Source organism: Lonchura striata, chromosome 32 (assembly GCF_050655825.1).
Source record: "Lonchura striata isolate lonStrDom1 chromosome 32, ASM5065582v1, whole genome shotgun sequence".
In the NCBI taxonomy this organism is placed as follows: Eukaryota; Metazoa; Chordata; class Aves; order Passeriformes; family Estrildidae; genus Lonchura; species Lonchura striata.
Genome location: NC_140734.1, coordinates 4,196,311 through 4,267,162, shown reverse-complemented (window position 1 = coordinate 4,267,162; position 70,852 = coordinate 4,196,311). Strand labels below are relative to the sequence as shown.

General features: G+C 50.4%; 1 protein-coding gene across 1 annotated transcript; it reads left to right on the top strand.

The window, feature by feature from the left end:
- Positions 1-27,603: 27,603 nt before the first annotated feature.
- LOC146764626 (serine/threonine-protein kinase pim-1-like) lies at positions 27,604-57,250 on the top strand. Its single transcript, XM_085564070.1, has 6 exons — positions 27,604-27,613; positions 55,169-55,275; positions 55,410-55,460; positions 55,665-56,031; positions 56,707-56,886; positions 57,144-57,250. The coding sequence occupies exons 1-6, from the start codon at positions 27,604-27,606 to the stop codon at positions 57,248-57,250; spliced, it is 822 nt and encodes a 273-aa protein (XP_085420196.1).
- The last annotated feature ends 13,602 nt before the right edge of the window (positions 57,251-70,852 follow it).

Below are 70,852 nucleotides of genomic sequence, written 5' to 3'. Positions count from 1 at the left end.
AAGTGAATTCCTGATTCTGGGTACCTTTGCTACATTTAAGCTGTTGAAATGTAGCTCTAGGTAGGTTATCTCCTATAAGTGTTCCATAGGAAGCTGTAGTTTCCTCTGAGCAGACACCTGAGAAAGAAAAGCAGTTCTGTTTGCAGAGACAAATGCCAACATCCTGTGGTGCTTCATGGGATGATGAAAACATGCCATGTTACAGGTCCAGGCTGTGTTCTGCCATGGCAATGTAGCTGGGTGAAAGAATAGGGCAGCAGGTGTCCTCTGGAGAGTGGAAAAATATGGACTTGCTCATGGAGATGATGTTCTTCAGGTCCTCCTTAAAAGAAAAGGAAAATAGAAAGGAAAAAACTGGTCTCTCCATGTATTTCAAATGGTGAACACTGAGAGTTCTGGCATAGTGTACCTTGATTCTCAAAGCTGCGTTAAAGGTGAAAAAACCTGGATCCCTGGTGCAGGGAGAGGTTTTCATTGTGTCCATTTCCTCCATGCTTGCAGCAGTTTGGCATTTACTTACATCCAAATTTCTACAGCCCAAATGGACCACACTCTTTAATATTGCTGCCTCTTACATGACAGCTGCTTTGTTCTTCACATCAAACAAAAGGCCTGGAAAACTGGTGTGTTAGAGGAAAATGCCGCGGGAGACAAGACTCATGATATCATGATCATCAAGTCTCAGTTTATTGTGACAGATTACACAGTTTATATATGTTCGTTAATTAGCTCATACATATTGCAAAAGCCAAGCTCATGATTGGTTGCTATGTGACTTGTACTATTATCTTAAAAGTATCGTTATGATCGATACATGCCTGTCCAGCTGGCCTTGCAGTTAGAACAGCTTAGTACCCCTTTGTTCTTCTCTATCTACTTCTACATACCAAGCAGTTTCAATATCCTGCTTTCTGCACACCATCTACTCTTCAGGGCCATGCGAACTTTGCAGCAGTCACATAGCCCTCCCTATTTGGGTTAATTTTACAGTATCATGTCCCTTGTCGTTCAACCATTCCTCTGTCAGGCTCTCTTCATCTCCCCCGTTTTCCTTTTGTACAAGAAGGTGTGCATTCAGCATTTTTTGCAAAGGCTGCTGCATCAAGCCTTGCAAGCAAGTAAACACACAGGGCAAAACAAGCAAAAGTATCACAATTATGCTTAGAACTATTATGCTGTATTTGATAATGTCTCTTAACTATGGTCCGATCCCTAATCTTTTTAGCTATCTTTTTAAATCTAATCTATCTTCTACCTTTAACTGTTGAGTTAGCTCGGTCAATTTTCGTATTTGCTTATGGATAGATGTAGAGTGATCAGATAAGTTCATACAGCACACTCCTTCAAATTCTTCACAACTATGACCTTGGGCTAGAAGAAGTAAATTAGTGGTAGCTGCTCTGTTTTGCAGAACTGCATGACAGATACTACTTATATTTGTGGCAAGCTCACTCAACATTTTAGATGGAATACTAATTTACCTTTTTGTCCAGTAGGCTAGGATTTTCAATTGTGTGAGAGCTTGCACTGAAGCAACTCGTGGGGTGAAAAATGAGGTTAGTATTACAGAAGTGCACCCCACTTCATATTTCTCATGGTTTTGATTGTTCTGTTTAACATGAAAGGAACAAACTTAATTCTAAATACAAACTATATTTATGATAAACTTAATGTTATGCTTTTGATTATCTAATTGATTGTTCCTCTTTTTCTTTTGCCATTGAAAAGCAATGGTAAAATGAACAGAAAAATCACAGGCATTACTAAAACTTATTAAAACTTAGTAAAAAAGTCTGTAACATAATTAAAAATATACAATCTTTTGTGGGTGAAACACAAATCTTTGCACAATCCACTTTTGCTGTGCATCCTCTGATTTACTTGTGGAGAGATTAGTGTTTTCTTGAAATTGATAAGTTTAACATTCTTCACTGAAATTTATCCAGATTCTGTACCTGCTAAAACACAAACAAACTCAACACTCCCCACAGGGACTGGAGGGTCCTCTCTCAATTCTGTTTCTTAAAATTTGCATGAAGAAATGGAAATATCAACATCTTTATAATAAACATGAAAAAACATCAAGAATAAAACAATGCATATAGTAAAGAAACTAATAACAAATAAAAATCAATCAGATAATACACAATTAATATTACATATAAAATCACAGTTACCAAGTGCTACACTATCAAATTGTCATCCCAGAGTCTGCAGCAGCTGATAAACCTTAAAACAACAGAGATCTGGATAAAACATGTCCGGATCATGTTTCTCCAAAACTCCTTTTGAGGCTCAGCTGCCTTATATGGTCAAATTGTCAAGCCAAAAGGACTTGAATACTTTTTGATGCAGAAAACACCTGGGTCAATCACACCATCCACGTAGAGCCAGAGCTTGGCCAGAGCTCAAACTCTAATTGGAGGATATGTTTTAACACATTATAAAACAAAAGTCCTAGAAATAACAGTTATAAGTAAAAAACCTTATTATTAAAAATTTATCAAACTATTAAATAATTGAACCTGTTTAAAATCTCTTTCAAGACAAAAATTCTCTAAATACAACAAACCCTTTCTTCAGAAATCTGAAAATTTGAAGTCTGAAATTTTGAATTAAAATTTGGATAATGAATTTTTAAAGGAAGACGAATTGCAGCTGCATAAAAGATTGGATAAAGAAAACACATGAGTAGTTAAAAAATCAAAAACACAGGATCCTGAAAAAACATCTTGTAATCAATCACCTAAAGAGACAATAAAACATATGAAAACTGACTGTAAATACTATAACAACACCTTAATACCTTAATACCTTAATAATAATTCTTATCACAAAAATCAGACAACTCACATTTTATGATCAACCTATTAACAAGAAATGTTTAAAATAGTTTAAGACAATCCTTTTAAAGCACTCATATAACATTAGTAACAATCACTACTTATCATTACTTACAAAAACTTAACAATCACTATTTATCGTATTATCTATAAAACTTAAAAATCACTATTACTTATATTATTATCTATAAAAACCCAAAGACAGAGATTACAAACTCAATACTAAAATTCCATCAGATGACATTTTCTCAACTCTTTGTTTGCAGAGACATTTTTGGTAATTAAATCATTACTAACATTTCTATCTTTATACAGTGATTTTTATCTATATCATATTTGAAATAACATTGATTCACATAATGTTCAGCCTTTTTGGTATCTTGGAAAACACTCGGTCCTGCTGTACTTTTTCATTACGTCTTCTGACTCTTGTAAGAAATTGGGAAGATGCTGTTGAAATTTTTGCTGTAGTGTTGCGATCCCGCCACCGGTGGCGCTGCTGCTCTCGGCGTTGTCGCTGCCATGGCAACCAGGACTGTGCCGCCATCTCCGCCGCCATTGCTGGGCGCTGCGGGGAGATGAGGGGCGGCGCCGCCTCGCTCCCGTCCTTGTTGCGCCACCTTGTGGATGGGAGAAGAGACACCCCCGCCACGGCCGCGCCCCGCCTGCTCCGACTGCAGCGCGGCTGAGCCCCAGGAACGCCCCTCTCCCCCCTTGCGCTGCTGCTCGGCAGCAAGGAGCCTTCCGTCTCTCGGCTGATGTCCGCTCCGCCCCGGGCTCGCCTCCGGCTCGGTGCTGGCCGGCCCCGCTCTGTCTGGCCCCGCGCCCGCTCCGTTCTACCTGATTCCCGTTCACACAAAGTGAATTTGGGATCCCAGTCCCGTTGCCATAAAGCAATTTGGATCTCAATTTCCAGCACCTCAATGCTACTAGTGTCTATGGGAGGTACAGGCATTTCAGAAGCAGAGATGGGAATGGGAAAATTTGTGAGAACCGGAGGGTTTGGCTCACTGGAGAGAAGCGAGGGTTTACATTCCTTATTTTTCTCCAGAGCTGTCTGTATCACTTCTACCGCCCTCTTTTCTGCCTGACACATTAACAATTCGTTATCAACCACTCTCCAAAGTTTACTCATTTTCTTGCCCGGTTTATCCTCATCTAACACTAATTCCCACAACTTATCCCTATATCTTCTCCATTCTGAAAGTTTATGAACACTATGGGGGTTAACGAAAAAGCCGTAAGACTCAGCATGATGCAATAGCGAAGGGAGATCCTTATCTAAGTCAATCCCGTTAATCTGCCTTTTTCTAAGAGAAGCACTAAATAAATCATATGCTGCTTGCCTTTCCATGATTACGTCCGTACCGTTGCTGGCTCCTTCAGGCTTCGGCAGCACGTATCGGCTGAGCTCGCCGCTGCGGTCACTCAGGGCGCGGAGCAGAGCGTTTCGCCTCTTCTCTTTATTTTCGCCGTCCTTCCAGCCGCAGGACCCGCACTCCAACGCAGCACCTCTCTCGCCTTAGGCTCGGATCAGGTCCCTGCTTCTGGGCGCCAGTTGTTAGAGGGAATGCTGCGGGAGACAAGATTCATGATATCATGATCATCAAGTCTCAGTTTATTGTGACAGATTACACAGTTTATATTATGTTCGTTAATTAGCTCATACATATTGCAAAAGCCAAGCTCATGATTGGTTGCTATGTGACTTGTACTATTACTTAAAAGTATCTTTGTGATCGATACATGCCTGTCCAGCTGGCCTTGCAGTTAGAACAGCTTAGTACCCCTTTGTTCTTCTCTATCTACTTCTACATACCAAGCAGTTTCAATATCCTGCTTTCTGCACACCATCTACACTTCAGGGCCATGCGAACTTTGCAGCAGTCACGTAGCCCTCCCTATTTGGATTAATTTTACAGTACCATGTCCCTTGTCGTTCAACCATTCCTCTGTCAAGCTCTCTTCAGGGAGCAATGCAGTATTTGGGTTTTATCCAGTGATAAAATGGGGCAAGAAGCTGTAGCAACTTACCTGTTTTACAGAACACAAGTACTGATACAGCCAAGAGTACACCCACACAACAAAGGGATTTTCAGGACATTCCTTAATTTCTTAACCTGGAACAGGCAGCAAAATGCTGCCATTGGTCTGAACTGGAAGCCGTGTTCCTCTCCAGTTTCTCCTTGAGCACACTGTGTGTTATTTGCAGACTTCACTGCCCAGCCCATCAATCCTCTCTTGGCCATTTGCTAAATGGCACAACTACCAAAATACAGGTGCCAGCATAATCAGCCCAGCACTAATCCAGCACTGCTTTGATGCTGCACAGGAGCACAGAATGGCTTGGGTTGGAAGGGACATTTAAAGGCCATCTCGTCCCATGCCCTGCAGTGAGCAGGGACACCTTTAACTAGGTCAGGCTGCTCAGAGCACGAGCTCGAATGTCTGCAGGGTTGATGTCCACCTCTCTGGGCAACCTGTGCCAGGGTTTCAAAACCTACACTTTTAAAGAATGGGTTTCTTTTGTCTAGTCTGAATCAACCGTCTTTTAGATTAAAACCAATCCCCCTCGCTCTGGTCACAAAGGGCCCTACTAAAAATTCTGTCCCATCAGGTTTACCCTGAAGGTACTGAAAGGCAGCAATCAGGTCTCCCTGGAGTCTTCTCTCTTCCAGGAGGAACAGCCCTAGCTCTCCCAGCCTATCTCCAAAGCAGAAGGGCTCCAGCCCTCACAGCATTTTGTCCCTTCTCTGGACTAGACCCAACAGAACCATGTCCTTCATGTATTGGGGACCAGAGCTGGATGCAGTACTCTTGTCATAGTAGAGATGGAGACAATGCAAATCAACACATTCCATTTCCAGAAGGCTTCAAAGCCTGTTTTTATTCTAGCATGCATGCTTTTCCTACATTCTTACAAAGCGTGTAAGTTTACACTTTACTGATTGGTCACAAGGGACAAGCAAAGTACTTATTGGAATAGGCAGTTGCAGGTTTCCCTTATTCATCCTTCTTTCTTGGTTTGTATGTCAACGCCCTTGGTAGAAAATTCTTTTGGGGTAAAAATGGATCCTCTTATCAAACTTCTCTCTGGCTCAGCAAAGTTGCTGTAAATTGCGTGAATCTTTTAAATTAGAGGGTTTTGGGAAAGCTGCAAAAGGCAGGCCTCAGAGACAGCAAAACTGCTGTGGGAACTCAAAATGTCTCTCAGACATTTTTAGAGGTTCCAGGCCTTGGTCAGAAGCATTCTAGACCCTGGCAGACAGCTGAAAAACAGCTGTGATTTTGAGTTTGAGCCCTGGAATGAATTACCAACTTTGGAGGTAGAACAAGCAATCAGAAAAGGTTAGATAGTATAGTAAAAGTAGTTACAAAGTAGAGGGGAAATTTTTTTAGTATTGTACAGGGGGGTTTTAACACATGTACAGGGGGGTTTTCACTTTGTACATGGGGGTCAGAAGTTCTAAGATGGAGGAAAGTGGGCTGATCCTGTTCTTCCTCCTTCTTCTTCCTTACCTCCATGTTCTTGGTGATGTTGGCACTCACAGATTGGTTTAGAGTAGAAAAACACTTGGCAACGTAGGTAGTAGGTATTGGGGAATAATTGTAAACATGTTATACGTAATATATCTTATAAAAGATAGCAGCAACCCTGGGCGGGGGGAGAGACGAAGAAGACAGCAGATAGAGAAGATGTCAGTGTGTGTGTGCCTCTACCCAGGACGCTGATCAAATAGCTGCAGTCCAAGAACATAATCTGATAGATAACTAGCAATAAACTGCCTTGAGACCGAACAGCTAAGCCTGCGGAGTTTTTCTTTGGAAGCACGGGTTGGAGGAGGAATTTCACCACCACATGAGGACCCAAAGCAAGGATGGGGTTCTCACAAACTGCAACTAAAGCTAAGCAGTAAGATTTGTCAGCAAAAAAATTATGTAAGAAGTAGAAAAGCTAGGACAAATGGAACAATGGTCTGTGTATTAACATGTGGCTAGAATAACTCCCTAAGCTACAGAAAAGTATATCTAGCAAGATATTAGGAAGTTCTAAGCTTACTAATGGAGCTCTGGACATTGGGTTTTAGGGCTTAAAATACAAGTAGGTATTGTATTGTATTGGAAAGAAGCAAAGATTTTTTTAAACAAAGGTACGTGTGCTTATAGTGGTTGGATAAATCTATTGTCAGTATGCTTTTGCTTTGTATGACTGGTCAAAATCTTTTAAAGTATGTTATAACATTAAGTTCTTTGTCTGCTGCCGGGGATGTGAGCGGCTGGCATCTACCCATTGTCACAACCATGTAATGAGACTGATGCTAGAAAAGAAACAGCTCGAGATGTGTTCCTCAGCAGCCCTGTTCCGTTCCTGATTTGTGCATAGACCCCGGCCAGCAATATAAAACATCTTCCACAGTACTCCAGGTGGAGTCTCACCAGAGCAGAGCAGTGCAATCACCTCCTTCAACCTGCTGGGCATTTTCCTTTGGATACACATGGCTGGCCTATGTCCAGCCTCACATCTAGCAGCAGCCCCAAGTCCTTCTTGGCTGGGCTGCTCTCCATCCCTTCATGCCCCAAGCTGTGAGATCAGCTGGGCTGGGACTGTGTCACAGCCCTTGGGCAGAGCTGCTGGGCAGGATGAGCTCACTCCCAGAGAAGGCAGAACCCACTCCGCAGGCAACTCCAGCCTGGCCATGAGGTCACAGCAGGCTCTGGGGTCACAGCAGGCTGAGCTCACAGCAGGCTCTGAGGTCACAGAGGTCCCAGAGCCCCGTGGTTGCAGAGCACCACAAGGCCCCAGCAGGCAGTCCTGGAGCACAACTGCTGCGGCAGCAGCGGCGGTGGCAGCAGTGGTGCTGACATTGGGACAGAGGCCTCAGGACAGTGGTGGCAGCGAGAGCGGCGGGACTGGCACAGGGCAAGGCACCATGGCCCTTGCTCTGCGCCTCCTCCTCCTGCTCCTCCTGGCCGTGGCCCTGCCTGCCAGGGCTGCCCAGGCTGCTCCGCTGCAAGCGTGGGGAGCAGGTGAGCCGGCAGCCTGGCTGCCCTTTCCCAGGACAGCGCTCCCTGCTCCCCGGGAAGCGCTGGGGATGGTTTTCCCTGGGCTTTAGGGAGGGTTTCCTCTGATGGAGGGAGAGAGCCCCCCTGGGCCCTGGGCTGTGCCAGCCACCCCTCCAGGGATGTTGCACAGCGTCTGCAAAGAGGGTGGGCAGTGACCAGGTGCCAGCCCAGAGTTCCCAAGTCTCTTTCCAGCTTTGGCTGTGTCCATTGCCACCTGGCTCCCACAGCCTTACTGATCCCCTGTCAGTTCCCAGTTCCCTGAGGCAGAAGGGGATCCCAGCACACCATGGACATGGGGCTGATCTGTGCTCCCTTCTAGATTGGGATCATGACTTGGGTGATTTGGAAATGCTGGTAAATGACGACTTCAAGACCTTTCCAGATGCTGAAGGCAAGTTCTCAATGTACCTTTCCTGACAGAATAATCAGTGTCAATCTGGCAAGAGCTCCCTTCTGTCCTAAGTTCCTCTGAAGGTTGATGGATTCAGGAAAATTTGCCCTGCTCCTTTCTCAAGCCCTCAGTGATCCCACAGGATTGCTGTCAGTAGGAGGAAGGAGCATTTAGCTGTCCATCTTCCTCCTGTGTGCAATGCCAGAGTGTCCTTCTGTGTGCTCTGTGCAGCCCCAGAGAAGAGCAGAGAGGGAAGGGGCCGGGCCCAGGGCTGTGCCCCGGGGCTGAGCCTTGGGTGCAGCCTGAGGATCTCCTGCAGCACCACGGGAGCTGTTCTGTCCTGCCTTTCTTTGCAGCTGAACCTGTTGGTGAAGGTGGTGCAGCTTCCCAACCCATCCCCATCACTGAGCCTCTGGGAGATGGTGAGGGTAGGTCAAGGCCTTTCCCCTGCGAGAGCTGCCAGCTCAGAGCCCAAAGCTCGGCCAGGGGGGCATCGCTGCAGGTGCCAGGACAGAACCACACACGTGTGTGCCCTGGCCCTGGGCCATCCCCTCACCGCTCCTGGGGCTCAGTGCTGCCTGTGCAGATCTGCAGCGATGACAGAAGCTCCTGTGGCTGTTGAGTTACAGGTGTGGCTACAGGGAGGACTTCTCTAGCTCCTTTTATGGATACTGTCCACAACCCCAGCTCCCATCGCAGGGGTGAGTAGTGTGTCTCTGCTGACTCCACAGGCTGAGCACTGGTTTTGTGGGATCCATTGAGAAATGGAAATGTTTTGTACTAAGGTCCTCCAACAGGGAACATAAAAGCTCCAGGATACAAGAAGCACCATGAGCCATCTGAAAACATGAGGCAAATGCTGAAGGAAATGGAACAGGCAGGACAAGGTGGGTGATTTCTCTCAGGCTTCCCCTGGGACTCAGCAGCCAGGAGCGTTCCCTGCACATCTGGACAGGCTGTGCCCGACACAGCTGGAAAAGATTCATGGCAGCCTCACTGCCCCGCTGCTGCTCTCATGGCCTGCAGGGCTGTTTCCCAGCCTGGGCTGGCTGCAGCTTCTCCCCAGCCTCTGCAGGAAGGCATTTGGCACCAGCTGACAGGGAGCCCAAACTGCAGCATGGGCCTGACATGCCCTGCAATTTCCCAATCTCTGGGTTGATCAGAAAGGGCACCTGTTTGGAGAGCAGAGAGCTGTGGCCACCCAAATAATTTTTAGAGATTTCCTAATTCTTAACCATTACTTTGACATTCACTGCCTCCTGAAGATGCCACCTTCCTACTGGTGAACAGCCCCACCTGATCCAGCTGTCCCTTTTCCTTCCTCTAGAAATGGAAGGAGAGGCTGTGCTGAAGGCTGAGTTTCCCAGAGGAAGCAGTGGCTCATTGGCAGCCTCTGCTGCAGGAAGGGAGGCGCTGCCAGGCACAGTCACAGGAGGTAATTGCTGTGCCTCTGGGCCTGAGCCCTGCTGAGCCTTGAGCTGCCCTCTCTGCTACTTGGCAGAGTGGGCACAGCCCGGACAAGGCTGGCACAGCCCAGAGGAATTGTTATGCTCAGGGCACTCAGGGTACTGAGCAGTCCTGCTGGGGTCCCTCCATGGGAGACACATCCCGAAACCTGGGAGTGACTGCACGGGGTGCCCTTGGTGGGGAAAGGGCAGAGGGGGAGAGGAAGGCCTGGGTATGAGCCCTCGGGCTGGAGGAGCAGTTGCAACAGAGGGAGGGAGAGAGGGAGTGCAGGAGGGAAGGAATGGTTCTGGCACTACTTGCTGCACTTATCCCCAGGACTTTGGGGATGTTTCCCTCTGTGGGAGGGAGAGGGCCCCATGGCCCTTGGGGTACTCATGCCACCCCTCCCAGGGATGTTGCACAGGGCCTGAAAAGAGAATGGAGAGTGGCCAGGAGCCAGCCCTGAGTGCCCCAGACCCCTGTGCAGCTTTGGCTGTGCCTTTTCACATCTGGATCCAATGGCCTTACCTGAACCCCTTGCAGTGCCCAGTTCCCACAGGCAGAGAGGGATCCCAGCACATCAGGAACTGGTTCTGGTCTTTGCTCCCTTCTAGATTGGTATCATAAGATGGCTTATATGGAAAATCTGGTGAATGATGGTTTGGAGAATCTAGATCGTGGTGGAGGCAAGTACTCCGTGTGTCTTTCCTAAAAGAATAATCAATGTCATTCTGACAAGAGCTCACTCATGATCCATTTACCTGAACATTATCTCAGGGCTGAAAGATTCTGGAAAACTTGCCCTGCTCCCTTCTAGAGCCCAACAGTGATTCCACAGTATCACTGTCAGTGGGAGGAAGGAGCATTTAGCTGCCCATCTTCCATCCATGTGCAATGCCAGTGAGTCCTTCTGTGTGCTCTGTGCAGCTCCAGAGAAGAGCAGAGAGGGAAGGGGCCGGGCCCAGGGCTGTGCCCCGGGGCTGAGCCTTTCACAGCTCCTTTGCTGGCCTCTGGGAGCCTGAGCTGCTCCTGCTGCTGCTGCCAAGCCCTGGCCTCGGCTGGTGCTGGGTTTAGAGCTGCTGGCAGCTCCAGGGAGTCCTTTCTCCCCTGACTGCCCCGCAAGGAGCTCCTTCCTTCCCAGTGCGGGGCCACCGCAGGCTCGTGGTCCCCCTGCCCCTGCTCCTGAGTGGAAGGCAGAGCTGAGGGAATGCCTTGGAGGGCACCAATCACATAGGGCCACTCACTGCCACTCCAACCTGAGGGAGACGTGCCACACCTTTCTGTTAAGGTCCTGCTAGAGAGAAGAACCAAGGCAGAGGAGACAGGAAATCCCTGGAGGCTGCCAAACATCTGGACCAAATGCTGAGTGATCTGGAGAGACAGCGTGGTGGGTGCATTTCCCTCCCCCTTCCCCTGGGACTCAGCAGCCAGGGGTGTTCCCTGCACATCTGGACAGGCTGTGCCTGGCACAGTGGGAAGGGATCCATGGCAGCCTCGCTGCCCTGCTGCTGCTCTCATGGCCTGCAGGGCTGTTTCCCAGCCTGGGCTGGCTGCAGCTTCTCCCCAGCCTCTGCAGGAAGGCATTTGGCACCAGCTGACAGGGAGCCCATACTGCACCATGGCCCATGCACACCCTGACATCCCCTGCAATTTCCTGGTCTCCAGGCAGATCAGGAGGGGTGGTGTTTTGGAGAAGGGAAGGTTCATTCTAATCCCAAAAGTTCATCTGATTTCCTGATCATTCTCCATGACTTTGACCAGTACTGAGTCATGAAGATGGCACCTCCCAGTTGGGGAACAGTCCCATCTCATCCAGCTGTGCCTTTTCTTTCTCAAGCCATGAAGCAAAAGTCTGTACAGATGGTGGCTGTTCCAGAAAGAAGCAGTGGCCTAGTGCCAGCCTTTACTGCAGGAGGGCAGGCAGTTCCAGGCACTGGCACAGGAGGTAATTGCTCCAGTGTGTCCTGACAGGGCCTGACTCTGTCCCCTGGGGCTGGGGGAGCTGTCTCAGGGCAGGGAGGGCCAGGGCTGGCAGGGGCTGCTCAGAGATGGGTTTGGCCCCTGTCCCTCCAAGCAGCGACGGCCCAAGCAGCTGCGCTGGCCCCGGGCTCTCCTGCCAGCCTGCAGGGCTTTGTTGGGTGGCACAGCCTGTGCCAAGGGGCAGCAAGGTGCCTGCAGGCCCCAGCTCTGGGCAAACAGAGAACGTCCTGGCCGTATCCACCGTGCTGCCAGCTCAGCAGTGCAGCACAGCGCGGGCTCACGCTCCCCATTGCTCCCACAGAAATGCTTGGCAAGTCCAGTACAGATGCTCTGAATCCACCGAGCACGCCAAGAGTTTTCTGCCCCCCGGATGTGCGCAGGTCCTGCATGATAGGCACGGTGGTGACACTGTTCACTGTGCCACTTTCTGTGGTCCTGTGCTATGTCGGGTTCCGCTGGTGGAAGGAACAGAAACCGTAAGTTGCTGCGGATTTGTACCCTCCAGTATCTTCAAAGGCTGCTGATAGGGAAGATTCCCAGTCATGCTGCAGTGGAGTTGTGGCCAGTCCATGGCTGTGCAAAGACCTCTGCTGAGGGTTCTGCTGCTGCCCAGTGCTTTCCTTGGCCTCTTCATTGCTGGGCCTTGTCCTGGGGGGCCGCTGGGGCTGCAGCCAGTGCTGGCTCCCCCTGAGGCTGCCTGGCCAGGAGCAGCCCCAGGGGCACAGGGCAGAGGCACAGCAAGGTGGGGAGGAGAAAGAGCGGGGACGAGATGGCCCCTGAAAGGCAGAGGCGCTCTGGGGCCCGCTCCTGGCCAGGGAGCCTGCCCAGAGCCGTCCCCTGCTCGCCGGGGCCTCGAGGGGCAGCTGTCCAGCTGGGCCAAGGTGTGCCAGCCGCTCCAGCCGTGCTGGGGAGCCTTGCCAGCTCTGGGCCCTGCTGTGCAGGAGGGTCCCTGTGTGCCACTGGCAGCTGGGGCCTCAGCCACTGCTCTCTCCACAGCAGCGCTGCCGCAGCTCCAGCATCCCGGCCGAGAAGGCGTGACTCCCCCTCGCCCCCAGGGAGCCCAGAGAGCCTCGGGTCTGGCAGCTCTCAGACATCGCCTCAGCAGCAGCAGCTGCCCAAGAAAGCAGAGCCCCAGCGCTCCGTGCCTCCCCCACGGCCCCCCAGACCGGTTGTGATGCAGAAGCTTCCCGAGATCCCCCCACCTCCTCCCCTCCCGAGCCCCCCGCCCTGGTCCATCTAGGACTGGAAGTGGGCCAGCCATGGCAGGGCACGGGCCACCAACAGCTTGGGGCACCTGCTCTCCTTTACAAATAACACCCTTACCTATGCACAACAGCCACAGTCACTTTTCATACTGTTCTACCTTCAACAGGAAGGGCTGAAGATTCTTCCCTGTTCTGTTTCATCCTTTACCACTTAGATTTTCATACAGTTGGCTGCTGGCTGCATCTCTTAAAGGCTTTATTAGCATTGCATGTTTTACCCCACCTATCAGGCGAAAAAAATAAAAAAATATTATTCAGTTTAGACTTTGTTTTTAGTGTGGTTGGGCCACTCACATTTTGAGCAATTAATTTTCCATAATACTTCTTCCTTTTTCCTTACTATTCATAAAAAGTTAATCTGGACATAAAAATCACCACAATTACTGAGACTTCTCTCAAAGCCGAGGGGAACCTAGCACAAAATATTCTCCCTGTGTACTGCACAACAAGAAATATTCAGAGGAAACTAGAGTGGCAGCTGAGGCTTGTGGAACTCCCAGAATAATGAGCCTGCAGAGGAGGCAACGATCCCTAGCCTTGGTTGAGGGAACTTCTCCTCACAGACTCCTCTGAGAATGTGGCACTCCAGGAGGGGAAAGCTTTTAAACATTTGCCTTACCTTCCTCCTGTGCTAAAATGTAAGGCTCTTCCTGAGAATAAACTGAGCTATAAAATATTCTTCATTCCTCAACAAAGCTACTCAGGTTTTCGATTTATCTTAAAAGAGCAAAACCAAATGGGGCCAGAAATTTCTCATCAAAGCCTGTTTGCAGAGAAACCCCACCATAGGAAAGAAAATATTTATTAGCATCAGTTCACTCAAAAGAAACCCAGCCCTGAATTGAGCAGCGCTTTAAATGAGCTTGAATTCACTTTCCTCACATATCAGCTGGTTTGGTTTGCTCTTTTTTTGTCCTAGAGAGAATATTCAAACTATTTGCTCTTGACAGGACTCCTTGGATGGTACTCAAACCTGGTTCCTCATGATGCCTTGTCTGGCCTGTTAATGCAGCCTGTTAGCAGCACCTGGCTTTGCCACCCTGCTCATGGTAGCGGGACACGGCTGGTGCCATGGTTCCCTCTGGTGACACGGTCCCCTCTGGTGCCACAGTCCCCTCTGGTGCCCGTCCTGGTTTGTGGCATGTCCGTGCTGGTGGAGGATCCCTGCTTGTGCTGCTGACTGCGTTCAACAAGGCCGGTCCTACTCGCCAGCCAAAGAGAGACTAAAGTCACTGCTTTGGGCAGCTTCTTTGAGCGAGTTTAACGCTTACTCATCTCTATGCCAGACCCCTGAAAAGCCACACAGCAACACATAAAGTCAGCTCCTCGACAGAGGTGAGCAGGTCTGAGCGAACAGAAGGTCGGCTTTCAAACACATTGGGTTTTTAATTTAGCGGAAGCACTCACTCGTTCACGAGCCTTACTTGCCCAAGTGGATTGTGCGATGCTGCTGTCTTGCTCGCGTTCAAGACAAAGCAGAGGGGAGAAAGGAGTTAAGAAATGAGAGACGCACCTGGGGCGCAGGCTCGGCAGCCAGACGGAGCAGGGCGGCACCGGGCCGCTTTGCCGGAATCCCTTTTGGTGCCGGACAAAGGCGGACGCTGCTCAGCGAGCGGCGCTGGAGCGGCGGCGGCCCCGCCCTGCCCGTCCCGCCCCGCCGCGGGCCGGGGCCGAGCGCTCGGCCGGGCGGGCGCTCGGGATGCTCGGGCAGCGCCGCGGGCCGGGCGGGCGCGATGGAGCCGCCGGAGGGCTGGGACCCCTACGGGCGGCCGGCCCGGCGCACGCAGTGGCTGGTCAGCGCCCTCGCCTCCCACTACGGGCTGGAGCGCGGCGTGGAGAACGAGATCGCCGTGCTGGCCACCGGCCTGGACCGCTACCTGCAGGAGATCTTGCAGCGCCTGGGCCGCGCCGGGGCGGGCCGCATCCCCGGCGAGGACTGCCGCACGCTGTGCCGGGTGCTGGGGCTGGAGGAGGCGGCGGAGCCCGAGGAGTGCGCGGGGCTGTAGGACGGGCTCTCGGCCGAGCTCACCTTCCGCCAGTTCCACGCGCGGCTCTGCGGCCACTTCAGCACCCGCGCGGGGCCGCGGCTGCCGCCGGGCCGGGAGAGCGAGCACATCGAGACCCAGATCTGCCTGCGCAGCCCCCGCCGCCGCCGCCGCCGCCGCGCCGACCCCGCCGGCCGCGGGGCCGCGGGCAGCGCCGAGCGGCGGCCGCCGGGGCCCCGCTGCCGAGAGCGCTGCGAGGAGATGGTGGCGCTGGAGCGGCCGAGGAGCGCATGGCCAGGCTGCGGGAGGAGAACGGCACCTGCGGGAGCTGCTGGAGCACATGCGCGCCGCCCTGCAGAGCAGCGGGGCGCGGTGCCTGGCGCTGCAGGTGAGTCCGGGCCGGCTTCTGCACCGGCCTCCCGGGGGCGGCTCGGCCGGGCCCGAGTGCTGCAGGAGAGATGCTGCTCTCGGAAAGTCAGTGCTATAAATTGAGGCGAATCATTTTATTCAGCCTTTTAAGATCAATTAATAATTTTATTAATTACAGCAAGCGATAGCAAGCAAACAGCGCTGGGTGCAGCTGGGGAGTCTGCGCTCTGCCATGGGGTGACACCCTTCCTTCTCTTCAGTCCCTTTTTATACTTTCCTTTTTCGTATCTTCTCTGCGTTGTGCTGGCAACAGTTGATTTCACAAGAGGGGTGATGGGTCTCCTCTGCTGCGGTTATCCAGCCAGTTCCAGCCAGTCCTGCAAGATCTTTCTTTTTTTTTCCATACATAGTTATCACATTGTTTTACAGTATTTGCTTGCGGTTACCTAGCCTTGCCTAATCTTGCAAGTTCCATGCCCCGACCCCCACCCTTTTCCTCTACCCTAATTTCACACTCTTGATGAACAAACAAGGCAATGCAGTTTTTCACATTCCCCCGTTTTTTTTTCTTCTACCATTTTGTTCATCAAATCGTTTTATTTCTTGGTGGGTTAGAATTAAAGTCTCTCCTACTTCAGGATTTCTAGGGAGAGTTTCATATTTGGCTTTGATCAGCATCAGGTGTGCTGCCTTCAATTTTCTTTTTGCTATTCCAATTTTATCTCCTGCTGTTTGCCAATCTGAGGCTATTGTTTTACACTCTCAGTACCTACAGAAATATTCCCTAGGGTAATTGCAATACCCTTTCCCTGGGTTTGATGCTGGACGCATATAAAATCCTATGTTATTAAAACAGGGCTCTACAGGGGCTAGTTTGCATAACCGTGGGGTAAATCTAGGGGGTCTGGATGTTATCTGACTCTGAATTACTCTACTATGTACTCCAGTTATTGTCTACTTAAAGGGTTGGTGCAAAGCTGGGGAACCCTCTCTTTGGTATACAGTACAAAGCACTAACATATTATTTTCCAATAAGGGTGGGGTTATGACCTTGTTTTTATTGCATAATATCTTGTTTTCCCCTCTTGGGTTTGTTGCCTTTCTGGTGTTTCAGAGGCAATCAGACCGGTCGTCTGGGGGAGCCTAGTACTCGGTTGGCAATAGTTGGAGCATTTCAGCATTATTCTATTTGGGGGGGACCTGGCTTTTTCCCCTCTGCCTCGCTCGCCGTCTCCGGTGCTTCAAGCCGCGAGGTGAATTATCTCCTCGGCAGCAGCGGTACTCGCCTGGGCGTCCTTTCCCCTGCTCCCGCCTAACTTCATACTGTTCCCAATTTTTATCTTTGACCGGGGGTGGGTCGCACGGGACCCCCTTTAGTTCCCTCTGACAACACCTTTTTAGAATTTGGGCAACAAATGGAGTGGGTTCGTTAGTATGGAAACAAAAGTTTCCTGATGCACTCCTTTGGTGTATATTTTTTACCAGTCCTCAGACTCGAAACAAATCTACTGATTTTTCAATTTTCTTGATTTTAACACAATTTCTGTTCAGACCCCAGTTGGCGGCCTCCCCCCTTGGCAATGGACCTGCCACCGTTCTTGGCAAATTTTACATGCAAAGCACCTGAAAGGACAACAATCACAATCTACCTTATTACAAACTATCAAATAATCATTAAAATAATTACTAACACACACAAAAGGATAATAAGTATAATCTACCTTATTATAAACTACTAAAAAATTACTAATAAGTAGGTAATTATATCCCTTTTTGTTCTCCTTTGCAACCGACTTAAATGATGCACACAGAGTTCCTAGATTTTTCTTAATGGTAACCTTCAAATTCCTAGGCTGGCTGTCTACTTTCCACTGGTCATCCATGGTGGCTGGACTTTTAACTCGACTGGCATGCGTCCACTCTTTCTCGGCCATCCGTATCACAGTTCTTGTGGTTTTCTTTCTTCTCAGATTTTACTAAAAGTAGGAACTACTTCATAGGCATATTTAGAATTAGTAAAAATAGTCCCACTTTTTCCTTTCAATAAATGTAGAGCTTTAAGCACAGCATATAATTTGCATGCTTGGGCTGACCAGCTGGGGCTAAGGGGACCAGATTCTACTGTCTTAAATGTTTTCTCATCTATTATAGCATACCCGATTTTTTTTTTTTAATTTTTTTTTTTTTTCAGAACTCGAGAGAACTTGTCTACATATAATTGAGCTTCTTCTTTTAGTTTTTCTTCCTCATGATCTGGCTTTATTTTTGTTTGTTCCTTTATCTGTTGGAGGTAAACATGTGTTAGTTCTGTAATTGGTTCTTTATATAAAAAACCACTGGGCCGGGTTTTTCAGGCCCGTGGTTTCTTAACTTAGGAGAGGAGACTAGGATGCCTTCATACGTTAGGAATCTGGCATCCGTTATCTATTTGTCGGCCTTCTGTTGCAAAACTCCATGAATGTTATGGGGAGATAAGACTTTTAGCTCACTTCCAAAGGTTATCTTCCCAGCTTCCTCTATCAGAAGAGCAGTGGCTGGCTAATGGGATCAAGGAGTTTGGAGAGATATGCTACTGTTTTGGTTTTTTTTTTGTTTTGTTTTGTTTTGTTGTATGTGTTGGGGTTTTTTTGTTTGTTTGTTCGTTTGGGTTTTTTTTTTTGCAATTAATAAATCATCCACATATTGTAATAACACTGTCCCTTCCCCTAAAGAATAACTTGCCAGTATTTGTTCTAAAACTTATCCAAACAGATTTGGGGATTTTGTAAATCTCTGGGGAAGGACTGTCCATCTAAATTTTTTTTTTTTTTGGTTTCAGTCCTTGCCTCCCCTCCTTAGGTATAGGATATTGCTTAATTCTGACAGGTATCTCCGGGTTCCTAATAGTTACTTCAAAGGGTTCAATGTTTAATTTTCCTGTACTATTAGGGGAGTACCAAACCTCTGAATTAATCTTTTTCTCATCCTCAGCCTGGAGAGGACACAATTTTACTGTTAGTTCTCCCTTGCTAATCTCTATCCCTATCCCAAATTTAACTATCAAATCTCTTCTCAGTAAATTATAATCTGCTTTTGGAACTAATAAAAATTACTCAATTACTAATTTGGAGTTACTTTCTAAAAGGACATCCTTGATTACAGGTACTCCAAAGGGTTTCCCTTTGGCTCTAATCACTTGTATTATTTCAGATGAAATCTTACACCCTTGGAGAAGGGTCCGGACACTCGGTCTTTCCGCCCCTGAGTCCACAAGGAACTCATATTCTTGCTTCTGGGGACCTATTTTTAATTTTACCAGGGGCTCTGTTCTTTCTCTTGTCCCCAGCAGATAGAGCCCCTGACACCCCTAATCTTCCTTAAACTGCTCTTCATCAGCCATCCTTTGTCGGCATTCCCGCTTCATATGTCCCTTTTTCCCCCAGTAAAAGCAAACAATCCTATCTCCTCTACCTTGTCTTCCTTCATTCACCTGCCGACCAGCTCCCCTCAAACCTCCTGGGTGGCCACCACCCCTTCTTTGGGGAGATTGCCTCTGTCCTTCCCTTACAGCTGCTAACATAATCTTAGACTGCTTCTTGTAGTTCTCATCCTCCCTCCTAACATAAACCTTCTGAGCCTCCCGCAGTAACTCATCCAGCCCCCTCGCTTGCCTCCCTTCTAACTTTTCCAACTTCTTTCTAATATCCATCCACGAGTTTACCACAAAATGAACTTTCAACAGTGTCTCCCCTTCAGGAGTGTTAGGGTCCACTCCTGAATATAACTGAAAGGCTTTTCTCAGCCTCTCCAACAACTCAGTTGATCTTCATCCTTTTTCTGTTGTTCCTTGAATGCCTTTTGTACATTCTGTCCATGAGGGACAGCCTTCCTTATTCCCTGTATTATTATATTTCGCAAATCGCCCATATGGGTATGGTGTAACGGGTCTTGATTATTCCACTGGGGATTCTGTAGGGGCCATTTAGTATCTGCTAATGGTCCCTGCTGATGTTCATCATCCCAGATTCTCATGCCCGTTTCCCTAATCATTCTCCTTTCTTCTGCAGAAAACAAAATCCCTAACATGGATTGCATCTCCTCCCAAGTATAAATATTAGGTCCCAAAAAATGATCCAACCGCTCCACCACCCCTAAAGGATCTTCTAACAAATTTCCAAGTTCCTTTTTAAATTCCCTAGCATTCCCCGAGTTTAATGGGACGGATATGTACCCTATTCCTAGAATCTGGGCAGGCTGTCCTGGTTGCGCTGCATTTGGGTTAGGCACCATTCCCATTCCATGCTCCCTAAGGGGAAATATAGCCAATTCTTGCTTTCCCTTTTGTCGGGTCTGGCTTCGGGTTACTCGCCGAGAACCCTCAGGGATACTTTCCTCCAACCTTTCACCTTCTGGACCCTCATCATCCGATAATTCTTGGGTGGGTGCCGAGGGACCCGGGTGGTCTACTAGCAAAGGATCCGGGGGCGGGGGGTATAAAGGTTGTGGCGGTGGAGGTGGCAATGGAAGAGAGGGTGGTGGTGGCGGTATATAGGGAGGGGGGATACCTGGGGGTAATTCAATTTCTTTTGGCCTCTTTTTCTTCCTCTCGATATTGAGAGCAAATAATTTTGTCCTTGTCTATCCTCTTATCTAGAGGACTGCATATTTACTTTTTTCTAAATTAAGGGGTTCTTTTGAATTAATGTAAATATTTAAGGCCTGACAGATCCAATCCTCAAAAGACCCAAATATCGGCCAGTATAACTGATCCCCTCTTAATTGTTTCCCCCCCCAAACTTCCATGCAGTAATGAGCCATTTTTTCTTTATCTTTTCCCTTCGTAGAAGGAAAGGCATTCCAGTATTTAATCATTGAGCCTAATGGACTATTCTCTGAAATATGGGGAAGTTTTACAGGGATTCCCCCACCCATGGGTTCAGCAGGCTTGCTTTTCCTCTGACCCATCTTCTGGAGTGCCTTCTAACACACACACACTTGCTTCCCTCAATTCGTGGCCCAGTCCGTCGCCGGATATGGGAACCGCACTACTATGAGGTCCGCACTTGCCTGGGGAGTCCGAGCTGCCGGCCCCCCTCTCATACACCACACTCGTCACACTGCAGGATTCCCGACCCCCGACCAGGCGGTCCTGTTCTCCCAGAACAGGCCTCCTCCGGACACCAGGTCCTTCGGAAAATACTTACACCATCCGGTGTCTTTGCCCAGGGCTTCGTGCACAAAGATTAAGGGGGTCGCCGGCAGTTCTTTGCTTGCTATCGGATTTTAGGTTCATCGGTCGGAGTCCGGGGAGGAGTGTCCCCGTAAGGCCACTGTTAAAGCAAAGGCAGTGGGGCGCCTCCTTAGCGAGGCCCCCTCTCCAGGTGTTCCGATCCGAGTCACGGCACCAAATTTGTTATAAATTGAGACGAATAATTTGATTCAGCCTTTTAAGTTAAATTAATAATTTTATTAATTACAGCAAGCAATAGCAAGCAAACAGTGCTGGGTGCAGCTGGGGAGTCTCCGCTCCGCCAAGGGCTGACACCCTTCCTTCTCTTCAGTCCCTTTTTATACTTTTCTGTTTCGTATCTTCTCTGAGTTGTGCTGGCAACAGTTGATTTCACAAGAGGGGTGATGGGTCTCCTCCACTTGAGGTTATCAGTTCCAGCCAGTCCTGCAAGATCTTTTTTTTTTGTTTCCATATATAGTTATCACATTGTTTTACAGTATTTGCTTGCAGTTACCTAGCCTTGCCTAATCCTGCAAGTTCTATACCCTGACCCCCACCCTTTTCCTCTACCCTAATTTCACACTCTTGATGAACAAACAAGGCAATGCAGTTTTTCACAGTCAGTGTTTGTCACCCCTCCACTGCTGGACCGAGACCGCAGTTGTTCATTCAGCCTTGGCATTAACTTTTTTTTATAAAGTTGAGTTACAGGGAGGCTTTAAGGAGCAAGGTATGGCACCGGTGTGCCATTAACTATAGTTATGGATAGCACTCTATTTAAAGTGTAGGGGAGCTCAGCTAAACAAACCCACGTGTACAATGCTGCTGCTTCTTCTACTGCATATGCAGTCAGGATGTGCTGATAGCATTTGCTGGATGTGCACCACCACAGGGTTTTTCCTGAAGTAACAACTTTTGGATTCTTACCTGCACAAGCAGATGCAGTGTCTCCGTCAGAAGTGCCTATAAGAAATATTGGAAGGATGTTTTCTTCAGAGTGTGGTCACAAGAGTTCAGAGTTGGAGCCAGTTCTGCAGGCAGACTGATTAATAGTCTGGGGCTCCTCTGCAGAGCCCCATTAATTCTGGGGCTGGCTTCTGCTGGTTCTGCTATCCTGGCTCGAGTGACACAACAGCAGTTCCATTACTCTGTCATGAAATAGCGTGGAACAGGCAGAGCAGGGAAGGGCAGCATGAACCGATTGTTCTGGCAGCTCTGACCAGGTCTGACCAGGTCTGATTTGATACTCAGCACTCACAGAACCCTGCTCCACCTGTGACACTTCCACTTGCAGTAGATGACTGTTCTCTTCACAATGTCCAGCAAGGCAGGTCAAAGACACTTTCACCATTTGCATCTAAAAAAGGGAAAGGAAATCAGCAGCAGCCATGAAGTCACCAGTCTGAGGTCCCAGGAAGAATGAAAACTACAAAGAGGAGAGCCCCAGAACACCCCCAGCTGCTCCCTGCCCTCTTCTTCTGAACACAACTTCATTGGAAATCTTTTTCAGCAAACTTCTTGACTCCTAAGTACAGACCATAGTGATGACATTACAGGTATACAGAAACTTGTGCAATAACATAATAGTGAGTAGTTTGAAAAGTGAATGCATAGCTAGGTATTAAAATCTACTTTCCAGATATTGTTTCCTTGTCCTCAGTATTTGGCAAAGGTCAAGTAGCATTAGTTGCTGATCAACTCTATGTGATCAAAAAAAAAAAAAGCCAACAAAGCCCAATCCAGCTACTTTCAGTCTTAATTAAAATCTATCAATTTCTCCCTGCTTTGTGCTCCTGGTCATTACAGGTGGGGCTGCAGGGAGGACTTTCCCTACTCCACGGCTGGATGCTGCACACAAGTCCAGCTCCCATTGCAGGGGTGAGTAATGTGTCCTTGCTCACCCCACAGGCTGAGCTCTGGTTTTGTGCAATCCATTCCTGGAAAATGGAAATATTTCTCTTAAGGTCCCCTGAGAAGAAAGAGCAAACCTACAGGAGAGAGTAAGTCCCTGGAGGAATCCAAACATCTGGAACAAATCCTGAGTGATCTGGAGAGACGCCGTGGTGGGTGCATTTCCCTCCCCCTTCCCCTGGGACTCAGCAGCTGGGACCTTTCCCTGCACATCTGGACAGTCCCTGCCCAGCACAGTGGGAAGGGATCCATGGCAGCCTCGCTGCCCCGCTGCTGCTCTCACAGCCTGCAGGGCTGTTTCCCAGCCTGGGCTGGCTGCAGCTTCTCCCCAGCCTCTGCAGGAAGGCATTTGGTACAGGGAGCCCCAACTGCACCACGGGCTTGCAATCCCCGGCAATTTCCTGGCCTCCAGGCAGTTCAGGCAGGGCGCTGTTTGTAAAACAGTGGGTCCTGTGGCAGCCCCAAGAGCCTTGGCCTCTTCCTGACCCTTATCCATGTCTTTGACAAGTATTGCATCCTGAGGATGCCACCTCCCCAGTGGGGAATGGTTACACCTGATCCAGTTGACCCTTTTCCTTTCTCCAGAGATGGACCACAGGGCTTTGCTGAACGCAGCACTCTCTGGAGGAAGCAATGGCTCCATGCCAGCCCCCGATGCACGAATGAGGGAGATGCCAGACAGTGCCACAGAAGGTGATTGCTGTGCCAGGCTCAGCCAGCCTGAGCAGTCCTGGTGGGGTCCCTCCGTGGGAGCCACATCCTGAAACCTGGGAGTGGCTGCACGGGGTGCCCAGGATGGGGAAAGGCCGGAGAGGGAGAGCAAGGCTCCAGTGTGTCCTGACAGGGCCTGACTCTGTCCCCTGGGGCTGGGGGAGCTGTCACAGGGCAGGGAGGGTCAGGGCTGGCAGGGGCTGCTCAGGGATGGGTTTGGCCCCTGTCCCTCCAAGCAGCAACGGCCCAAGCAGCTGCGCTTGCCCCGGGCTCTCCTGCCGGCCTGCTGGGCTTTGTTGGGTGGCACAGCCTGTGCCAAGGGGCGGCAAGGTGCCTGCAGGCCCCAGCTCTGGGCAAACAGAGAACGTCCTGGCCGTATCCACCGTGCTGCCAGCTCAGCAGTGCAGCACAGCGCGGGCTCACGCTCCCCATTGCTCGCACAGACGTTATCACTGAAACAGGAATATATGTCCTGGATCCAGTGCGCATCCCAAGAATTGTCTGCCCCCAGCATGTGCACAGGTCCTGCATGATCGGCACGGTGGTGACACTGTTCACTGTGCCACTTGTGCTGATGGGCTGCTATCTTGGCATTCGGAAGCTGTACGAGAGCAGTCAGTAGTTCATTTTTCTCCACAGTTTTCTTGTAACTCTGCTCATAGCACTGGTACCGAAATTGTAGTCATGCTGCAGTGGAGCTGTTGCCAGTCCATGGCTGTGCAAAGAACTCTGCTGAGGGTTCTGCTGCTGCCCAGTGCTTTCCTTGGCCTCTTCATTGCTGGGCCTTGTCCTGAGGGGCCGCTGGGGCTGCAGCCAGTGCTGGCTCCCCCTGAGGCTGCCTGGCCAGGAGCAGCCCCAGGGGCACAGGGCAGAGGCACAGCAAGTTCTCAACAGTATTTGGGCAACACACATCAGGAGAGGACACTGCTTATTTAGTAGCTCATGTAAAGTTTCATGGTAACAGTGATTTTACCGCACAAGTAAATTTGTTCCCGTTCCGTGTTTAAAGAAATCCAACCTGATGAAGGTTTGGCTTTGGCCTTGAGGCTTTGCTCTTTGTGTGAGCCCTGTTCTGGATTGATTCCCACTCAGTCTTGGAGCCAGTTTGGGGTAAAGGCTCATCCCGGCCCTGACTCTTGGCAGTTCTGGGCTCAAAGGGACCATCAATGCTGCACTGCACATGACGGGGGTTTAGGGCTGGATTATCAAAGGGCTCTGAGAAGTTTAAATTACAGTCTTTTTTTCTACATCGTTTTCTTTACGGAATTCCTTCCCTTTTTTAAAACTTGAAAGTTTGAAAAAGTTGAAAACTTGAAAGTTTGAAAAAAACCTTATTTTCCAGAGCTTATTCCAGTTATTTGATAAAGTGAATTATGGCCTATTTACCCCATGGCTGAATTAGAAAACAGTAAGTACAATAATATGAAATAATATTTACACTCCTATGTCTTTCACAGACTCATGAAACTTATGTTGGCTTGATGTGACCAACAGAAGAGTTTTGCTCTGCTTTTAGTTCAAAGAAGAAGCAGCCTCAGAACCTGTTGAGAAGACTCTCTTCACTTCATAGCTGAAGCAAACTTCCAGGGTTCTTTATTGAGGAATATAAAATCTATCTTTTCTGTATATATTCCTGACAAGTAACCGATGGAAATTAGGGATTTGGACTCTTTGGGAAGTACTGACCAGTTGGACATTGGCTCTCTGAAGCTCACTCTGTAATAATCAGTCTTTTTCAGAAGAGAATGTTCAGTATCTTCCTGGCATTACATTTATATTTGTATTCAAAAAGACATCTTGAAAGAGATTTACAACAGCTCTTTACGGTGCCTTAGTTGACTTCTATCTCTTTCACCATAGGTGCCGATGAAAACCTGGATGGCTCCATTAAAAAAGCTGCAAAGCAGATCCTGGAAAAGGGCGCATACATCTGCTCCCACCCTCTAGACAGGAACTTCTGATCCCTCCCTGACAGCAGGCACTCATGAATGGAAATCAGGGACGAATTTGCTGCAGTTCCTGTATTGGACACCTTAAAAGCATCTGTTATTTAATGTCTTTACTAAATGTATCTGTATAAAATAAAACTTCTTTCTAACCACAATTCATAGGAAAAGGATAAATGAAGAGATTTTATTTAAAGCTGAAGTGACTTGATTATAGACATAGATTAGATTGATACAGATATAGATATATAAATTAGATATAGATATAGATATAGATATAGATATAGATATAGATATAGATATAGATATAGATATAGATATAGATATAGATATAGATATAGATATAGATATAGATATAGATATAGATATAGATATAGATATATCCAGTGTGGTGGTGTCTGTAGCTCTTCTCTTGAGCACTGAGGTCTTGAGGTGTTGTTTCTATTGTGTTTTCAATTGCAATTCTGTTTCAATGCTCGGTTCTATAAACCTCCCACTTTTGTGTTGCTATAGCATATTTTATCCTTAATGGATTGTTCCTTTCCCCTTGTGTTGTTGGTTTTGCCCTGGTTGTCCAACTTCCCAAAGACCTGCCCTTTGTAGCCGAATGTTCCCTGTTCCTCGTGCCACTGAATGTCAATCCCTTCTCATAATTGCCCCTTTCTCCAGAAACTTCCCTGTCCTTTTTGTATCCTTCGAGGCTCCATTGGTTTGTTTCAATTGTTTCCCTCCCCTCTAATTCCCTATTGGTTTAAACATTGTAATCCCCGCCTTGTGCTCCTCCCCAGGATTCTCCCAGTTGGTTAAAGCTCTGTACCCTCTCCTGTTTAAAAACCCTCCCGCAGCCTGCATTTGTGTGTTTCTGTCACTGACTCTCCTGGCAATAAACGCAGTTAGCAATCATACAGAAGACCTCTCCTTATTCCTTGTCCCTGCTCTTGACACTTTGCTCCTGTGCCATAGAGCAGTTGTGCCCTACAGCCGCACCCTGAATTGCGTGGCTGGAGAGACAGCATGGTGGGTGCATTTCCCTCCCCCTTCCCCTTGGACTCAGCAGCCAGGATCTTTCCCTGCACATCTGGACAGGCCGTGCCCGGGACAGTGGGAACGGATCCATGGCAGCCTTGCTGCCCCGCTGCTGCTCTCAGGACCTGCAGGGCTGTTTACCAGCCTGGGCTGGCTGCAGCTTCTCCCCAGCCTCTGCAGGAAGGCATTTGGCACCAGCTGATAAGGAGCTCAAATTGCGCCATGGGCCTGAGATGCCTGCAATTTCCTGCTCTCTGGGGAGATGCAGAGAGGCAGCTGTTTACTGAAGGGTTGAGTTTTGGAGCAGCTCCAAAACTCTGGGCATTTTCCTTGTCTTTATCCACCTCTTTGACAAGTATTGCTGGGAGCAGAAGAGCACAGCAGAGAGGAATTATGGCATGCAGGCTCAGGGCTTTGGGCACTGAGCAGTCCTGTGCCAAGAGGCGGCAAGGTGCCTGCAGGCCCCAGCTCTGGGGAAAACAGAGAGTGAGAATGTGCTGGCCATATCCACCATGCTGCCAGCTCAGCAGTGCAGCATAGCAATGGCTCACTCTTCCCATTGCTCCCAAGATGCAGCTGGCACCTCAACACGTGCTGACAAAATCTGGAAAAGCATGAGAAGAGATTTCTGCTGGGGAACATCTTGTTTGATGAAGTTGATGGCCATTGTGGCTGCTGCAGCACTTGGCCTGATGATGTGCTCGGCTGGAATCTGGTATTTCTGCATGAGAAATTGGTGAGTGTTTTGCTGATCTCTTTCTCCAAGAGCTTCCTTTAAAGGCTGCTGACAGTCAGGGAAGATTCCCAGTGAGGCTGCAGTGGAGTTGTGGCCAGTCCATGGCTGTCCAAAGACCTCTGCTGAGGGTTCTGCTGCTGCCCAGTGCTTCCCTTGGCCTCTTCATTGCTGGGCCTTGTCCTGGGGGGCCGCTGGGGCTGCAGCCAGTGCTGGCTCCCCCTGAGGCTGCCTGGCCAGGAGCAGCCCCAGGGGCACAGGGCAGAGGCACAGCAAGGTGGGAGGAGAAAGAGCGGGGACGAGATGGCCCCTGGAAGGCAGAGGCGCTCTGGGGCCCGCTCCTGGCCAGGGAGCCTGCCCAGAGCCGTCCCCTGCTCGCCGGGGCCTCGAGGGGCAGCTGTCCAGCTGGGCCAAGGTGTGCCAGCCGCTCCAGCCGTGCTGGGGAGCCCTGCCAGCTCTGGGCCCTGCTGTGCAGGAGGGTCCCTGTGTGCCACTGGCAGCTGGGGCCTCAGCCACTGCTCTCTCCCAAGGTGCTGCTGCTGTGCATCTTCAGAAGACGAGCCTAACAACTCAGGCAGACAGAACACGACCCGTGTTCCCAGCTCTTCACATCTGTCCCCATCTACCCTGCCACAGCTTCTGGACCACCTTGAGCCATTCCCAAAACACACCCGTCCACAACGAGACCCTCTGCCCCTGAGCCCCCTGGCCTTGTTCCCCTACCATGTCTGAAGGTGGGCAGGACCCCTCTTCCAGGGCAGGGCTTGGCCCACATTTTATGTTAAAATAAAGTGATGAGTTGTCAGAGATATGTCCAGGTGTTTCCACCAGCAAAGCCCAGCCAACACCAGCCCTGGCTGAGCTCCATGGCTAGGAGCAGCCGTGGATGCCCACGGTGAGGGCAGGCAGGAGCCAGGCAGGGGCTGCTGTGACCTGCGGCGGGGCCCCGAGGGGCTGGGGGAGCCCATGCTGAGCGTCCCGGGGCTGAGGGCACATCTCCTTCAGTGGGATCATCTGGGCCTGGGCTTCATGAGGCACTCAGGGATATTGTGGGGTCTCTGCTGAGCTGTGCAGGGATCCCTCAGGAGGCACTCAGGAGTATTTATGGCCTCTCCTAAGGTGTGCAGGGATCCCTCATGAGCTGTGCAGCAGCAGAGTAAACTTGAGGGGTTTTTTCCCTCTTCTCAGCACAGCAAAGGGACACTTGGCCAAGGTTTTGCAAAGCTGGGAGAAAGCCTCTTGCAAACCTTTGGGCCCTGCCTGTTCATGGGGAGGATCCAGAGTCTTGTACGTTGGCCTGATGGTGCAAAAATCCTCCCAACATCCCTCTGTTTGCAAAAATCAAGGCTTTGTGCTCATTAATAGGGAAAGTTGTACGGGTGGCCTGCAGCTAATGTTCTTTTGTTGGCTGCACCCCAGTCCCTGCTCAGGTCTAAATAACTGACACAGCCGCGAGCTGCTCTTAAGACTGATTTGATCAAAGGCACTGAAGCTCTGCTGACTACAAATTGTCCAGGAAAACAAGCACAGGAACTTGGCTAATGTTGCTGAAAAAAGCAGAGTGCAGAGTTGAACCTGTGAGGCCACTTCACTGCCATCTCCCCCCACCCTTTTATTTTGAATTGATTTAATATTCGGAGTGCCAGTTCTTGCATGAAATGGGCCCTCAGCAAGGAGCTGCTGGGCCTCCTTGTGGTAAACAGGCAAAATGAAATTAAAAGGAGGCTGATGGCTTTAAAAAAAATGTGCCTGTTTATTAAAACTTAGAACAACAGAGGAGGAGGCCTCAGGGTAAGCCGAGGGCCTGCGTGACAAGCCAGAGGTAGCTCTAACAGTGCTGTGTAACAAGGTGTTCCTGCGGACACGAGGTACCCTCGAAAGAGCCCAGTGGCTCCACACACAGAGATTTTTTAAACTCTCCTGGGGGTGCTTGGTTGGTGCGCTTTGGATCCTCTGGCCCACTGGGCCTTGTCTGGGTCACTGATAGCTCTGTAAGATGGTGCAGTCCTGACCAATCATTTTGGAACACAGCAATCTTACTGGGTGGCTCATTTCCCAGTTGTAGTTCCAGTTGCTGTCATCACACCAGAATGTGACTTTTCTAGAAGATTCTTACTCTAGCACCTTCTTACCACCCCCCTTTCTCTGTTTAGTAGCCATATACATACACTTAAACAACTGTACATTCAACTCAATAATTTACCATATTAATCATATAACAACTCATTATATTATTAACAATCCATAATAACTTATCATTAACCATCAATAACTCCGCCTGTGAAAGTGAATTTATTTATAACATCCTGGGTGTCTCCCTTTGTGCTCCCAGTGCTTCTGGTCTGGTTTGGCTGAGAAATTTGTCCATCATGCCTCTGTGTCTGTTTCCTATCATTCCAATGCGTGGCCCTTTTCCCACTGCTTGGCATTTGAATTCTCTGATTATTTGACTGGATAACTTACATCTTGCACTTCATCACATTCAATTGTGTTAATCAGACTCTGTCCTGTCATGACTTTCTGGAACACATTTCCAAGCCTTCCAGCTGTAGCCCAAGGGAAGCTGTTTCTGTCTTGCATCACAAAACTGGCTGTTTTATTTCAAAGACAGCCCTTTACAAAGGACTTGCTGCATGCAATAACATCTGAGGGGCTGTTTTCCAAGACAGACAAAAAACCCATGAACTAACAGCAATCCAACCAAACAACATATTTAAAAAAGGTACTTTCTTCTTAGCTCGTGCTTTCAGTGTTTTCCAAGCTGGCTTCTTTTTCCACTGCAGTATTTTTCTTTGCACAGAAACAACCCCTTGCCAGATGATGTGACGTAACAAGGAAAACACAACTCACACGCAATGGAGATATTAAAGCTAAACATGCAGACTCCCCTTATCACAATCATCATCATTTATGTTGCTGTTCATTTTTATGTCAGATTGTTTTCAGAAGGGTGAGAAGAGTATCTCAGGTCCCCTGGCTAGTTTGAAACCATAGCCACTTCTTATGTCTCTTATTAGCTGTCCTTCCTGTAGTTCCTCTGCCTATTTGTTGCTCCTGGATCTCTGCCTCCTTCACCTGATTTTTATCTTTTTCTGCATTTGTGGGGATTATTGTGTTGGTGTTTTTTTTTGCTGTTTTTTTTTTTTTTTTTTCTTGGTGCTTGTTTTGTTTGCCTGTTTTATTTGGTCACAGTTTTACTTTTGTTTTCTGCTTTTTGGGTTTTTTTTTAATCCATTTAACAGCAGAAATGACCTTGTGATTTGTATGGTCAAGTTTTGATACACAGGTGTTGCACATAAAGGTTGTTTTTGTTTTTAAAAGTAATCTCAGACACACACCTGCAAGCCCCTGTGATTGGAGACCTGAGTGCTCTCAGACAGCAAATTGTGCATGAAGAGGAAATTTGTAGTTCCTATCTCCATTACACATGGCAAAATGTAAAGTGGCTGGAATGGTGCCAATTCTAGCCTTGCTTTTGCCCTCTTTTGCTGCCGTGCCATAAAACTGTGCCAGAGTCATCAATGAACTGGGTTCTCCCAGGATGGGTGTGCAGGGATGATCCCTCAGCTCCTGTGTGCACCTGGTGTGCACCAGGCCAGGCACGCGACCGTCATCCACAGCCAGCCTCTGTCTGCAAAGAGAGCAGGGAGCTGCAGCTCTGAGGAACTCCGGGCTTAGGGAGCAAACAGACCAAATCCCTCATTCATATCAGTCACTTCACTTGAGGGTTTTCTGCTGATGGATTTTTATCTTCCTGCCCAGAGCTGGAAAAAAAGAACCCTGGCAGTTTGCTTCTGCTGTGAAGAGACTCCTGTCAACAAGTTCCAGGGCTGCTTCTTCTTGGAACTAAAAGCAGAGCAAAACTCTTCTGTTGGTCACATCAAACCAACATAAGTTTCATGAGTCTATGAAAGACATAAGAATGTAAATATTATTTCATATTACTGTCCTTACTATTTTCTATTTCAGCGGAGTAATTAGGTCATCATTCACTATATCAAATAACTGGAATAAGCTCTGGAAAAGGAGGTTTATTTAAAACTAAGATTGTTAAAACTACATTTCAAAAAAGGGCAGGAATTCCATGAAGAAAATGATGTGGTAAAAATAGAGTTATTTAAACTTCTCAAAGTCCTTGGATAATGGAGCCCTGGACCCCCGTCATGTGCAGTGCAGCCTTGGTGGTCCCTTTCAGCCCAGAACTGCCAAGGGTCAGGGCTGGGATGAGCCTTCACCCCAAACCGGCTCCAAGACTAAGTGGGAATCAGTCCAGAACAGAGCTCACACAAAGAGCAAAATCTCAAGGCCAAAGCAAAACCTTCATCAGGTTGGATTTCTTTTAACACGGAACGGGAACAAATTTGCTTGTGCGGTAACATCACTGTTACCATGAAACTTTACATGAGCTACTAAATAAGCAGTGTCCTGTCCTGATGTGTGTTGCCCAAATACTGTTGAGAACTTGCTGTGCCTCTGCCCTGTGCCCCTGGGGCTGCTCCTGGCCAGGCAGCCTCAGGGGGAGCCAGCACTGGCTGCAGCCCCAGCGGCCCCCCAGGACAAGGCCCAGCAATGAAGAGGCCAAGGAAAGCACTGGGCAGCAGCAGAACCCTCAGCAGAGTTCTTTGCACAGCCATGGACTGGCAACAGCTCCACTGCAGCATGACTACGAGTCAGGCTACCAGTGCTATGAGCAGAGCTACAAGAAAAGTGGAGAGAAAAATCAGCTACTGACCATCTGCTCTCGTACAGCTTCCGAATGCCAAGATAGCAGCCCATCAGCACAAGTGGCACAGTGAACAGTGTCACCACCGTGCCTATCATGCAAGACTTGTGCACATGCTGGGGGCAGACAATTCCTGGGGTGCTCGGTGGATTCAGGGCATTTGTACTGGACTTGCCAAGCATTTCTGTGGGGGCAATGGGGAGCGTGAGCCCGCGCTGTGCTGCACTGCTGAGCTGGCAGCACGGTGGATACGGCCAGGACGTTCTCTGTTTGCCCAGAGCTGGGGCCTGCAGGCACCTTGCCGCCCCTTGGCACAGGCTGTGCCACCCAACAAAGCCCAGCAGGCCGGCAGGAGAGCCCGGGGCCAGCGCAGCTGCTTGGGCTGTCGCTGCTTGGAGGGACAGGGGCCAAACCCATCCCTGAGCAGCCCCTGCCAGCCCTGGCCCTCCCTGCCCTGTGACAGCTCCCCCAGCCCCAGGGGGACAGACCGTCATCAATTCTACAGCCAGAAAAGAAATCGTCCCTGTAACTGTGTGCTGCTTTTCTTCCCTGCAGTTGGTCCCAGAAACATCCCTCACACTGCTGGAAATGCCCACTCATTGTCTGATCAGTCCCTATGGTTTTCCAGTGTGCTCTCAGAAATTTTTCCAACAAGTCCACCAATAAATTCCAGGCTACCTCTGTGAATTGCACACTACGGTTTCCTTCATTTTTTTCCCAAAACCTGGAAGTTCCTGTATTTAGTAATGGCCTTGAGGATCTCTGATTCTATTCAATTATGTTTTTTTGTATTGAGACAGATGAAACAGCGTTATTGGTTTTGCTTTTGCCAGGTCTGGTTTTTCTCTTAGCATTACGGTTTACTTATTACCTACATGTAAATTTTTTTTTTTTTTTTGTTCCCCAAGCAGTTATTTTGACAATCTGTCATTCATGTCTTAGTTAATGTTCCAAATATGAACAATTCTGATTCTCTTTTTCTAGGAATATAAAGATCTCAGAAAGCTGCATTGTTAATTTTGATGACACACTCACTCCCCACTCCAAGCTTTGACAAGGGGGTGATCCTTTCTGAAACTTCCACTGCCAACTTTTATGGTGATCCATTTGGAAACGTCCCTGAGGTTAGGTGGAGTTATTTGGGAAGTGCTTGGCTTAACCTGGGTAACGGATTATTATTTTTAGTGATATAAACCTGTACTACTTCAAGATTCACAACCACAGTCCTTATTTGTGGCTCACTGCATGGATGCCTTTCTGAATTAAAACAATGTTTGTGAGGCAGCTGAAGAGCTTAGACCTCAGAAATCAAAATTCCTGGGAGGAGGAGGAGGAAGGAAGGATAAAATCTTGTTTCAAAGTCTGTTTCTTCAATCCTAGGATGCCAGAAGTATGGTAGACTACACCTGTCTCCAAATGTCATTCAAGTACAGAAAACCCCTCTGCAGTGCCAGACACCAGGACAAATTACTCGACACTTTGCCTCACAATGCATCAACATTAATTCTAGTGAGAGGTAGGCCTTAGTTGAAGTCTGATTAGAGCAAATCAACATGGTGTGAATAGCAACAAGAATTTGCTTGTGAACAGATGATTATGTGCCACTCAATAATGAGCAAAATTTGCCTTGACTTGGAAGAAAGTAGACAGGGAGCAATGCAGTATTTGGGTTTTATCCAGTGATAAAATGGGGCAAGAAGCTGTAACAACTTACCTGTTCTACAGAACACAAATACTGATACAGCCAAGAGGACACCCACACAACAAAGGGATTTTCAGGACATTCCTTTATTTCTTAAGATGGGATGGGCAGCAAAATGCTTCCATTGGTCTGAACTGGAAACCGTGTTCCTCTACAGTTTCTCCTTGAGCACACTGTGTGTTATTTGCAGACTTCACTGCCCAGCCCATCAATCCTCTCTTGGCCATTTGCTAAATGGCACAACTACCAAAATACGGGTGCCAGCATAATCAGCCCAGCACTAATCCAGCACTGCTTTGATGCTGCACAGGAGCACAGAATGGCTTGGGTTGGAAGGGACATTTAAAGGCCATCTCGTCCCATGCCCTGCAGTGAGCAAGGACACCTTCAACTAGGTCAGGCTGCTCAGAGCACGAGCTCGAATGTCTGCAGGGTTGATGTCCACCTCTCTGGGCAACCTGTGCCAGGGTTTCAAAGCCTACAGTTTTAAAGAATGTTTTTTTTTGGCTCGTCTGAATCGACCGTCTTTTAGATTAAAACCAATCCCCCTCGCTCTGGTCATAAAGGGCCCTAATAAAAATTCTGTCCCATCAGTTTTACACTGAAGGTACTGAAAGGCGGCAATCAGGTCTCCCTGGAGTCTTCTCTCTTCCAGGCAGAACAGCCCCAGCTCTCCCAGCCTATCTCCAAAGCAGAAGGGCTCCAGCCCTCACAGCATTTTGTCCCTTTTCTGGACTAGACCCAACAGAACCATGTCCTTCATGTGTTAGGGACCAGAGCTGGATGCAGTACTCTTGTCGTGGTAGAGATGGAGACAATGCAAAGCAACACTCTCCATTTCCAGAAGGCTTCAAAGCCTGTTTTTATTCTAGCATGCATGCTTTTCCTACATTCTTACAAAGCGTGTAAGTTTACACTTTACTCATTGGTCACAAGAGACAAGCAAAGTACTTATTGGAATAGGCAGTTGCAGGTTTCTCTTATTCATCCTTCTTTCTTGGTTTGTATGTCAACGCTCTTGGTAGAAAATTCTTTTGGGGTAAACATGGATCCTCTTATCAAACTTCTCTCTGGCTCACCAAAGTTGCTGTAAATTGCACGAATCTTTTAAATTAGAGGGTTTTGGGAAAGCTGCAAAAGGCAGGCCTCAGAGACAGCAAAACTGCAACTAAAGCTAAGCAGTAAGATTTGTCAGCAAAAAAATTATGTAAGAAGTAGAAAAGTTAGGACAAATGGAACAATGCTCTGTGTATTAACACGTGGCTAGAAGAACTCCCTAAGCTACAGAAAAGTATATCTAGCAAGATATTAGGAAGTTCTAAGCTTACTAATGGAGCTCTGGGCATTGGGTTTTAGGGCTTAAAATACAAGTAGGTATTGTATTGGAAAGAAGCAAGCATTTTTTTTAAGCAAAGGTACGTGTGCTTATAGTGGTTGGATAAATCTATTGTCAGTATGCTTTTGCTTTGTATGACTGGTCAAAATCTTGTAAAGTACATTGTAACATTAAGTTCTTTGTCTGCTGCCGGGCATGTGAGCTGCTGGCATCTACCCATTGTCACAGCCATGTAATGAGACTGATGCTAGAAAAGAAACAGCTCGAGACGTGTTCCTCAGCAGTCCTGTTCCGTTCCTCATTTATACATAAACCCCTGGCCAGCAATATAAAACATCATCCACAGTAGTACAGGTGGAGTCTCACCAGAGCAGAGTGGTGAAAACACCTCCTTCAACCTGCTGGGCATTTTTCTTTGAATACACATGGCTGACACATGTCCAGCCTCTTCTCTAGCTGCAGCCCAAGTCCTTCTTGGCCGGGCTGCTCTCCATCCCTTCATGCCCCAAGCTGTGAGATCAGCGGGGCTGGGACTGTGTCACAGCCCTTGGGCAGAGCTGCTGGGCAGGATGAGCTCCTTCCCAGAGAAGGCAGAACCCACTCCGCAGGCAACTCCAGCCTGGCCATGAGGTCACAGCAGGCTCTGGGGTCACAGCAGGCTGAGGTCACAGCAGGCTCTGAGGTCACAGAGGTCCCAGAGCCCCGTGGTTGCAGAGCACCACAAGGCCCCAGCAGGCAGTCCTGGAGCACAACTGCTGCGGCAGCAGCGGCGGTGGCAGCAGTGGTGCTGACATTGGGACAGCGGCCTCAGGACAGTGGTGGCAGCGAGAGCGGCGGGACTGGCACAGGGCAAGGCACCATGGCCCTTGCTCTGCGCCTCCTCCTCCTGCTCCTCCTGGCCGTGGCCCTGCCTGCCAGGGCTGCCCAGGCTGCTCCGCTGCAAGCGCGGGGAGCAGGTGAGCCGGCAGCCTGGCTGCCCTTTCCCAGGACAGCGCTCCCTGTTCCCCGGGAAGGGCCTGGGATGGTTTTCCCCTGGGCTTTAGGGAGGGTTTCCTCTGTGGGAGGGAGTGAAGACTCGTGGGTCCTGGGCTGCTCCAGCTGCCCTCCCAGGGATGTGGCCCAGGGCCTACCAAAAGTGTGGAGACTGGCCAAGATACAGTCCAGAGCTGCCCAGGCCCCTGTGCAGCTTTGGCCTTGTCCTTTCACCTCTGGATCCCACGGCCTTGCCCGAGCCCCTGCAGTGCCCAGTTCCCACAGGCAGATGGGGATTCCAGCACACCAGGAACTGGTTCTCATCTGTGCTCCCTTCTAGATGAGCATGCTAGGAAGGCTTCTCCAGCACCTTGGCTCCATGAAGATTTCCTGCCTCTTAAGTCTCATGCAGGTATACTGGTAATGTTCCTAAAAGAATAATCACTGACAACCTGGCAGGAACCAGCTGACAGAAGCTTCTGTGGCTATTGAGTTGCAGGTGTGGCTACAGGGAGGACCTTTCAGGCTCCTTTCCTGGTTGCTGAACACAAGTCCGGCTCCCATCGCAGGGGTGAGTTGTGTGTCCCTGATGACACCACACGCTGAGCCATGGTTTTGTGGGATCCATCCATCTGAAATGCAAATATTCCTCTTAAGGTCCTCTGAGAGGGAAGAACAAACCTACAGGAAACAATAAGGCTCTAGAGATATACAAATACATAGAGCAGAAGCTGAGTGATCTGGAGAGATGCCGTGGTGGGTGCATTTCCCTCCCCCTTCCCCTGGGACTCAGCAGCCAGGATCTTTCCCTGCACATCTGGACAGGCCGTGCCCGGGACAGTGGGAAGGGATCCATTGGAGCCTCGCTGCCCCAGTGCTGCTCTCACGGCCTGCAGGGCTGTTTCCCAGCCTGGGCTGGCTGCAGCTTCTCCCCAGCCTCTGCAGGAAGGCATTTGGCACCAGCTGATAGGGAGCCCAAACTGCACCATTGTCCATGCATACCCTGACATCCCATGCAATTTCCCAGTCACTGAGCACATCTGAAGGGGCAGATGTTTGGAGGAGGGTGGGCCCTGGAGCAGCCCCAATAACCTGGTCTTTATCCTGAATCTCATCCATGACTTAGACAAGCTTTGCCTCCTTTAGATGCCACCTTCCTGCTGGGGAACAGCCCCACCTGATCCAGCTGTCCCTTTTCCTTTCCGCAGAGATGGAAGGAGAGGCTGTGCTGAAGGCTGAGCTTCCCAGAGGAAGCAGTGGCTCACTGGCAGCCTCTGCTGCAGGAAGGGAGGCGCTGCCAGGCACAGTCACAGGAGGTAATTGCTGTGCCTCTGGGCCTGAGCCCTGCTGAGCTTTGAGCTGCCCTCTCTGCTGCTTGGCTGTGTGGGCTCACAGCATTACCTGAGCCCCTTGAAGTGCTCACTTCCCCATAGAAGGGGGGGATCCCAGCACACCGTGGAACATTTCCCATCTGTGCTCCTTTCTAGATTGGGACCGTGACTTGCAGCGTTTGGAAAGACTGGTAAACCACGGTTTAAGGATCTTGGAGTCTGGTGAAGGTAGGTTATCAGCAACCCTTTCCTAACAGAGAAATCATTGTCCAGACAAATATTTATGTGAGATTTCCTTTAAGATCCTTTGAAGTTTGATGGATTCTGGAAATCCTGTCCCCCAAATTCCTACTCCTTTTCCCAACAGCAATCCCACAGGAGGATCGCTGTCAGTGGGAGGAAGGAGCATTTAGCTGTCCATCTTCCACCCATGTGCAATGTCAGTGTGTCCTTCTGTGTGCTCTGTGCAGCTCCAGAGAAGAGCAGAGAGGGAAGGGGCCGGTCCCAGGGCTGTGCCCCGGGGCTGAGCCTTTCACAGCTCCTTTGCCTGCCCCAGGAAGACTGAGCTGCTCCTGCTGCTGCTGCCAAGCCCTGGCCTCGGCCGGGGCTGGGTTTAGAGCTGCTGGCAGCTCCAGGGAGTCCTTTCTGCCCCAACTCTCCCACAAGGGGCTCCTTCCATCCCAGTGCGGGGCCACCGCGGGCTCGTGGTCCCCCTGCCCCTGCTCCTGAGTGGAAGGCAGAGCTGAGGGAATGCCTTGGAGGGCACCAATCACCCAGGGGCACTCACTGCCACTGCGGCCTGCAGGAGAATCTTCAGCAGTGTCACCGGAACTGTTCTGTCCTGCCTTTCTTTGCAGCTGAACGTGAGGATGAAGAGGATCTGGACTCCCAACCCATAGCCATTACTGAGCCTCCGGGAGATGCTGAGGGTAGGTCAAGGCCTTTCCCTCTGGGAGAACTGCCAGCTCAGAGCCCAAAGCTTGGCCAGGGAGGCATCGCTGCAGGTGCCAGGACAGAACCATGCACGTGTATGCCCTGGCCCTGGGCCATCCCCTCACCGCTCCTGGGGCTCAGTGCTGCCCATGCAGATCTGCAGAGATGACAGAAGCTCCTGTGGCTGTTGAGTTTCAGGTGTGGCTGCAGAGAAGACTTTCCCAGGTCCTTTGGTGGATGTTGCTCGCAAGCCCATCTCCCATCACAGGGGTGAGTAGTGTGTCCCCGCTGACTCCACAGGCTGAGCATGGGTTTTCTGTGATCCATTCCTGGGAAATAGAAATATTTCTCTTAAGATCCCCTGAGAGGAAAGAACAAACATAGAGGAAGTAGTGAATCCCGGCAGGAATCCAAACATCTGGAAGAAATCCTGAGTGATCTGGAGAGACAGCATGGTGGGTGCATTTCCCTCCCCCTTCCGCTGGGACTCAGCAGCCAGGATCTTTCCCTGCACATCTGGACAGTCCCTGCCTGGGACTGTGGGAAGGGATCCATGGCAGCCTCGCTGCCCCACTGCTGCTCTCCCGGCCTGCAGGGCTGTTTCCCAGCCTGGGCTGGCTGCAGCTTCTCCCCAGCCTCTGCAGGAAGGCATTTGCCACCAGCTGACAGGGAGCTCAAATTGCACCATGGGCCTGAGATGCCTGCAATTTCCCGCTCTCTGGGGAGATGCAGAGAGGCAGCTGTTTGCTGGAGGGTGGAGTTTTGGAGCAGCTCCAAAACTCTGGGCATTTTCCTTGTCTTTATCCACCTCTTTGACAAGTATTGCTGGGAGCAGAAGAGCACAGCAGAGAGGAATTATGACAGGCAGGCTCAGGGCTTTGGGCACTGAGCAGTCCTGTGCCAAGAGGCGGCAAGGTGCCTGCAGGCCCCAGCTCTGGGGGAAACAGAGAGTTAGAATGTGCTGGCCGTATCCACCGTGCTGCCAGCTCAGCAGTGCAGCATAGCAATGGCTCACTCTTTCCATTGCTCCCAAGATGCAGCTGGCACCTCAACACATGCCGACAAAATCTGGAAAAGCATGAGAAGAGATTTCTGCTGGGGAACATCTTGTTTGATGAAGTTGGTGGCCATTGTGGCTGCTGCAGCACTTGGCCTGATGATGTGCTCTGCTGGAATCTGGTATTTCTGCATGAGAAAATGGTGAGTGTTTTGCTGATCTCATTCTCCAAGAGCTTCCTTTAAAGGCTGCTGACAGTCAGGGAAGATTCCCAGTGAGGCTGCAGTGGAGTTGTGGCCAGTCCATGGCTGTGCAAAGAACTCTGCTGAGGGTTCTGCTGCTGCCCAGTGCTTCCCTTGGCCTCTTCATTGCTGGGCCTTGTCCTGGGGGGCCGCTGGGGCTGCAGCCAGTGCTGGCTCCCCCTGAGGCTGCCTGGCCAGGAGCAGCCCCAGGGGCACAGGGCAGAGGCACAGCAAGGTGGGGAGGAGAAAGAGCGGGGACGAGATGGCCCCTGAAAGGCAGAGGCGCTCTGGGGCCCGCTCCTGGCCAGGGAGCCTGCCCAGAGCCGTCCCCTGCTCGCCGGGGCCTCGAGGGGCAGCTGTCCAGCTGGGCCAAGGTGTGCCAGCCGCTCCAGCCGTGCTGGGGAGCCTTGCCAGCTCTGGGCCCTGCTGTGCAGGAGGGTCCCTGTGTGCCACTGGCAGCTGGGGGCCTCAGCCACTTCTCTCTTTGCACAGTCACGCTTCTGGACAGGAGATGAAAGACAGTGGCTACACCTCACACCCAGACAGCGATGCAGCAACTTTGGCAGTAGTAAGGATGTGGTCAGCCCTTTCTAGAAGTTCTGAGAAGAGGACCCCAGAACAACCATCTACGAGGAAACCTCTTATCACCCTCTAGATCCCACTGCTTCTTCCTCTCCCCATGGGTATCCCCAAGCTGCCCTCATCCATTTTTGATCTCCCTCTGTCCCATCCCAGCCCATTCCCGAGTTATTCTGGCAATCCCAGGATCAGCCCAGAACCCTCCAGCCCCAACTGAGGCCAACATGGCCCTTCCTCTGCCCCTGAGCCCCCTGGCTCTGCCCTCTAAACAACACTGTAGGTGACCCCCCTCCCCCTGTCTGCCCTTCTTGCATTTCAATAAAGAGATGGAGCTGTCACCCCAGTGTCTGGGTGGTACCACCAGCAAAGCCCAGCCGGCACCAGCCCTGGCTGAGCTCCATAGCCAGGAGCAGCCGTGGATGCCCACGGTGAGGGCAGGCAGGAGCCAGGCAGGGGCTGCTGTGACCTGTGGCGGGGCCCCGAGGGGCTGGGGGAGCCCATGCTGAGCGTCCCGGGGCTGAGGGCACATCTCCTTCAGTGGGATCATCTGGGCCTGGACATCCTCCAGTGGCATGTCCAGGAAAAGAGGGAAGCCCTCAAGAACATCTCCAGGGACACGGCCTGAGCAGCAATGCCACCAGGCAAAACAAAGCTCCTCCCCAGTTAACACACACTTGGTAGGACCTAATTGATGGGCCACCACCAATCCAGGGTGCTGCACAGGGTCTGCTCTTCTGGGCAAGGGCCAGAAGGAAAGGGAAGGGAAGAGCTGTGTGTCCTTGGGGCCTGATAGGGCTGATGAACAGCCCCAGAGGCACAAAAACACAGCAGCACCAACACTTGATTTCCAGGGCAAAACAATTGGCATTGCTGGCCTGGGCTTCTCCATAAGGCACATGGGGGCTTTGGAGACCCCATAAGGTGCACGAGAGGCTCGGGTCCCTTGTGAGACACACAGGGATATTTTAGGTTCCCTCTGAGGCATGGAGGGCACTGGGGTCCACTTGAAGGCATGCATGAGATTTGGAATCCTATGTGAGGCATGCAGGGGGGTTGGGATCTCTGCCAAGGTGTGCAGGGTGCTGGGGGTCTCTGCCGAGCACAGGACTGAAATGAACAGGTTTTATGCCTTTATTAGTGTTCAGCTCTTTATTAAAAAGTCAGCTCGGCAGGGGGGTGTTGTAGCTTCTTCCAGTAGCTGAAGGGCACGAAGTCCCGCAGAGTCTGTCCCTGGAGTCTCCGTGGCATGCTGGTAGCCAGAGGTGAAGATGTGTCCAGGCTGTATCTGCAGTCCCAACCAGCATACCATCCTCTCGCCTTTCCTCCTGGTACACTAGTAGTCAAAGGGTGGGGTGATGCGCAGAGCCTGCTGCCAAGGTCCAGCAGCAGCTATCCCTCTCCTTCCCTCCTGGTAACACCAGGAAGAGTGTTTGTTTGCCTTGTGCCTGCTTCCCACAGCCCAGTCCAATCTGGTCCTCAGCACGTCATGGTGACAGGTCAAACACAGACTAGGGATGGGCTTCCCTTTTCCCCAAGCAGCACACCCATCCAGCCCCCTCCACTGTGCCCCTCTTTTTCATTTTGGGGTGTTTTTCATCCCCAAAACTCCCTCCCATGATTCCACTGGATTATTTTGCATCCTAGTCCTAGTTTGGGTGGGGGTGTAGGTGATTCCCAGGAGCGATTAGCTAATTAACATTTCAATGTCAGTACTTAGTTCCAGCCAAGTGTCCCAGCCAGGCTGTTTTGTTCATAACAGTCCGGCTCGGGGCTGCCGCGGCCCAGGGGCAGCCGCCGTGCCGGGACGGCTGTGGCGAGGGGCCGAGGCGGAGCTGCCCCGCCGGGTCGCGCTGCACGGGCACGGCACGGGCGGTGCTGAGCGCCGGGCAGGCGGCACCCCGAGCCCAGGGGCCACAGCCGCGGCCCTGCCTCCATCGGGGCCGGGCACAGACAGCCCCGCAGGCAGAGCGGCGGCACCGGCACCGCTCAGCGCCCGAGGGGACGGAACCGATGCCAGAGGAGCCCGGGGGGCCCTGAGCGGGGCCCTGGCGCTGCCCGCCCGGCTCTCCCGGGCCTGTGGCCATCCCGGGCGCCAAGGGCTCGCTCTGTGCCGCGCTCTCCCTGTCCAGCGGGGCTCCGGGTCAGCACCCGGCTCCTGCCACTGCCTTGAGAACGCTGAGGGGCATTCGGGGGCGGAACTGAACTTGCCAGGGAGAGAATTCATAGGACACTTGTTTAGGCCTTTTACAGAGTTGTTTAGGCCCTCTTCAAGTTGAGAAACAACTTAAAATCCCAGGCTAAATCATGTGGTTTAACCTGTGGGGATTCCTTGAAGATGCTTTGTAACTCCCAGGGGTGCCAGGCCAAATCCCAGCGAGCACCAACACCCAGGAGCTCTGATGCATGCAGCAGGGCTGGCACCAGGCAAAGGAGTCAACATCCCTACAGCTGCCCGCTCTGCCTGCAGGGTGTCACGCAACAGCAACGTTCCAGCAAGAACAGGCATTTGTACATCCTCAGGACGATGTGCTCTTGTGGTCCTGATGGTGGATCAGAGAGAAAAGCCAAAAGTGACAGACTAAACTTGACTGCAGGAGAGGGATGGCTCAGCAGAGGACCTGGGGACCTGTGGTGCCAGCCAGTGACCGGCCACTCGGACACAGCAGGAAGGCCCCAGACTATCACACTTCAGCTGGGAGAGTATAAAAGCCCAAAGGTTCTTTGTTCAGGATCCGCCAGAGGCACCAGCTCAAACTGCCACTGTTCCAGCACAATAAAATTGTTTTAAGGATCCAGAGGTCCAACACTCTGCTATGGAGGACATTCCACATTTCCAATCTTTCAGGCACTTGGAACCTTCTGATTTTGCTTTGCATGCAAGACAAATAAACCCCCAAATGTGCACAAATCACTCCTTTAGCCTTTCCGCCTTTTATTTTCAGCCAATTTTTACTTTGTTCTCTGCTATCATGTCCTTATCTTTCCAAAATTCCTGTGCCTATTTAAATCCAGCCACCAGGGATGGTGCACACATTTTTTTTTAGCTCTGCAGAGATTTATCCCCAGCAATCCTGCCAACCACACACACTTCAATGTTGCAAAAACCTAACTCTGGGCTGCAGTATGTGAATCCCACTCTGGTGTGTGAGATGGCAGAGCACCAGACCAGGCACTGTAGAAGGGGCATTCTGTAGATTAGTGAAGTCACTACCAGAACTCAGTCTAGCTCTTAGAACTCTGGCACCACACCAGGAGTGGGGAGCTGCCTCGGAGCAGCACAATGTTCTGTGTTGGAAGGCCTCCACCGAGCCCAGAGGCTGCCTCAGCCCCAGCCGCCATCCTGTGCATGGTGGCAGCGCTGAGGGCTGTGGCAGGGACACTCTTCCCCAGAACTGTTTCCCAACTTTTCCTGTCCCAGCAGGGGACTTGGAAATGTTTCTTCTGTCCTGACTTACCCTGTTTCCACCTTGTCAATACACAACTTGCTGTCTTACTCACTTTATGCTTAGAAGGTTCTAAGAAGAAAATGAGAAACATACTGTAATTATGACACCCAAAAAGAAGGCCAGAAAACAATACTCCATGGTGTAGGGCCTTAGAGAGCGGCTATTTGGTTTATTTGACAGCAGAGTGAGGGCAACAGCTCCACCAAAAACACACTTGTCCATTCCTTGCACACTACAAGCTTTTAAACTTTTTAACTTAATGTACACATTATACTTTCCTAACCTTCATATTGCAACATGTATACTAATTACATCATTATATGAGCCCTTGTAGCACATGTGCAGTTTCTGCACGAGGTGGTCATCTGTGGATGACAGCCTGGCCAGAGAGGGAGACATGACATTCGTTTTTCACAGTGGCTTGTGAGACCTTTTAGGGAGTTGCAGAAATGATGATAACTTGTTAGTATAAACAACCAGCAGGTGGTGTTTTTCTATTCTGATTTTCTGTTCTTCTTAAGGACTGTTTGTGAGAAAGATGTTTTTGTTAAATAGCCAGTCAAGTAGAAGGTGTCAAAACTGTCTATAAAAGAGAGAGCTTCTGTATTAAACTTTCATCTTCTGCAATTCAGTCTCCTGGTGAGCTTGTGTAACTCTGGGCTTAATGATGACAGTTGCCAGCCTCCTGCTGGTCATTTTGGATGAAGGCTCAGAAGGCTTCCTCAGGCTTCAACTTTTTTACCTCTGTTTCTGCACATGCTTTACAAGACTGTCTGCTCAAATAGCCAGTGGTTAATTAGCCTTTTGCAGTTAGCTTGTTCTGCTAAATTTGCTGATTTCTAGAAAGTGCTTCATTCCCATCCCCTTGTACAAAGTAACTACTTCTTTCTGCACAGCTTTTTGTGGAAAATGACAGGAGACAAGCACATTTTATAATGTTCAACAAGTCTCAGTTTATTCCAAGCACGTATGTACAGTTATACCCGTTATAATCAAGCTCATACACATTGCAAAATTTAAGCTCCTTATTGGTGTATCTAAAGGGGTCAACCCCGCCTTTGGGAACTTTCTATGCTTGCTTCGTTTTTTTGGGGGGACTTTCTACGTTCAGTTATACTTATCTTTTTGCTGACCGTTTTGCTGCTGGGAACTAGCTTACCCAAGGACATATGATATTGTTGCTACATCCACTATTGCTGCACTATGCAATTTTCAGCTATTGCTTCACTAACTGCACATAGTCATGGCCTCTCTCCTGAAGACACTTATCCACAAAACTCTCCACACTTCCCCTGTTTCTGTTTTGAACCATTAAATCAGTTGTCCACATCTTTGAATCTACTAGATGCTGAAGACAGCTAAACAGGCAGGGCAAGATTAACAAGAGCAGTAAAACAACAATCAAGATTCCCACTGCATACATAATAAAGGTTCTTAGACAAGGACCAATTCCTAAGCTTTTAAGCCATTCTTCTATCCCCAGACCATCTTCCTCTTTTAATTGATGAAGGCCCTGTTGTAGTTCTTTAATCTTAGCATGTATTGATACAGAATTGTCAGAGATTCATGCAACACATACCTTCAAATTCCTCACATCCATGTCCATGGGCCAATAAAAAATCAATGGCTGCTCTGTTCTGCAGTACTGCATGATTTACACTTTGTACATCCATAGCAAGCATGGCTAAAATCTCTGATGTTTTATTAAGTTCATCTTTAGCCCAGCATCCCAATTGTTCAGCTAAAACCATAGCCTTTCTGGCGGCTCCTCCCGGTAACAGGGTTGCCACTATTACCTGTTTAAAGGTACTCCAAAACTGAGGTTGTCCAACCTGATCACATTGTAAGTCGTGCACGCCACGCTTTTTTCTTGTCTTCCCTAACCTGTCCCATTGCATTAGCAAGGGCATATTAGGATGGAACAGCGCTAGTTTTCCTAGGTAACAGGGTCCCCCTTGTGGTTTTACCGGTATTCCATTCCAAGCTCTATCTCCACAGATCAAAAATACGCCTTTTGACAACCTTAAGGGTTTGGTTATCTTGGAACCATCACAGTTGGAATATAACTGTGATGCTACCCTACCTTAGTCCAGTGAAGAGTCTAGAGAAGCCCATTTTTCTCTTGGGTTATTTAAATTCTGCAAGTTCAATGGAACAAAGCTAAACCATTCTCCTGTCGAAACATTCCCTAAACTAGCATTGGCACTTCCAAAGAGATCTAATTCTTCTGGTGGAGATTGTAATGTTTCTTTAAGTGAAAGTACCAACAAACATTGCCTATAGCCATCTCTCTGAGCTTCTGTGTAACCCATGCTCTTGTCTGGCCCTTTCACCTTTGCAAAGTTCTTGCAAAGCATTTGGTTCTTTATCAACCCGCAAAATTCCTCTGGTCTCCAGACAGGAACACCTGTTAAGCAGGTGCGAAATGGACTTGTCACCCCTCCCGAGTTAAGGCATAGCAAACTTTGATTAGTCATGTTAGCCAAGGTTACCCAAATATTTTCTCTGGGCTGATTAAATTGCATTATTTCACAACAAAGATTAGTCAAAGGAACAAGATAGATTATCCATCTTATCACCCTCATGATTACTTCCACTTTGATTTTAATTTTAATGCCTGCACATTTTCAATAAGCCTATCAAACTCTAGGTCTGGATTTCCTACTATTGGTCTTCTTAAATAAGGTCTTATAGAAACCTTCACCTGCTTTTGGCACCTTGTTGATAAAATTTTTGAATTTGCCTGTCTAATCAACCTATCACGAGCGTGTTCTGCTTCCCACCTAGAAAAAGCTAATATATTTTGTTCTGGCACTTCAAATAACTGCAAAGCTAAAGCAACTCCTAAGCCTGTATCTTGTATTAAATCTTTCTTCCAAGTCTCTCCCTGTGTTGAAAGGCACAATTTCTACACCACAAATGTAGTTTCAAAAATACTTGGTCTTCCCAGTACGTTTTTCCACAACCCCCACAAATAAAAGCAACCCAACTGTTACAATTAAAACTCCCACAACCAAGGCACTCGGGATTCTTTGGTCCCGGTATATGAGCAGTCTGTAAAGCTTCAATACTCATAACAATTGCCAGAAAAGTTGACTCTGAAGGCAAAAGTTGATCGATCACTGGGGAAAGTCCTCTTATCTCTTGAAGAAGGTGTCCCACTATGTGGATCAGCTTCTCTTCAATTCTCCTCTGATCCTGATCCGCCAGGGGGGCTGTGAGATGAATCATCCAGAGCCAGTTTGGTCCACTTCGCTGGCACCCAGAGTGAACCTGTAGGGGTGGAAACACAAAGATATCCCCTTCCCCAATATAGGACCTTTGCTGGGTTCTGCCAAATACCTGTTTTAGGTCCCTATACCTGACCCATACTTCCTTGTCCTTTTTGCTCATTTCTTTTTGTCCATAATGTACCATTGCAGTTGGTACCTCCGAATCCCCAAATATACACAAATGATTAAGAACAAAGAGCACTTTCATTAGCCTTTCCTGAACATCTCCAACTTCCCTATGTTTTTCCAAATATCTCTTCAAAGTTCCATTTGCTCTTTCTACTATTGCTTGTCCAGTGGGAGAATGTGCTATTCCTGTAATGTGCTTGATCCCCCATGATTTCAAAAACCTATCCACCCTGCCACCAATGTATGCAGGACCACTGTCTGTCTTGATCTGCTTTGGCACTCCCATTACTGCAAAAAAACTACACAAATGCCTTATAACATGTAATGCCTTTTCCCCAGCTTGAGCCATTGCCCAGAGATATTTGCTATATGTAGCTATAGTAACATGAACATATTTTAGGCGACCAAAGCTATTTACATGAGTAACATCCATCTGCCAAAGTTCGTTAGATGAAAGACCTCGAGGGTTAACTCCCCATCCCATGCCATGACCCCCATTATGATGACTACATATAGGACAAGCTCTCACTATAGAAGTAGCATCTGCATGGGATATTCCAAACTCCCGTTGTAACCCTTTTGCATTCTGATGTCAGGGTGTCAGACCCAGCCAGCAGGGGTTTAGGATGTGTGAGTCGTGTTTGACCAACCTGGTCTCCTTTCATGACCAGGTGACCCTCCTGGTGGATGTGGGACAGGCTGTAGATGTGCCTATTTGGACTCCAGCAAGGCCTTTGGCACTGTCTCCCACAGCACACTCCTGGAAAAGCTGCAGCCCACGGCTGGGACAGGAGCACTCTGTGCTGGGCTCAGAACTGGCTGCATGGCCGGCCCAGAGAGTGGTGGTGAGCGGTGCTGCATCCAGCTGGGGACAGTCACCAGTGGTGTCCCTCAGGGCTCTGTGCTGGGCCAGCTCTGTTCAATGTTTTTATTGACGACATGGATGAGGGGATTGAGCCTTTCATTAGTAAATCTGCAGATGACACTAAGCTGGGAGCGCGTGTCCATCTGTTGGAAGATAGGAGGGCTCTGCAGGGAGACCTGGAAGGGTTGGAGGGATGGGCAGAGTCCAGTAAGATGAAGCTTAGTGAATCCAAGTGGCCATCCCTGCATTTTGACCACAAACACCCCCTGCAACATTACAGGCTGGGGATGGTGTGGCTGGTCAGTGCCCAGGCAGAAAGGGACCTGGGGGCACTGGTCTAAAGCCAGTTAACATGAGCCAGCAGTGTGCCCTGGTGGCCCAGAAGGCCAATGGCTCCTGGCCTGGATCAGGAATGGTGTGGCCAGCAGGAGCAGGGCAGTGATTCTTCCCCTGTGCTCAGCACTGGTTGGGCAGCACCTCAAGTGCTGTGTCCAGTTCTGGGCCACCCAGTTTGGGAAGGTCATGGAGGACCTGGAGCATGTCCAGAGAAGGGCAGCAAGGCTGGTGAGGTGATTGGAACACAAGTCCTGTGAGGAACAACTGAGGGAGCTGGGGTTGTTTAGCCTGGAGAAGAGGAAGCTCAGAGGTGACCTTATCACTCTACACTCCCTGAAAGGTGGTTGCAGTCAGGTGGGGGTTGGTCTCTTTCTCCTCACAGCAGCTGACAGAACCAGAGGACATAGTCTTATGCTGCACCAAGGGAAATTTAGATTGGCTATTAAGAAAATTGTTTTCTATGGAAAGGGTGATAAAGTACTGGAATTGTCTGTCCAGGGAGGTGGTGGAGTCAGCATCCTTGGATATGTTTAAAAAAAGACTGGATGTGGCACTCTGTGCCATGGTTTAGCTATGGTGGTGTTAGGGCATGGATTGGACTTGATGACCTTAAAGGTCTCTTCCAACTCAGTAATTCTATGTTTCTGTGATTATGTGACATCACAGAGCAGGCTCTGACATCACAGGATGCCTGTAGGACATCACAGAGCAGGCTGTGAGGTCACAGAGCAGGCTGTGAGGTCACAGAGTGTGCTGTGACATTATACGGTGGCTGTGTTACATCACTGAAGGTGTGACATCAAAGGATGGGTCTGTGAGGCCAAGAGGTGCTGTGTGACATGATGAGTTTTGCCATCACAGAGCAGGCTGTGACATCACAGAGGAGATTGTGATTTCATAGGAGAGGTTGTGATGTCACAAAGTTGTCTGTGACATTTCAGGCTGGCTGTGTGATGTCACAGAATGGGCTGTGAGGCTACATAGGAGAATCTGCCATCATAGAGAAGGGCTCTGTGACATCACAGAGCAGCTGTGTGATGTCACAGAGAAGGCTGAGACAATAGAGAGTGGGTTGTGACATCACAGAGCTGACTGTGAAATCACAGAGCAGGCTGTGACATTAAAGGGTGACTGTGACATTAATGGGTGATTGTGACATCACAGGTTTGGCTGTGACACCACAGGGCAGATTTTATGACATCACAGAGCAGCTGTATGAAATCCCAGGTGGCCTGTTACATCTCAGAGTGGGCTGTGTGACATCACAGAGGCTGTGTGACATCACAGGAGCTGTGTGATTTCACTGAGGAGGTCACTCTGCCCCAGTTTCCCCCAGAGAAGTCCAACACTGCTCATGCACAGGGGTTCCCCTGTCCCCCCGGGTCCCCCCGACCCCGTCGCCGCAGCCTCCCCCAGAGGATGTTCCACGAGATCGACCCCAGAGCCCGACACAGGGACGGGGGCTGGGGCTGTGGGGGGTGGGACGGGGGGACACGGACCCCCTGGCAGTGTCCCTGTGTCCCCCAGGGCCAGAGCCTGGGCCACGGCTCCTTCACCCTGTTACCAATGAGGGCTTGAGAGCGCTGAAAAGTCCCCGGCAAGGGAGCAGCAAAAACCAGATTTAATATTAAGCGACAGCACCACAAAGTTCCCTGGCAAGAGTCACTCTGCTCCTGACTGAACACTTCACACTTAAGGAACACCTAGGAAACAAATCAACCACAAATCCAAACAAAATTCAGGCAATCGAACCAGAAATGATCAGGGATCTGTCCCTTTATGCGGCATAGGGACACATAGAACAGTGAGGGCAAGGATAAAAGGAATATGGCCCAAAACTGAACAGAGGTCAAATTTAACAGGACTTATACCTTAACCTTAACTTCTACCTTCAACTTCAAAATTTAGCAAAAGAACAGATATGAACAGCATTTAACATAACTTTTAACCTACGACTTTTCAATTTAACAGAGGAATATCATTTAATACTCTTTAGCTCAGCTTATAACTTATAGCAAAAGAACAACTCTTAGCAGCATTTAACTTAGCTTAGGCTGCATCACTTGACCTCACTTACAGGCCTGACTGGCTCAGCTATCCAGGGCACTCAGAGCCCTCAGAGAGCAGCATTTCTGCCACATTCCCCAGCACAGGCACTCCTGTGTGCACACAGACACAGAGAGTCAGTGCAAGGCACCTGTGAGAAATTCCCCTGAGGGCAGGGAAATGCTCCCTGAGGATGCTTTGGCATCTCCCCAGCAGGGAAGGGTTGAGCCTGGAGGAGTGGGGGGATCGGCCCAGGCTCCCTCCTTGTTCGGGATCCCCGAGTGCAGCAAACGGGAGAGTTCCCGGCTCGGAGAGGCCCCACTCAGAGGGAGTCGCTGGCCCAGGAGAGCTCCAAGGGCTCCTTTTGGAGCGCTGTTTGTAGGGCCCCAAGAGAGGGGCTGCAGTCCCAGCCATGTTTCATCCTGGCCGCACTTGGCATCAGCAGCTTTCTTTGGCAGGGTGAGAACAGGGATGTTGTGCCACCAAGGGAACACAAACAGTTCCCAGGGCTGCTCCTAAAGTAACCAGGAGCTGGCTGGGCAGCAGCAGTGCCTGGAGCAGAGCGTGTTTGTGAGGAGCTCCAGAGGAGCTGAGCCCAGGGGCTGCTGGCCAAGGCCGAGGCCCAGTGAGGATTTCTCAGCTGGCAGGGCGGCCTGAGAAGGGGAGGAGGGAATGCACCAGCACAGGAACCATGGAACCAAGGGAGCATTGTGATACTGTGGGGCCTGTGAGACCTAGGGACCATTGTGACACTGTGGGGCACCATGGAACAATGGACACCATTGTGACACTTGGGGGACAGATTGGATCATGGAGACCATTGGGATACTATGATGCCCAATGGAATCAGCAAAGCATTGTGGCACTGTGAGGCCTCATGGAACCAGTGAGACCATTGTGACCCTGGGGTCCCCACAGAACCAAGAAGACCATTGTGACACTGTGGGGCCTTGTGTCATCAGTGGTCCATTGTGACACTGTGGAGCCAAAGGAGACCATTGTGACACTGCAAACCCCCATGGTCCAAAGGTCCATTGTGACATTGTGGGTTTCATGGAACAGAGGACTCATGTGTCATTGTGGGGCCTGGGGAACCATGGAAACCATTGGGACACTCCATGACCTCATGGAATCGTTGGAACCATTGTGAAACTAGGAGGTCTCATGGAACCCAGGGGCTATTGTGACACTGTGGGACCCCATTGAACCAAGGGTCCATTGTGATACTGTATGTCTTCTTGTAATTAAAGAGCAATTCTGACACTGTGGGGCCCCATGCAACCAAAGGAACACAGAACAGGTCTGGCTGGTTTGGCCTCCCTGGACTGCCTGACTGGTCCAGCTGACCTTGGCATGTTAAAGGTCTCTTCTCCTCTGCTACTGGGGCTCACTGGGACAGGAAACACTGGGGCTCCCTGCTTTCCTTCCAATGGAAAAGAACTGTCCTTCTCCTCCAAGTGCCCATGGCCAGAATTGGGATTTTACGTCCAAATGTCCTTTTATCCAGGGATTTTTCCCATAGGAATATTGCCAGGACAAGTCTGGTTGACAGTGGTTTCATGAGGGTCACCTCTCATCTGTGCCCAAAACACTGGGGAAGGCTCCATGCTTTCCTTCCTATGGGAAAGAATTGTCCTGTTGTGTTTTTTTCTTTAGTTTGATATTTGTTCTGTGTATGTTCAACCTCCCCCACTAGTCTCCTCCCTTGCCCAGTTGTCAATCTTCCCAAGCTCTTCCCTACCCCCCTCCTCTCCAAGTTGTCAATCCTCCCTTTTCCCTGCCCCTTTCCCCAGAACATTCCCTGTCACTCCTCGTAGCCTCCTCCCCTGCTTCCAGAGCATTCCCTGTCTATTTAGTGAGGCTCAGCACCCTTTTGGTTACTTTGTGTAACTCCACTGCCCTGTTTCCCCTGATAGTTTTGTGCTATGTTAGTCCCTCCTTAAACTCTTCCCCAGGCGTACCCTCAGTGGTTGGTGTTCCTATACCCCGCCTCTTGAGTTCTGGTATAAAACCTTTGCTCGCCCTCCCCAGAGGGTCTTGGGGCTCACTGAATAAAACCTTCCTGTTCGCCCCCAAGTCCCGTGTCGCCTCCCCATGCCAAGTGGGACTGCAGAGCTTCACAGGGGGAGCAGCCGCCCGTTCTCTTCCCTCTCACCCCCCAGCACTCCACTGCTCGGGGTATCGCGGCGAGAGAGGCTGCCCACATTACAACACTGTCCTGCTTCTCCAGGTGCCCATGGCCAAAATTGGGATTCTGTCTCCAAAATTCCCTATATCCAGAAGCTGCCTGCAGACAATCTCCATTCCTGACAAGTTTGGCTGACCTTGGCCTTGTAAGGCTCTCATCTGCCTTCCAAACACTGGGGCTCTGTGCTTTCCTTCCTATGGAACAGAACTCTTCTTATCCAGGTGCCTATGTCCAGAATTGGGATTACACCTCCAACATTGCCTGGTGTGAAAGACTGGAGGAGATTGTTGGCTGGGAACATTTTGTGTGTGGGGGAGGAAGGGGCAGGTCCAGCCCTGCCCGGCCCTGGAACCCCAGCACTGCCCTGGCCTGGAACCCCAATCCCCCCAGAGCCTCTATCCCAGCCCAGCAGTGTCTGCCAGTCCCTGGCACAGCACAGGCAATGCTCCACAGCCACCTCTGGAGCTCCCAACCCAGCTCCTGAGTGACCAAATGACCCCAAGTCCTCCCTGGGGCTGGGGCAGCAGAACTCAGAGGCACCAGCAGCTCCAGCTGTGAAATGGAGTGTGGGATGGGGCTGTGAAAGCCCTGCCTGGGCTGTGCCAAGCAGGACACACAAGCCCTGACCCTCATCCCCCAAGCAACTCTCTCAAGGAGACATTTAAAAGGAATTACAATAATTTGTGTACTCTGAGTTAGATTCACTAGAGAAATAGTGCCCCAAAGCTCATTAACATTCAGAATACTTGAACAAGTCAAGCCTCTGGGAATAATTTGATTTAAGTTTTAAGTCCTCATGCAGTTGGAATAGATATGAAAATCAAGACCCTTGATGGCTGACAATCCATCAGACTCTGTCCCTACCCCCACCCCACCATTTCCCCCATCCAAGCCCTGGCACTCAGAGCAGCCTTGTGCAAATCTGAGCTCCCTCCAGCCCAGGCTGCACCTGCAGGTTTCAGCTCCTTGGCTCCAACCCCCACCTGCTTTCCTTGGAGTAAGAGCTGCCTGAGACACAGAGGGATGTTCAATTCTTGTCAGCCAACAAAGCCAAGGGAAGACACAGCTCCATCAGATGCAGAAGTCATTCCTCTGCTGGCTATTAAATCCACTTGGCACAGTAGCCAGTCTCAGAGCAATGGAAAACACTTTCTGTACCCAGCACAGATCCCAAGGTCCCCCCAAACCCTCCCTGCCCCGATTCTGCCCAGATTTGCTCTTTCCACACACGAGTCACAGGCTGAAGTCAGGAGCTTCCTCCATGCCCAGAGGGAGGAAAAGAGAGAAAATGGATGAAGAGCTCTCCTGTGCAGAGCCAAGGTCCCAAGTGCCCCTGCAGTGGGAGCCACAACTCATCAGGTTTGTGTCCTTTGGGCTCAGGGATGGTGACACTCAGAGGCACAGAAAGGTTTCTTGCCAACAAACAGGAGTTGAACATTTGAACAATTTAATAACCATCACAGACTTTCCTTTTTCTTCGAACTGTTTAAACCTGCTCTGGACTGAAAACCCAGAAAAACACTGGCAGCTCACACCTGTGGCCCACCGAGGTCTGGGACCCTGCATTCCAGTGCCAGAGGGACTGAGAAGAGACCGAGTGATCCAACTACAACCCACAAAAAGGACTTTCTGAATTGCCACCTCTTCAGAACTCTGAGGGGGTTTATTTCATATTATTCATGCTTGTGAACACTATACTTGTTAAATAAACTGGTTTTTTCCACTTTTCTCCAGGGAAGTCTTCTCCTGAATTAGTAGGGAGAAGGGCCGCTTGAACTTGATTTGTAGACGGACTCCTTTTGGAGGTTTCCTCACAAAATTTGCCCTAAACAGTCACAATTGTGCCACTTCACCAGTGGCACAACTCCCCAGCCCCCCAGGAAAAGAAAGGACATGTCAAGTTCTCCAAACACTTGGCCTGCTTTGCTGCAAAAGTTGTGCTGCATACACAGTGCAGTGTGGAAAGCCAAGAGAAGCTGCAGCAGGTGGCAAATCTTGGGACAGAAGCTCGACCTGGTTCTCCATGAGAGGTTCTTGTCAAGAGCAGACAGGAGAAGATTCCTGGAGAAGTGGAACAGCTTTGCAGAAGTGCAATGAAAATGAAAGAAAGTATCTAAGATGTTTTCCTCTTTATTTCTATGCTCTCCTTTTCCATGTTGCACGACTTCTCCATGCCATGAATTCCAAATGGATCTCACCTCTAATATGGGCCACTTAGCAATGTAAAATACCATGAGCTACACGCAGTTTGCCTTCCCCTGTTTTTACTGGAAAGCAACGCTGGAGACATCAGTGCAGTGCTTGGGTCAGGTAGGAATCCTACAGCAAGGGAATGTGCCCCAAGGGTGTTTGAGCCTCGGCAAGGACAATGCACAGCAGCGACACAGCAGAGGGGATTCCTCTGCCAGTGTGCAGGAGTCAGGACTCTGGATCTGGGCTCCACACTGCAAAGTTCCCGTGTCTGGACAGACGAAGGGGCTGTCCCCGGGGCGCGCGGGGCTCGGCCGTGGGGCTCGTGGGGCGAGCGGGGAACGGACACGCGGACAAACGGCCTCGGTGCTTCAGTTGCAGAGGCAGCAGCGGCGGCGGCGGCAGCAGCGGCGGCAGCAGCGGCAGCAAAAGCAGTTTTTCTCTTCTTTCTCGTTCTCTCCTCCCTCCCCCGCTGTCGGACACCTTCCCCTCGGTGTCCTTCCCCGGTGTCCCTCTCCTCTCCCCGACTCCTTCTCCCCATGCCGGGCCGGGCCATGCCCCCGGCCCGCCCCCGGCCCCGGGCGGGGCTGCCCCGTCCCCGGCCCCGCCCGCCCCGCCGCGGTCTCGCCTCCGCCCGGCTCTGGCCGTGCTGGCGGTGGCGCTGCCGGGCGGGCATCAGTGCCTGGGGCTGGGCCGGCATCGCCGCCCTTTGGCTCCGCCTGGCCCGAGCCCGGCCCCGGCCCCGCCGCAGGGTCCGGCCCCGGCGCCGGCGCCTCCCGGGCCCCGCGGAGGACACACGCGGCACGGCCGCTCCCGCCGCCCCCGCTGCGGCTTCCCCGGCCCGAGCTCCGCCGCTCGGCAGCGCGGCCGCCGGCCCCGAGCCTCCCGTGTCCCGTTGCCGAGACCGAAGGCCTGGGGATGGCCGGCCCGAGGCGCTCGGGGGGCGCTCGGGGGCCGCTCCTGGCCCCGGGCCGAGCGCTGACAGCCGCGTCCCGCCCGCAGGGAAGGCGCAGGAGGCCCTGCAGGAGCGGTACCGAGTGGGTTCGCTGCTGGGGCGCGGCGGCTTCGGCAGAGTGTTCGCAGCCACGCGGCTCTCGGACGGCGCCCCGGTGAGCGGCGGGGCCGGCGGCGGGCATGGAGGAGGAGGAGGAGGAGGAGGCGGAGGAGGAGGAGAGGGAAGCAGGAGGATGGGGCTCGGCAGGGCGGGCGGCGAGCTCAGCCCGCTGCTGCCTTTGGCTTGCAGGTGGCCATCAAAAGGGTGCCACGGAACCGCGTCCGGCGCTGGGGCGAGCTGGTGAGTGAGCGGGGCCAGCGGGAACAGCCGGGCCGTGCCGGGCGGGGATGAGGCGAGGCCCGGCATGGGGGAAGCCACCAGGACGCCTCGATGGGGAGCGGGCGTGGGGCCAGCGCAGGGCGCAGAGCATCCCGGGCTGGCTGAGGGGTTCCCCTGCCCTGGCACGACATCAGTCCCACTGGTGGCACCGTGGTCCTCCCGCAGCCCGACGGCACCAGCGCACCCCTGGAGATCGTCCTGCTGGACAAGGTGTCCACCGGCTTCCCTGGTGTGGTCCAGCTGCTGGAGTGGTTTGAGCTCCCCAACAGCATCGTGATGGTGCTGGAGCGACCGGAGCGGTCTCAGGACCTCCTGCATTTCATTCGGGCACGGAGGTTCCTGTGTGAAGAGGTGGCACGGGAGCTGTTCCGCCAGGTGCTGGAGGCCGTGCGGCACTGCACCAGCCGCGGGGTCCTGCACCGTGATATAAAACCAGAGAACATCCTGGTTGACCTGGCCACTGGCCAGGCAAAATTGATCGACTTTGGCTGTGGCACCTACCTGCAGGACACAGCCTACACTGACTTTGCAGGTGAGCCCGGGCAGGGGTGTGCTCCCGGTCCCACCATCTCATGGCCCAACATCTCACAGGCCAAGCTGGGTGTGGCAGCGAGGATTCTCCCTTTTGCTGCCAGTCAGGGTACTGAGTCTTTACCTGAGTTGCTTTTGAGCGGGGCTGGGTGGGGAGGCATCTTCCAGCCCTGCTGGCGGCCTTTGCCCAGCACTCTGCCTGGGGCTGGGGTTGGAGCAGCAGCTGCCAGCCTGACAAAAGCACCCATGGGTGGGGGTAGCAGAGGAGGGGGCCAGGACCAGTGCACCAGCCAGTTTGGTGTGCAGGCAAGAGGAAGGGCTTGGACTGCTCCACTCACCTTGTTTTCATAATATTTTATGAAAACATAAAATATTGCCTTCATAATATCTTTGGGGCACTGCAGGTAGGGAAGATAAGGACCTGTTTTTTTCCCCCAGCCCTGAGTGGGTTTTTTCTTTACATGTCATGGTCAGGCCTTGCTGGGGCTTCTGCTGCCCTCTTCCAACACCAGTGGCTTCTTGTCCAGCCCTGAGTTTGTACACAATCCCAGGTGCTGGTGAGAGTGCAGCAGTCATCCCACGTGCCACTGGGGCAGCCCCTGCATGCCCAGGGATGCTGAGGCCAAGCTCTGGAAGCAGCAGCATCCCCCTGATGAACTCCATTTGTATTCCACAGGAACACTGTCATACAGCCCCCCAGAATGGACCAGCTTGGGCTGGTACCATGGCGAGGCAGCAACGATCTGGTCCCTGGGCATCCTGCTGCACCAGATGGTCTGCGGGCAGCACCCTTTCAGGAGGGGCCGGAAGATCAGCTGGGACCATCAGCTCTCGCTGCCACAGCGGCTCTCTCCAGGTGGATCCTCATCTCTGGCCACGGGGGAATACCAGTGCTGGGAGACAGCAGCGGGCTCGTGAGCATCTCGCTCTGGCAGCCGCTGAGGAGGTGGCACATGTCCTGCTCTCCTGCTCTCCTCCACAACAGGGAATTGATGGGAAAGTTTAGGCCCAGCTGGGAGCACAAAAGCAGCATGGCCTGGGCATGGGAAGAGTGGGGCAAAGCAGACAGGAGCCTTCTCTAGCTGACTGGTGGTTTCTGGTTTCTCTGCCCAGAGTGCCAAGAACTTATCAGGTGGTGCTTATCCATGCACTTCTTGGACAGACCTTCCTTAGAAGACCTGTTCTGTGAGCCATGGATACAGGATATTCACCTGTCATAGATGAAGGGAGAGAGCCTCATGCACACTTTGCTGCAGGGCCCTGGTAAGTTACAGCTCCACACATGCCCTGGCAATCAGAAGCAAGGAAACCCAGACTTTTTTCCTTGCCTTTATCAATGCACTGGGGTTGTTTGGTGGGAACATGCAGCCCTTGTGCTGGAGCGGAGCTGCTCTACCCAGCACTGGTGGCTGCCATCCAAGGTGGTTTTGCTTGTCCCAGTTGCCTGACAGCTGGGGCCCTGGGCAGAGCCCTGACAGCCTGGTCTGACCCCCAGGGAAGGAGAAGGAGCCCCTGGAGAAGCTGTACCAGGTGGGGCTGCTGGAGACAGCAAGGACAACATCAAGGATGATAACCTCTTCCTCAACTTGGCTACTGGCAGCTGAAGATGATGAACTTTTGGCACCTTCTCCAAAGCCAGGCTCCACAGTGAATTTGCAGATGAGTCCACAGCCGGGGAAATGCTCCCAGATTTGTACATTGCTCAGACTGGCTGGGAACAAAAGGTTCCCCCTGTGCTGGGCAGATGCAACTTCAGTCGGCTGCCCACCTGCTTTTTGGCAGGGCTGGGGGCATGGGTTGGGGTGGATACAAAATGGGAGTTGGCTCCTGGCCCTGCTAACAGCCCCCACCACCCAACATGGCCTGGGCTGAGGCTGGGGCTGGGGCTGGGGCAGCCAGCCCGACACAAACAAACCCCCATGGTGGGAGCAGAGGTGGGACTCCAGAACCTGTGCAGGGGCTGCTGTGCTTTGCAGGCAAGGAATGGCTTGGGCTGCTCCACTGCCCTTGTTTGCTTTGGGATCACTGTTATTTTGGGAGGCAGTGCAGGAGGGAAGAGAGAAAGTGTGGGCTTCTCTCCCCCATGGGTGGGATTTTCCCTAGCATGAGGGGGTTGGGCCTTCCTCAGATCCCTGACAGAGATAAGAGTTTTTTTATTGCTTCCCCTTGTCTCTAATCACTTTTCAACAGTTTGTTGTTTGTTTTTCTCGAAGAAGCGTTCTCTGTATGGTCCAGTCAGGATTGGGAAGCGATTGGGAGCAGCTGCAGCGTGGATGGGCCGTGCCCTTGGAGAAGGCTGAGGACATCATTTGGGACCAGCTTTTCTCCCAGCGGAGGATGGCGTGAGGTGAGTCCCGGCCTGCTTGGCATGGTGGGATCAGAGCTTTTGGGAGATGGCAACAAGCACAAGGAGGCTCCTGCTCTGGGCAGCTGCTGAGGGCTGGATGTGCTGTGGCTGGCTGCAGGCTGGGAATGTCCTGCCCTCCTGCTCTGCTCCCAAAGGCAGCAGTGATGGGCAGCTCTGGGCACGGCTCTGGGCACAGCCAGCATGGCCTGGGCTCTGTGGGCAGCTGGGACAAGGGGACAGGAGCCTTCAGCTGACGGGTGGTTTCTGGTTTCTCTCCTTGCAGCCGGGCTCTGCGGGTGCTGAGGCTGCTCTGGGCTCTGCCAGGGCTCTGCTGGGCTCTGCCCTGGGCACAGCTGGGCTGGTTCTGCCCTCACATTGCTCTGACAGCTTTGCATCAGACGAGCCCATTTGAGCACAGTGCCTGAGCTTTCTCCTTTGGCAGGTGAGTGAGACTCCCCTGCAGGCCAGGAGATTGCAGCTGGGGACACACATCCAGTTGGCAAGGACCCAGACTCTCCACAGTCCCAGCTGAACCCCTGAATCTCTGCAGGAATGCCTGGATCTCCACTATTCATTCTTCATTTCTTTTTGGCTGGAATTGTGCAGTTGCACTTTCTTCCTCCTCTAGAAGTGCCATGAGTGGCCAAAGCTGGCAAGTGAGCCGTGTTCCTGAGGCAGTACAGTCTGGAGCTGATGGATGGAGAGTTGCCCTTCCCACTTCCAAACCAGAGCAAAAGGCCGTAAGTGGGATTTTTCATCCGTAAGAAACCCCTGACAATTTCAGAGGGAATGTGCAGCTCATTCCCAGAGTGAGAAGGAAGGTCATCTTCTAAAGGATTTGGGGTTTGACAGAGTTTAGATTCCCAGTCCTGTCTGGAGTTGGAAGGGCCCCAATCAATTTCCTATTGCTTTGACCACAATTTAAAATAACAATGTTGGAAACAACCCCCAAAAACTTTAAAAAAGGCTGCTGAGGTCAGTAAGATGGATCCATGCCATGAGCACATTTACAATGTAAATAACTGAGTTCTCTTTTTAAAAAGATCATTTACCTCTTAATGCAAAGTTACAGAAGATGTTTCACTAACACTTGGATTTTATTTGTATCTTTTACAATTCATCTAATTGTTTTTTTTTTTCTTTTTCCTTTTTTTTTCCCTAAATAGAGGTCCTGGCCCTCTTCCAGCCAAAGGGGAAAGGGCCCCACCAAGCCTTGTTACCCACAGATAACATGGTAAAGCTGAACACTAAAGGACCTTGTGGGCATTATTCTGGAATTAAAAAGGTGCCAGCTCCATGGACAACAGAATTATTGTTCCTAACTTGAATGAGATTGAGCAAAAAGAATGAAGAATTGTGTCACTAAAGTACTACAGATGTCTGTAATTTGTACCTTGATAGTCAGCCAGAACCTTTGTTTGCCAAAACACTACAGAGCTTCACCAAGGGATCAGTCATCAAAAATGTTTTGAAAATGTAAAGACCAAGGTAGCCAAAGCAGTCAGTGTCACTAATTGCTGGGTATGTTCTCAGCTGAAGCTGGGAGGAATGGGGTTCCCTTGGAGGGCTCACCCTGTGGGGTGGCCAGAACTCTGTCAATGGGCTCTGCCTCGTAACGGAGTCAATGAAGGGACAGTTACAGAAAACTCTGCTGTGGGACACAGGAATACAATGATCAGTGAGACAGGATTCACTCAGATTTCCCGTCAGGAGAAACCCAACCCTGTTATAGTTCTAGAGGCAACAGTGTCAGAAGATTTCTGTGCTTTACCATCACTGCCAATGTCAGTAGAACTTGGGGTGCTGCAGCTGGTCAGTGTCAGTGTCACACCACTCCCAGCTGCAGGGCCACCATTTAGGCTCCTTCAGCAACAAGCACACGGAAGACTTAGGGCCCAGAGAACATTTTCCACTCAAAGAGTGTCTTGGGTTTCAGAAAGCAAAAGATTCTGGTTCGCCCTGCGCCCCATGTGTGCTGCCCTGTCCTGTGGAGTTGACATGAAGGAGCTGAATGGATTATTAGAATAGGTAGCAAATGATGCTGTTAAAATGTCCAATAGCACATCCTATGAGCTCCAACAAACACAAATGGGGACTCCAGAGAACTACACGGCCTCGGATTATCTACTTGCTGGCCAAGGAGGAACCTGGGCTATCAGGGGATGAGGATGTTGCACTGCTAGCCGTGATGGGTTTGAAGGCCAACAGCCAGGAATCACCTTGGCAGAAAGAGCAGTAGAAGAGTGGCAGAAAGAAGAAAATTCTTCTGGGTGGGATTGGCTTCATGGCTGCCAAATTGGAGGCTGCTGTGAAATGCATTCGTGGCAGGGCCTGTCATCATTGAAGTGTGTGCACTTGGTGAGTTGCTGGGACACTTTGTGCTGGGAAGTGGAGTATTGAGACCTTCCTTAAAAGATACAGTGTCAAGAAAAGAGAGGCATTTGGTAAATAAGGGAGAATGGCAACAATTTAGGCATGTTTTAAAAGGAATGTGAATAGTTCTGAGTAATAAACTGCACTTAATTGTAGAACAAGAGGAGATGCCTTTTTGCTTAATACTTAAATGTAAGCTGTGTTACTGAAAGAATTGTTACGAAGGTTGTAGTTGATTGTAGGTCTCAGGACCAGTCAAAGTACCAAGGCCTGAACAGGCTCTGAGGCAAAGCTCACCTTTAGATGAACCTTCCAAGCAAATGTTGTATTTGTATCCACTCATTTAAGAAGCATGATTAACAACATGATCAATGTATGTGTTCCTTGATAAAACATGGATTTATCTTTCTGTATTTAGAAACAGACAAGGCCCCATGTGGCCTTGTTTGGGGGTGAAGGATCAAAGTCAACTCCCTTGGTTCCTCCTTCAGCCCTGGCCAGGCTTTGGGAGAAAGCAGTCAGGAGAATGAAAGCAGATGTTCTCACACTAGCAGTGATGCCAGCTTGTTTGTTAAACAGTGTAAAAGCTGTGTCCTCTCACAGCTTTGGGGTTGGAGCTTCATTGGCTGCAGAGGTGGAGGCACCTGCAGGAATTCCCAGTGTCTGGGAGTGGCTCTCCAGTCCTTGCCTTCCCCCAGCTGGTGTGTGGCTGTGGATGATGCTAAAACCTGAGGCTAACTGGTGATGGATCTTTCCTTAATCACTCCAGGCAATCTCTGGTAACAATGACTGGATGCATTGCTGAGCTTTTTTGTAATGCTTTGCTAATGATGATGTGCTTTGCTGAGCTTATCCTTTTGTAATTCTTTGCAGCTGTGCATGATATAAATGACACAATTCCTTCAGTTGGTGTCTGTGTCTTTGGTGCTGACCCTGCCCACTGGTGAAACAGGGCCCCCTCCAGCCTAAGTGTTACCTGGGAAGAGAAAAGCCATCACTCCAAATGTCCCCCCTTCCTCCTTGTTCCCCCCACTTTATACCCTGAGCGTGATGCCCTATGGTCTGGGGTATCCCCGGGGTCAGTGGGGGCCACCTGTCCTGGCTGTGTCCCCTCCCAAGCTCTTCCGCAGCCCCAGCCCCTCTCCAGCGTGGCCAGAGGAGGGTCAGGCCAGGCTTTGGCTCAGTGGGAGCTGAGCAAGAGCAAAAGCATCTCTGTGTGCCCAGCCCTGTGCTCAGCACCCGGCCCAGCAGCGTCTCAGTGCCAGGGTCTGTGCCATCAGTCCCTGCCAGGGGTTTCCATGGCACCTGCCAGGCCAGGTGACCCAGGTGTGGTGTCCCAGTGAGGGCTGCCATGCAAACAGTGCCCAGCACTGCCCCTTTCTGTCTGCCTGACCCGGCCTTGGCCCTGGCCCTGGTGTTTGCTGCTGGTTCCGCGGCGCCTGACCAGCCCGCGCGGCACAGGGCAGGCAGCCACGGCACAAACCCACAGCAAGGGCTCCCCTCTGGCTCTGGGCAGTGACAGCAGCCCTGAGCAATGGGCTGGCGCAGTGGGGTCGGTGCAGTGTCCATGGCAGCAGTCCCTTGCAATGGCCAGTGCAGGTTGGGATGATGATCCACCCTCACAGCCGGCCCAGGGCAGGTGTGCGGTGCCCTTCCCCACAGCCTGTCTGCACAGAAGCACTTCCAGGGCTCTCTGCATTTCCCTTCCCTCACTCCTGAGTCACTCACACACCTCCCAAGGACCCACTGGGAGCTTTGAGCTGCAAGGAGTGCAAAGCTGGTCTGTCCTTCAGGAGTTGCTCTCATTCTGCCCTGAGCCAACTCTGGATTTGTGTTCATTGCAGAACTTCCTGTGTGTCTACATCATTCCTTGCAGGGCTCTGCCTTGGGGAAGGGGAACCTCCTTGAGGTACCTAGGGCTTGGGACACACTTGAGGAGTGTGTCTGTTTTAAATGGGGAAGCTTAGGAGTTTTAGATTGCTTCAAAAAATAAAAGAAGAAAACCCCTCTTTGCCTGAGTGCAGCCATTTCTCCAAGCACAGCAGGTCCCAGGTGACTGAGCAGAGACAGGACGGGCTTGGGCTATGTGGAGCAAGGTTGTCCACACTGCCTCAGACCTCAAGGCACAGCTTCTCTGACTAGGCCAGACATCCTCAGGAGAGTCCCTGGGCCAATATCAGTCGCTGAATGCTGCAGCCACCTCTGCTCTAAATAGAACAATCATAAAATATACTCTTCAAAGAGGAATGTGGATTTTTTGGAAGCTCTTGCAAATAGTTTTCCATCAGTATTGTAGGAAACCTTCCTAATGGACTGCACTAGAGCAGAGGGAGATCTGGGCAGAGCCATGGTTTGTCAGGACTTGCTTGATCCCAGTGAGCCCTGTGGTGCATTTAGAGCTGAGCCCTGGAAGCTCAGGGCCTGAGAGGAGATTGCGCCAACCTAACCAGGAGTCAAAGTCCGAGGGAAAACCCAAAGTGTCTCAAAGCATGAATGGGTCCCCTGAGGTCCATCCACAACACAGACCCCTCATGGACTCGTTGGAGGAGAGAATTGGAGGCCAGGATGGCACAAACCTCTCAGAGACTCAGTGTGGGAAGGAAAACGGGAAGTACCTTAAAAGAACTGCAGCACCTTTAAGCATTATTGAGCCCCATTGAGTGTTGTTACTGACAGAGAATCTCCAGGGACTAATTCCAGCAGATAATTGGAGGCCATGGTTGCACAGAGCTCTCAGGACTCCAAGGCAAAGCCCGAGTCCTTTGAAGAAGCTGCAGTCCCTGGGAGCATGAAGGAGGGCCCAGGGCCATTGCTGCCCAAGGCTGCCCAGGCCAGGAGTGCAGGGAAGCAAAGGCTCTGTGTGGGCAGCTCAGCTGCTGAGCAGAGCCTGGGCTGGCTGGAGGCAGCAGAAAGGCCAAGGCCTGAGCCCCAGCCCAGGGAAGGCAGATCCTGTCCCTGCCCGCTTGCTCAGGGCTCTGCCGGGAGCACTGGCACATGGAGGGGTGCTGAGGGCAGGACAAGGGATGGCAGTGCCCAGCCTGGCTGGGGCTGTGCCAGGAGGCCCCAGTGCCTCAGGACAAGGTGTCTCCTCCTCGCAGCCCTTGGTGGCAAGACGCTGCTGGGCCCCAGGGCACCAAGGCTTGGCTTCTCCTGGCCACTGCCAGCCTTGCCAGGGCCCTTGGCCATGTCCAGCACAGCTTGTCCTGCGCTGTCCCACAGCTCTGCTGTGTCCCTGCAGGCTGCACACTCCCATCTCGCTGCCCCCGGGCCCTGCCCTGCCATATCCAGCCCTGCCCTGCCCCTGCCATGCCCAGGCCATGTCTGCAGTCCCCCCAGCCAATGGGTGGGGGTGGGCAAGTGTTCCTGAGGGCACAGGGAGGGGACAGCTGGGCTGGACTGACCCAAGGGATCTCCCATTCCATGCAATGTCACGGTCAGCAATAAACTGAGGGAAAGGAAGGGGATAGGGCTGGCAGGGAGGGCTGTGGATGCTTTCTACCAAGACATTTCTCACACAAAACACAAAGTACATGTTCTTGATCCTGTCCTGCCAGGAGGTGGCTGGACATTGTCTGCTGATGGGAATCAGCAATAGGGGATTGATTTCATTTGTTGTTTCTTTGCTTCCACCTGTGGCCTTTGCCTTTTGAGGCCCTTGCTGAGGAGGGTGTAGAAGCCCAGAAGATCAGGACCTGGTTTGCCTGTCCCAAACATCAAAAACTGGATGGCTGTGAGACCAACCAAGGATTGGTAAGAACAGCCAAGATTTCTTGGCAATAACACACTGTGAGGAAGAACAGGCTGTGGCCATGGCTGGGGCCATGCAGATAAAGGCAGAACTTTTCCAGAACAAACATCCTTGCTCTGGCTCCTGGGCATAAGCAGGACATGGCCCAAGTGCAGGAATGAGAAGTGGGCATGGACTGTGGGGGGATCAACACCACCAAAGACCCCCAAAGCCTCTGAGCCATTTCCAGAAATATTTAGCAGAACAAACTGCACGTGAGAAGTCATTTGTACAGAAAGTGAGACACTTATTGCCAGGGCAGGGAAAAGTGATCAGTGAAGAGGTCCTCCCACCAAGCCCAGGCACATTTGTGCCTCAGCACCCTGGACATCCCAATGGCTGGATCAATCCTGGAACCAGGACTGGTGATCTCCTCTCTCTATAATTTCCTTTCTCTCTGCCCCTCTGATTCATGTGTCTGTCTCTGTCTCTCCTGTCTGTGTCTCTCTTCCCTTTCACCTTTCCTCTTGTGCCTTTATACAGAACCTACTGACATGCCCTTTTATAGCTCAGGGACTGACATCCCAGTGTCTATGCCAAATGCATAATAAATTAATAAAACTTTATAGGCCTTTGTGGACTCTCTGAGCTTTTTATTTTCTTTCAGCCACGAGCATCTACAAAACTTGGGTGTCTCCTTCGCCTTAAGTTTGGGAGATCACAGAGAGAGAAGGAGAAAGAGGCTCGCTGGGCGCCTGATGGCCGCACACATTTAACCCGCCAGTGTTGTTCTGCTCAGCTTTTCTCTAGCAGGCAGCATTAACCAGATGCAGCTGCGCAAGGGTTTCCAGCAATTTGGCATCATCCACAAAGGACTTGGAAGTGCATTTTGTCCCATGGCACAGGGAATATATGAATATTCCATTGTAGTCAAGGGCTGGTCACTGCGGGATGTCACCAGGGTGTGGCTTCCAGGAGGACTCTGTTCCATGGACAACATTTGACCCTCATTGTTCAGCCAAATTCCCACTCACCCCACATTCCATTCCTTCAGCCCATCTCTCTCTAATCTGGCTTTGAGGAGACCCAGCAGACCATGTCATAGACCCTGCTAAGGTCTGGGCAAACAACATCCCCTTCTTTTCCCTGCCACGTGGGTTCTGCAGTCCCTGCCTTGTGCTGCCAGTGCGTGGAATGTCTGCAGGAGGATTTGCCACATCCCCTTCCCTGCTGAGCCTGACCAGGCTGTGACTGTCCCCATCCCCTCCCTGCCTTGTTTGCAGACTGGTTCTATGTCTGCCCTTCCCAAGTGCCCAGGACCCTCTGGGATGGCTCTGGCCTTTCCAGGGGCTTTGAGAGAGGTCTCACCGTGACACTGCCCAGCCTTCTCAACATCCCTGACACCAAAGGCCTCTGCCACATCCCTCAGTTCCAGGTCAGTGCCCAGGGCAAGGCACGGCCCTGTCCAGGTCCTCAGGGTGGTTCAGAAGGGAGGCAGCTGTGACTTCTCCCTGCAGACCCACCACTCTAATGTCCCTCTGTGCAGTCTGTGGCTGTCCTGAGCATTTCCCCTGGAGCCTCCCTGCCCTGGATGTTTCTCTCCATGCAGCCCTCAGCACATTGCAGGAAAGAACTTAGGTGGTTTCCCAGAGGATGCTACTCTCTGAGTTGTGAGAAGTGACATTCACTTTTAAGGATTTTAAAGGTTTACTAAAAATTTTAACAAAATACAACAAAGGTCTGAATAAGAAAAAAGGACGGTGCAATGCTGGGAGTTGGCAACCCCGGCAGCCATGAGCTCATCTAGAAATTGGCTGCTCCCATTTTTGTACCCCTGGGGGTTGCCTCAGGCAACCCTGGCCCCTGCCAAGGTCTGTCAGTCGACTCTTCTTTGCCGTTCATCCGTGGAGGTTTCTTTCCTGCCACTTGATGGGAGGTGAGGTGTTGTCATGCTGCACTTCCTAGTAACAAGCTCGCCCTTTTCTCAAATGTTTTATGCACAGGCACAGGTACACACCCTCCTTCCTCATGCCTGGACTACTGAGGCCCTCTCTTGGCAACTGTACGGGCTGGGGAAGATGGACTATGGAGAGAACAGAGGACATCTAAACAACAAATCACAACAACGCAACTATAAGTCAATAAAATTTCCTTAACATACATATAATATTAATCTCTGAATTGCAAGAGCCAACCATTGCATTAGGCATTTATAACAGAGTGAAGTGGCCTCAAGGCACTGTTTGTGCTACTGGAATTGTGCCACCCCCAAGTGCTGATGATGGTTTTCATAGTAAAAGGATTTAAAATCCTGGGGATTTAGGGTTAAAAGGAAAATTAAGCTTAGTAAGCCCTGAAAAAAAATACCCTAGGTACATGTAGGCCTTGTACCTTGCTAGAACTGCACCTGTGTAGCTAGTACATGATAAATGATATACTTGTTAGATGTGATGATTGTTTAGTAACTAAATATAATTACTGTTTAATCATAAGAATAATCATGAGAAACTGTGGTCAGGGGCCTCAGAAAGATCATGAGAAACTCATGCTTGAATAAAGTCAATGTATACAATAGAACAATTTAAGTTTAATAATTAATATGTAAGTTATATAATGATAGAATATAAAATACATTCAGCTCAAAAGCTATGTGGAGTCAGATTTGGGTCTGTACCCCTGATTCCCAGACCTCTCAATAAAAGCACCTGCATATAATCATATCCTGTGATTATGTGTGTTCCTGAATGCTGATAATCTGTTCTATGGTCCTTATCAAGTCCCCCCTTTTCTTGAGACAAACTTCCGTATGGGAACTAGTTTCTTAATACCTATATTTCATTTTGCAGCATAAGAAAACTTCGGTTTCTAACATTATTTCTAACGTGTCTTCTTCTGCACTCTCGTTGGCTAAGTGTTTCCCCAATTCCAGTTTGGTCTTATCCACTTGGTGTGCTCTGCAATGCCTGATGGCAACTTCCTCTGGTTTCTGGATACTTTCAAGTGAACCCAAGATTTGTCCTCTGTTTTTGATCGGAGCTTTGATATGTCAAAAGGTATTTTTCTTTCCAGAAGTCCCATGTGCATGTACCACTCCAAAGGCGTATTCTGAATAATTTCAAATGTAACTCATTTTTCTGTACTCGATTCCAAAGCTCAAGTGACTGAAATTAGTTCTACTTTCTGGGCTGAAACACCAGAGGCGAGTGCCCCCAGTTCGATTACATCGGGTTGTGGAGTCACTGTGTATCCAGATATTTGGATAGGAAGTTTAGGGGCTTGGTGCTCTGACAGACCAGCTGCTCCTGCTGCCTGCTCTGCCTTTGGCATCTGCTCTACTGAGGGTATGGCAGCTGCAGCAGGATTTCCTGTGTCAAGAGGTACCACTGCTGACTTAGCCCTGGGACTCCAGGGGCCCGTGGCTGTGCCCTCCAGCACAGGGGTGTCACCCACAGCGGGGCACGGGGGGAAGGTGAAGGGCATTAGAAGGGAGAGAATCCAGTGTCTAGGGACTGTGTGAGGGAAATAACAATTTATTTCCTTTTCCTTGAATAAAGAATTGCAAGAGCCCTGCTAGAGCTGCTGGGGGATTGGCCTCTTGCTGAGGCCCCTCCTCTTTTTGGGACACTATGTCCCCCTGGGCAAGGAGCCCCTGTTCCAGCCAGGAGCAGAGGTGCTGTGCCTTCTGCCCCGGGCAGAGGGACCTGCTGCTGTCACCACCTCTGGCCACAGGTCCTCCTGATACTGGTCCTGCCCTGCAGGGATGGGCACAGGTGGGGAGTGGCAGTGAAACCCAGGGCAGGGGCTTTAACATGGACTGCTGTCAATGAGTTGTCGAGAAATTACAGTTTTCCTTTTCCTGCCAACCAAGGCTGTCAGTGTTTCTGTGTTTGTATTAATGAGAAGGGTTAGGGTTAGGGTAGAGTGTGGGTTTAGGGTTAGGATAGGGTGTGGGTTTAGGGTTAGGGTTAGGTTGGATTGTGGGTTTGTGGTTAAATGGAGAGCAAAGTGATGTCTGCATTGAATTGATTTTAATTTTTTCTTTCATGGTATTTTGTCTGAGAAAAGTCTGAAAATTAAGGACCTCTTTTTGGAATCTGCTATCTTTGCCCTTGATACTAGCTGAGTGACCCTTCAGAACTAAGGGAAAGCATGAACTCTTTTGGCCACTTTTAGAGGGAGAAAATACCAAACCCAGACCTGTTTTCTGAATCCTCTGGAAAATCTGACTTATCCAAAAAAACATGATTAGGTATGTATGAATTTTCTGTTTGTCATTCATTCAGACACCTGTGAAGCCAGATCATTAATGGTCTCTTTAATGATTTAACACAGCTGATTGCCATTAAATCACTTGAAATTATGGCCTCAGCTTTCAATGGTATTTTGAATATGAGAATTTCCATTTCAGGGAGGAACAGAATACATTTGCACAGTTCCATTATGGGTGGATTTTTTTTTTCAATACACAGATTCTCTCATTTCCCCTTCTTTAGCCTTAAGCATTAAAGTCAACCATCTGCTTTGGAAATGCAACTCAAATGTAACTCTTTCTACTATTTTGCTTAACTTATTTTTAGAGGCTGAAAACATTCAATTGTAATTTGCTTTATAGAATACTTAGTCATTGTGGGACTGGAAAAAGATTACAGGAATTTCTCCCATCATAGATTTTAAAATATTTTAAAACGCTATTATAAAGACTATTTATCAATATTTAATTTTTGCTTTCTGTGTAACCTTATTAAAACAAGCATTACCTAGCAGGTTTTCAGTTCAATTACAGCAGTTGCTTTTCAGCAGGCTAATTTTCCTGTAGGACTAGACAAGAAAAGTAACTTAGGAAATTGATTTTTCCACATTGTTGCAGTGTAGGAATGGTATTCCCCAGTTTTGTGCTCACCCTGATACAGCTCAGACCATGTGCCACTCACTGACTTCCCCACCACTTTTCCTGCGGCAGGAGAAGAGCACAAGCAGGTAAAGATCAGAGGTTGAGCTAAGAACAATTTACTAGAAACAGCAGAGAAAAAAAAACCACAAATGGTAATAACAACACTAAAAGGAGAGTGTATAAGAGGTGAACGAGTCACACGTGATTGTTCACCCTACAGAACTGGGCACAGCCCACGATTTACGGCACACCGGCGGAGGAAGAACAAACCCCTTCCATTTCCCCCTGCCACGTGGCAGGTGATATCCAGTTACTCCAAGGTCCTGGCCGTGCTCCTCCTGGCTGCTGCAAAAATTACCCCTGTCCTGGCCGGATCGAGGACACGGGATCTGCCCTGCGGGTCCTGGCTCTTCCTCTGGGTGAGAGCCCCCCATGGCATCTGCCTGGCAAAAGGGACTTCAGGACAACCCATGACTTATGGACATTCCCCCTTCTGCCCCTGTCCCAGCTCCCTTTTTGCCTCCAGGAAACTTTGAACAGAAGTAGCACTTAGGTGCAGTTCTGCACATTCTGAACTGGCAGGAATGTGCCCCACATGTCACTCTAGGCACACGTGCAGCAAGGACAAAGAAAGTTTTTGAGGGGCCTGGGTCTCAAGGTCTTTTGTTCCAGGAGTACCACCTGTTACTTTCAGATTCTGCTCAGGGATAACCAGTGACCTTCTTTTTGTTCTACATGAGACATAACCATGTGTGGCACATCAACTGTCACTTTTTTCCCCATTTATTTTCAACCATATCCTATCAATCAGGACCATGGTGGCTCCTGCTCTGAGGTGCATTGGCCATTTCTGTAGTACATTGTTTGGTTGTCTTTTGAGAAATAGGCTCAAAATACCACAGGGTTACTTCCCTTACTCCCATTCTTGGAGCTAAAGATGGAGTTATTGTGCAAGGCAAAGGCACTCACATATGAACAGTGCAAAGGGGTCAGTCAAACCTGGTTACTCCAGAGCAGGGGTTGTCATCAATAACCTAAAAAATATATAGAAAGGCTGCTGGACATTCTGGAGTCCAGTGTAACACCTCCATGGATTTCTTTCATGATTCATACACAGGCTTTTCCAATAGTTCATAACTGGGGATCCATCATCAGCAGCATCCAGTCATTCCCAAAAAGGGACACAGATGTGGGCTCTGGTGTTTGACAAATTGCTTCCTCCCTTTCTTTCCCCAAACTTTCTTTCCCTTGTGAGTGGGGCAGCCAGGAGATAAAACATGGGTAGATATAGACATGGTCTTGAAAACAAACACAAGATGTCATAGAAAATGTGCTTTGGATGGTAATATTCAACATTCTCAACTACATGCTCTTCTTTTCTCTCCCTGTAATGACTGGACAACACTTATTTTTGGTGCCAGCTGACTTAAATCAGGAATAATCTTGGGCATGGGGAGAATGACAATAAAACCATCATAAACTGA

Excerpts from the sequence above, each read along its gene's own strand:
- LOC146764626 (XM_085564070.1), top strand. Across the intron at positions 55,461-55,664 it reads TCCGGCGCTGGGGCGAGCTG|CCCGACGGCACCAGCGCACC; the intron begins GTGAGTGAGCGG and ends GTCCTCCCGCAG. Across the intron at positions 56,032-56,706 it reads AGCCTACACTGACTTTGCAG|GAACACTGTCATACAGCCCC; the intron begins GTGAGCCCGGGC and ends TGTATTCCACAG.